We start from the raw sequence: 72089 nt of genomic DNA, 5'->3' as shown, positions 1-72089 counted from the left end.
GTCCGCTCAACATACTACTTTCAAATCTACTGCAAGCCATTCTGCCCTGTCAAGTTCAAACTCTTTTCAAGACGCGGTTAACAAGGCAGTTGATCATAATTTGAAAACACATAGGATCAATAATTATACCAGGAGCCCATCCTTCTCCTCTCCTCCTATTGATGACTCCAACATTGCACTGTTTCATGCCTTTATGGTGAGTCAGGAGGAGTTGATGCAAGGAAAACTCCTACCTCCTTCGTTTCAACAGGGAGACATCCCGAAGATTAACAAGAAGGATCTAAAGAAGATGGATATCAAATATCAAATGACAATGGCTATGCATCAAGCCTCCAACTTCATGAGAAAATATGGAAAAGATAGCTTCTAGGACATTGCTGCAAAGGGAAACAAAAACAAACTTAGATGTAACAACCATAACGAAACTGGGCACTTTACGAGAGAGTGCACAAACCCATCGCAGCTCGCCAATGATATCAAGATTACTAAGGTCTCTGACATCGATGGTAGTAAGAGGAGTGGCAAGCAACATATGGGTCAGAATCCTGGTTAAGGGGTAAAGAGGTTTGGGCAAGGAAATCCAAGCAAAGGAAATTTAAGTTCTAGTTCAAGAGCCCTTGTCACCCAATCTGCTACATCTACTGGACCCGACTGGGAGGAGCAATTCACTTAATTGGTGAACCCTCTAACTTTGTAGGGATGGCGTTCACCAATGAAGACCATGAAGCCTCAAGCTCAACCTCAGGAAACTCTGCCACACCAACCTGAGGTACACTCTAATCTATAAACACAAGCTTACATTAACAAAGTTGAATTCTATAGATATAATTATAGTTTGGTTAAAGAAAACTCAAAAAGTAAAACATCTAAATGAAGAACACATAAAAGCTGATAAGTTTTACAGCACTAAAATTAAGACTAACCATGATGACATGGCTAATATGCATCTCAAATTATTTCAATCAAGCAAAGCAGTTGAATTTTATGAAAAACAAATTATTGATTTAAAGGCTAAAACTGAGAATTTAGAGTCTGAGTTTTCTGGTAGAAAATCAGCTGCTGGGAAGTTTGAAATGGCATCTGGTAAGTTGAGTGACATTATTGGAGCACAAAGGGGTACTCAACAAAAGACGGGTTTATGGCCATTCAGCTGTCCCTCCGGCATTTAATGATAACTACACTAGCCTGCCCCACTTTACTTATAATACAGCTCCAGAGGAAGAAATGGTATATGGAATTGGCCATGTGCCAAAACCAATCACATTTTTCCCTACAGTTTCTAAAGCAACTGCTCAAATACCTGTAACTATTGATTCTAATGGTGGTTTGTCTTGTGTAGCATGTGATGTAAAGGAAAAGTTGTGTGTGAAGGAGAACATGAGTGGTGATAAGAAACGTGTTTTAAATCCACTTTTTGATTCCAATGTGGATCCAAAACAACCATTTGTTGACTCAGTCTAGGGATGAGCTCGGTACTGTACCGATATCACCGTTACTGGTACCGAAAATACTGATTTCGAAAATCACAAATTTTTTGGTACCGATACTGGTACCGAAATATTGGGTTGATACCGGTATGGTATCGGTATTGAAGGTAAAAGTTCAGGAAATACCGTACCAGTACCGGCACAGTACCGATCCCGAAACTCAAAACTTTGGTACCAATTCGGTACCAACGGTACCAAATCGGTACCAATTTTTGTACCAGTACTAGTTTGGTACTGGTACCAATCGGTACGGGTACCGAATTTGCTCATCCCTAACTCAGTCTATAATAAAAATGTCTGTAATCGATGAAAGAAACTCTTGCTTCATCTTCAAATGTTGTCTTTTTGAGAAGACATTGATGTTAACTCTTATTGAAACACTTTAAATGAAAGTGATGGTTTTGTTTCTGACTCTAATTGTGAGACTATCTTTGATGAAACCATTGTTGAGAAAAATTATAATGTAAAAATAGTTGATGAGATGAACATACCTAGTTGTTCATCAACAAGTTATAAGGTTGAGGATAGTAAAAACAAGAGAAACGCTTTTGAAAATGAAAGAGCAGGCATATCTTGTAAATATGTTCCACCAAAGAAAATATCATTTTCTCAAAACACCAATTTTTATAAGAATACTCAATCATATAACCATTCTGATAACAATTATTATACTCCTAATCAAACTAGATATGTTAACACATTTTATGCAAATGCTTTCGATGACTGAGGTCATAAGTCAGACAGTTATTATAATCATGTTCCTTTTCATGCATCAATTTTCCCACCGCATCATACATATTACGGTTAAGACGATATCTATAGAGTTCACCAAAGAAAATGCTGTTATGTTTGTGGAAATCCATCTCATCATGCAAGGCATTGCAAGAACTGGCATCAACAGCCAAATGAAATGAATAGTCAGTTCAGTCAGTCCCGTTTTAAATGTGCTACTCATTCAAGAACAAGGACTGACCAAACTGAGAATACAGCTAGTGAAACAGATGTGAAGTCCAATAAACCCAAGAAAATAAGAAAACCCTTCTAGATAACCAAAAGGGAAAGGCAAAGATAAACCCAAGAAAATAAGAAAACCCTTCTAGATAACCAAAAGGGAAAGGCAAAGATCAAAAATGGGTTTGAAAGTTGAAAACCCAAAGAACCCTCAAGGGATTGTTCTTTTGATTCTGACACACCAAATAATTTTATGTTTAAGGATAACAAGATAAAATTTGGTGACTTTTTGGTCAATCTTCCCAAGACATCTAAGTTTCGGGAGCCCATTTCTAACTAGCTGTTCATTTATGAAGGGTTAGCCAGGAAGGCCTGTCAGTAGTATCTGGTACTTAGACAGTGTTGTCACCCGACATGTGATAGGGACGACTCTCTACTATTTGACGTTCAACAGATTGGTGGTGGACACTTTTCCTTCGCTGGGGATTTGGGCAGGAAAATAACAAATCGTGGAAAGGTCTCTAATAGCACTTTGACCATCTAAGACGTGAATCTTGTAGAGCAACTGAACCACACCCTACTTAACGTCTCTCATATTTGTGATAAGCAATACTCAAATCTCTTTATAGAACACGAGTATTTGATTTTAAGCCTCGTTTTATAGTCCTAGAAGAGCCGATCTTGATGCATACTATAAGGCACAAGGATGCTTATATTTTGGACATGAGAAGTTCATATTCTCTACAAACTGCTTCATAGTCCAAAGCCTCCGAGAATGATTCATCTATATGGCATTGACGCTTGGGTCACGTTAACTTTAAGAACTTGAATAAATTGGTTAAAGGAGAAAATGAGAGAGGTTTGCTTGTTAAATCATTTTCGTATGTTGAAAGATGTCTTTCATGTTCTAAACGAAAATAGCACAAACTCTCTCACAAACCCAAGACTACCAATACCATAAGTTCCATTCTTTAGCTGTTGCATATGGATCTCTTTGGTCCTATTCAACCAATGGCAATAGGCCGATAAACCTATTGTCTAGTTATTACTTACGATTTTTCGCGTTTCAGTTGAACTTTCTTATTAGGTCACAAAGATGAGACTTCTCAATTTCTGATAAGGCTTATGACGCTTGTGAGAATACTCAACGGGCCTTAACGGATCTAGTTCATTGATGACAACACGTGATTCGAAGGTATACGATTAATGATTACAATTAGGATCGAGATTATACTATTAGTGTATGTAGTGTGTGTGTATGGAGAGAATTTGGCAGAATAATGGTGCTTTTCATAAATCAGGAAATTTTTATTACTTCAGCAATAATGTACAGGGTATATATAGAAGATGAGCTTATTCGTTAAGCATACCTTAATGAATGACTCATTCGTTACATTAAGTGATACGAATGACCTAAAGTCATTCGTCCATATTATATTACATTAACACAAATAGCCTTCATTCGCTATCACATTCATTTGACTTGGTAACGAATATGATTTACATTATGCGAATGGACTCATTCATTATGGGATAACGAATGAGCCTTACATTTAGTCGAATGGGCCAATACATTAATTACTAAAATGCCCTTGATACATTAAACTAATATAATAATCATTATAAAGACCGAGATGTCGAATAATGTATCAACAAACTCCCCATCGTCTCGAGCTCTTTATAATCTACAAAATAATTTATTTCTTGAACATCTTTGTTGTCCAATCATTGCAGCTATGAATCTTGAATGCGTAGCATACATGTACAACTCTCTGGAAGTGCATTGTAAGATCATAGTCCTTCACGCCTGCAAATCGGATCTGATTATGGAATAACACGTCGTTATCAGACTCCGATAAATTAATCAACCACAAAGGATCAATCACGCGAATGAACTCAGTCTTCATTCCCAATCCTAATACGATTACCCGCTTCACTAGTTCGATTAACGTAATACCAACGATTGAACGTAGTGAACAGACTCCGAAGGAAGATTTTCATTAGAACCCTTTTCATTGTCTTAGGCGGTTTAACTTGTAGAATCATCTTCCTCCTGCCTGTGTGTGGATCGATCTCATCGATGTATTTGTGAGTAGGCACCTACGGCTTGAAGAACTTAAAGCCACAACGACCTTCATGTTGAAGATGTTCATAAAACTAATTGGCCCATTGATCGTTACCCCAATTGATAAACGGTCGGTTGGCCAAGGTTCTCACATCTCAACGTGGCATGGATAACACGCCACGAATACGCTTAAAATAATAGATACCGTGTTCCCATTTAACCATGTATACCTTACGCTCCGAATCGTAGACCCATGAAACTATGTTACCTTTCACCGATCTCGGGCTCTTGTACTTCTTCCTCTGGTATGTTGATGCTCGAGTCTTCGCTTGTTTGATCTCTTCGTGTTCGATGTAGCAAAGGGTCTCGATCATCTTGTTCATCTTCTCGACATTGTGATCAAACATACCATTCAAAACACTTTTTCTCTTTCTTTCCTTCACCATTTCTGTACTCTTCTCTGCTTGTGTGTTCCAACAGTCTCTCTCCTGCCTTAGACGTTCTTCTACAGTGTTGAAGTGTTCTTTTGTATAGAATGAAATACCAGAATCAGAGTTGTTCATCGTGTACAAGTCTGGATACTCCTCTGCAGTCAAGTCTTCAACCTCCACTTCATCATAATCTGGCATATTCCCACGTGGAATACCTAGATTCGTACTCGCCTCAAATTCCACTTCAACATCCGCACTTTTCCCCAATTCTTCGACTTCCTCCTCATTCAAACCCAGGAGCAGAGCGATTTGTTCTTTAGTTAACGAGTGATCAAGAAACTCGCCCTCTTCAATCTCATCAGCATTTACCATGCTTCTCACAATCTTGTCCATACCGACAAATAGAATCATATTAGCCGCAATCATGTTGACCGGCTTAACATTTGTGTAGTCCTTGTATGGTATGATTTCCAAGTTATTACCACCACTACCACTTGCTTCAGCCTTATTACTCTTCGACGATGAAGTACTGCCCAGTTGCTGATCACTATTACCTCTACCCATATCAGGATCTTGATCATCATTCTTCAATTTTCGCAGCCCATCTACTTTACATGTTAACTGCAATATGATCTCATCCTGCTTGTCCAGTCTCTCCCCCTGAGCAGCAAAAAGGGCCTTTAAATCCTTGTTCTCCTTTTGAATAAACTGAATACGTCTATCCATATTCCGCCGCTTGAGGCGCATCTATTCCTGAAATACCCGATCAGCTACTATTTGTGTTTGTTGCAAATGTATCAAATTCAACAACTGAAATATCTGTGCCTGAGGAGACATCTGATAGAAGTTCGGATGAACCGGCTGCATTAGACCTTGAGGACGATTAAAAGTCATAAAGGAATACTTAGGTCTCTGCAACATAGACGGACTAACCGGAGCCATTTGTGGTTGCGGGCTCGGCATAGTAGCAAGAACAGTGTGTTGTATATCACCAAATCGAGGATCAGACATAGTAGTAGTCATGAAAGTAATCAAAGGAGAAATAACTAGAGAATTAGGCATATGAACAGGAGTAGGAGATCTTGGAATCACATGAGCCACTGAAGCATGAACAGAAACAGGTATCGACGGACTGATAGTAGGCATCGTCGGTTGACTCGGTATTTCAATCCCGGTACCACGTCGAACCCTGTGCTTCTTTGGTTTCTCAGCCTTTTCTACCATAGGCTCTTTAACCTTACGTTTTCTCAACTCAGCGCTCGATAAACCAACACTCGGTCCCTGACATTCCATTACCACCATCATTTCCATCACCCGCACCACCATCACCACCTTCACGCTCATAATCAGAATCATCATGAGCCCAGCCATCATTAGGTGGGACTTCATAATCAATATTGGCTAGATGGCCAACCAAACGCTTCTACCGAGGACGTTCATGTAACTTCTGATTCCTATAAGTATGAATACGCCTCATAGTATCAAGGTTCATATGATTAAGAACCGTCAAATCAGCTCTGTTCGTCGGGTCCTTATATAATTGAGGCTGTAGATCATTGATAATCAGCTGAAGAAATCAAGGATACATTAAGAATCGATGCTGACGTGCCATGCAGTTCTCCTTTAGATGATAGAACACCACTTCCGAGAAGTTGAATGATTTGTTGAGAACCAAAGCAACAAAGGCTGACTGCAACATAATACGACACTCATCGTATCCACCTTTCCGTCCACCAAAGCAATGAATAAGCACGTGTAGCCGATACTTATATTGCTCGCATAGATAAGCCTTATTGTACATAGACTTATCTAAATCTCCTTATACCTTATTTTACCAACAACCCTAAACTCGCACCTATCATCCACCGTATCTCTAAAACCCAACACGTCTCGTATAACCGCAAAATCAATAACCACTGGCTTATCCTAGATAATCGCCTCAATCTGGTTCTCCCCCTCAATGTAATGAGCGGTATCCCAGAATGCGCGTATGATACTCTGGTATATGATCGTATCAGTAGAAATAGCTCGATAGATCCACGAACGTTTCAGGAAACTAATAATACCACCAAACATAGCAGAACCGACGAACTCGCCTTGTAAAACGCACATATGTTGTGCTTTTTATCCCATGGTACAACACTTGTTCTTGTTCTGGTTCGGCTTCTTGAACATCAACATTAACTTCCTGATCAGGCTGTTGCTCGGGTACGAGATCAGGTATATTCTCCTCAGCCATACTATTAAAAACGAATACATTAGTATATAAAATATCAAAAAGAATATTTCTAATTAACGAATGGTATCACATTCGTTAAGATTATCTGAACAAATGAGCACATTCGTTAATCTTTACTTTAACGAATCACAAGCTTATTCGTTACTATAACGAATTGATGTGTGTCTAATAACCCTATAAATATGACCCTCACAACTAAGCTTTAATATTAAACCGGAAATCCTAAAACCACACACAACCGGCAAGTGTACCGATCGCAAGTAGTATAGACTTAGGAAGTCCGAGTATCGAACACGTGGACACGTCAGAACGCTAAAGATCACTAACCCTAGACAAGACCTACCTTAGAATAATAATTATATTGATTTTTGATTTTTAAATACTTAACTGAACTAACTGGATTAACTAACAAAACTTACCAAAAATAGAAAACTTAACGGAAAACTAACTGAACTGACTTTGGATGGAGAAAAACGTCTACCTAGGTCTGAATCAAATTGTAGGTCTAACAAGCTAATGGAGTGAATAATATATAGACACCGGTCCCTAAAGATGACATGACTAAGGAACGCTCGGGCTCAATGGATTACCTCTCGGTCTCACTCAACAAGCCTAAACTACTCAAAATCGCCTAAAACGACCAACCCGGGAAACAATTGCTAACGTGTTCTAATGAAGGATCACCTCTCGGTCTCACCAACAATCGACCCTAATGGTAATGAATACTACACAACCAAGGATAGAGGAACAATTCAACTTAAACCAAAATAGATCAACTAGTCGCTCAAAACACCTAAACCTGACAAGAAACGAACTCGCTCTCGCGCAATCCTTATTCTAGCATGCAAAGGCAATGAGACAACCCTAACTTCCTATCACCTCTCGGTCTCAAGAAAGGTGTTTAACCACTGTACTTAATTCAATAAATCATGCAACAAAACCCTACGGTGGTACCTACCGCAAACAAACCCTAAACACCAAGTCTAGAATCAAACAATGCACCGATCAATCAATACAAAACAAATCAATCAACACACGGGGTTTATGCAATAAATCACCAAAATTTCCAGCCCTTAAACACAACCTATTTCATGTCTAAATCAAACTCTACAATAACAATTCAAGTCTATCAATCAAACAATCCATAAAACCTATCAAAACCTAACAAGAATCATCATTCCTAGGTAGAACTAACAAGATTAGCCGAGCATAATTTTTGGACAGCAGCAAACATTTAATAAAACCATTAATAAACTCATACCAATCATCTTAACAATTATCCAACAATCAATAGCAATCATAAACAAGTCAATCTCTAACACAATTGCAAAACAAATTAACAATTGATCAAGAAAATAAAGTATGATGAACAATGTAAAAGATGGAAGGATATGGATGTTCCGGGCTGCTGTAAACTGACGGTAAACGATCACCGAGGCTTGTTCTTGCTTGTTCTTCCTTCCCTAGCCGCCACAAGTCCAAACCCTAGCTCCACAAAACTTTTTTCTCTTTTCTTTCTTTCCTCCTGCTGCCGATCAGCAGCTATTAATAACTGCTGTGGCTGCTGTTGTGCTGCTGTTGTTTGCTGTTGTGCTGCTGTTGGCTGCTGTTGTGCTGCTGGAAATTCCGATCAGCAGCTCTTTAGGTTGATTAGGGTTTTATTTTTTTTATATAATATAATATAATACGGTCTTGGGCCTCCATGATGCATACGGGTCGGGCCTTGAGCTTTGTCTTGAACTTGTATGCGTAAAAGGCTCGTAAAAAGCTCGAAAAGTCCCGGTTTCTTCCTTTCTTTTACCCAAAACCTACAAGATTAATAAATGTATGTAAAACCTATCTAAAACGAGTAAAAACACATAAAATATAATATATTACATAGATAAAAGGTGCAGAAAATACGTGTGTTTTACAACACATCACGAATCAAGTAGCTATTCGTTACAATTTAACGAATCGGTTCATTCGTTGACTGAACGAATGACCCACTTATTAATTACCTTAACGAATAAAGTCATTCGTCATTTTAACGAAAGACCAAGTTATTCATTACTTCAACGAATGATTGTGTTTATTCATCACAGTTAACGAATAACCCAGTTATTCGTTACAAAAACAAATGAACTTTGTTATTCGCAATTGTTAACGAATAATACATTAAAATTCAATTTTGACTTATGTAGGTCAAGGTCAAAATAACCAAGAACCCAGAAAGCGAAAAACGATACAATATGCATCAGAAACATATCCATACACTGATTAAACACTAATTAAACCTAATATGTTTCATCAATGTCAATCCTGATATATCAAAATACATCAAGTAATACAATATGATCAAGAATTAAGAGTTCTATTCTCGAACTCGTTTTAGTTTTGTTTACTGATGATTAAACCCTACAAGACCAAATCACTTGAAATTTGTATGTTAGAACTCGCCATTACCTGTATAATAACAATCGAATAGTTAGGACACGTAAAATGAAGTCTTATAATTCTGAGGAAATTTTGCAAGAGTTTCTTTCTGTATATTTGATGAAATAGTGACGAAGAATGGGTATTCATTCGTCGTCTTGGGATTATATACCCTCATCAATAATTGCACGAAACCCTATACTATTCGCTAATTCAAATTAACGAATAAGCCATTCATTTGTTAATTCAAATAATCTATTCGTTAAAACTCACACGAATAAACGCTATTCGTGAACATTTTAACGAATAAACCATGTCATTCGTTAACTTCTAACGAATAAGATAAATTAGGTTGCCATTCGTTACTACAGTGCATTAATGAACGCATTCGTTATCTGTAAGCTGAAGTGAATGTGCATTCATAACGAATGAGATTCATACTTTATGAATCTTAACGAATGTCATATCATTTGTTATACAGTTATAACGAATAAGCCATACCCCTTAACGAATGAAGTCAATTCCATTAAAAAGAATTAAATAATCACTTTTAATCCAATTAGGGTTTCAAGTGTTAATACTTTAATATTATTTACTTTAACCGATCAAACATTGAACGGAAATCATTAAATTAAGCGGATATACTTAAAATCAATACGTTAAGCACGAATTAACTTAAAATATGGGGAAAATCTTTTTGATTTTATCTTTGAATAGTTCGTTCACTCGGTAAATCGAAAAAAAAAGAAGAAAAATAAAATCTTTTTGATTTTTCAAAGTTTATATCAAAACACAACAAAAATCTTTTTGTAATTTTCAGTTATCAAACAAAATAACAAAAATGAAATACGGAAATGTAAAGCAATGAATGTAAAGACAATTAAAGCAGTACATATTTTTTTGAGTTTGAGCAGAGAATCATATTGACTTACGGCGTTTCTAAACAACACTTCAATTTCAATATTATTCTACACGTAATCCAATCATTATTGCATATATAATTGTCCTCTTAGACTTTAGACAGACTTGTCGAAAACTTTACAATATATTTTAGGTTTAATTAAGCACGAATCTTATGTGGACACACCTATCAAATGTAACTTTTCTATCTCTCATACAGTGAAGATTCACATGTACGTTTTTCTTTTGACTTTATGATCTGATTAACTGTGACTTATGCAAAAATAAGAAAGTAAAAATAAAACAGAACGTTAAAATTTCCCCTTAAGATTGGTATTACTACACGCAGATAAGGTTCCATTTTAACAAAATAAAAGGATAAAAATAAGTTGAAGTTGTATAAAATCTTAACTCTCAATTCGGATAATCCCGTATTATCGCGCGAAGAAAGTCCAAGATTTTATACGAAACACCAAGAAAATAAAGTAGAATATTCAAATATTAACCTTCAGGTCAGATAATCTTACCGCGCAGGAGAGGATCCAATCTTTGAACAAAAATAAAAGAAAAAATAAAGTTGAATTTCTTTGCAAAATTAAAGTAAAAATAAGCTTAATTTTCTTAATAAAATGAACGCATGCACACACAGTAACCTTTTAAGCTTTTGATTTTTTTCAAATTAGATATAGAATTACTCTTCAAGATGTAATACCACTAGATTCAGCAGTCGTTATTGTCACAACCCCCGACCCTTATAACCTGGAAAGGGAGCCGTGAACGTTGAATGGTGGTATCGGTGTTTATTAAAATAATTTGCAGCGGAATATTTCATCAGAACCGTAGTTAGGAAAAGTGACCAGAGTTATAAAAACACCATAATTTTTATTTCATAAACTGGGATTAAAAACCCATTTTTATACAAACATAGGTTTTATAGGGATAAACCCTAATTTACAAAACACGTTTCTTTATTCTGGTGACAAGCCACTTATTTAAGCTGAAAGCCCGCAGACATCATTCCTTTGTCTCTAACAAGTCACCTGAAACATGTTTAAAAATATTTGATCAGCAGAAAATACTGGTGAGTACATTCATTTATAAATGACACATTTTACAGTTACAGCATTAAGATGTTTTTACATCTGCCTGCTTACAAATTACCGAAAGGTACTTATCACTCGACCGTATCTGTGACTGTGGTCATATTACTTATTGGCTAACACTTGTCCAATAAGTAATGTGTAATAGCCCAGTAGGCAAGCCTTGTATACAAAACCCCACAATACAAATAGTAATCATCCCGTAAGTCTACAGACACGTAATCACGGTAATGTAGTTTAAATCCTTTGAAAATATTTGGACTATTTGTCATGAGTTTAGTGGGTTTAGAAAAGCATCATGACATTATTGAAAATCAATTTTCTCACGTAAATGTAAGTTATGCAAAAACTCGAATGTCTCACCTTACAAGTTTATATTTAACAAGCCTTCTGATGTTAAGCACCTAGATTAAGCACAATGTAGTATATCTATATTAGTATAAACCCATAATCATAACGATAATCACGAGACGTGAAACTTTATACGATGACACAATGTCATACCATGGTTAGGTAGAGCTTTTGGATTCGTGTATAAGTTCCTTTCGATCGGAGAGGTACCGTTCCAACTACTCGGGTATAATATCAACCTTATATAAGAAACTTTTAGAGAGAAAGTATGATTTTGGGACGAGTTATGAAGTCCAGAATTCCTCCCTATTTATACTTGAAATTGGGCATCTTCGCGTCGCGCGAAGTTGATATAGGGTTGGCGAGTCAGCCCTAGCTATGCCACGTGGCACGACACGTGTTAGGTAACGTGTCACCGTTGCGTGACTTCCACTTCGCATCACGCAAAGAATATCTTCGCGTCGCTCGAAGGACAAAGAACTTTTTGGATTACAACTTAGCATAGCGCGAAGAATCTTAAGCATAATCCTTCGCGTCGCGCGAAGAAGCAAAAATACTAAGGCGGCCCTTAAGCTGCGATGCAAGCGTGCGAAGTGAAAAGTATGCCATCAAGGCGCCACATTGCACCCATCGCACTTCGCCGGAGCCGTGCCCGTGCGTTTCTGATGCTTCGCTCCCTCCCCTAGAACACTTGGGTGTGATTTGGCACACAAGATTATTATCATGTAAGCTCTCTTCCTTATAAAGAGCTTACAAGTTTTGTAATCTAGCGATATGGGACAAGAATTATGAATCCTATTTATACCATGGTAGAAGCCTTTCATTTTCTTTCCTTCACTAATATGGGATAGAATTTTTTTTTCTTTCTTTACATTCTCCATTCTTCCTTTGTTTTATTTCTTCTTTTTTTCTTCTAATTTCTTCACCTCTTCTTTTAATTATTTTATTTCTTTTTGGATTGTTTTATGGTTTGTTATAGTCTCCCCTCCTTATTTTGAATCTCGTCCTCGATATCTATTGGAATAGGTGTGGGTACTTCCGTTTCATTTCTGATTCCAATTCCCATGTATATTCTGGTCCACGTCTTGAATCCCATTTCGCTTTGACCAGAACTATTCTTTTATGCTTGAGAGTCTTGATCTTTCTATCTTCAATTTGTAGTGGATTCTAAACGAATTTCAATTTTTTGTTTACCTTTATATCTTGAAGGGGTACTTTTAATTATTCATCATCTAAGCATTTCCTTAGGTTGCTTACATGAAATACATCATGTATACCTGTCATTTCTTCGGGTAACTCTAGCTGATATGCTACTGGTCCATCTCGTTTAACAATTTGGAATGGTCCAACAAACCTTGAACTTAACTTTCCTTTCTTACCGAATCGGACTACTCCTTTCCATGGAGATACCTTCAGTAGCACTTTATCTCCAACTTGGAATTCTAATGGTTTGCATCTATGATCTGCATAACTCTTCTGATGATCTCATGTGGTTTTTAATCTTTCCTTGACTTGAATTATCTTATGAGTAGTTTCTTTTATGATTTCAGGACCTGATAATTGTTTTCCTCCTATTTTTGCCCAACACACTGGTGTTCTGCACTTTCGTCCATAAAGTCCTTCAAATGGGGTAGCATTAATACTTGTATGATAACTGTTATTGTAAGAGAATCCTATCAGTGGTAAGTGGTCATCCCAATTTCCACCAAAATCTATCACACAAGCTCTTAGCATGTCTTCCAATGTTTGTATGGTCCTTTTACTTTGACCGTCAGTTTGTGGATGGTATGCTGTGCTTAAGTTTAACCTTGTTCCCATGGCTATTTGGAAACTTTTCCAAACATAAGAGGTAAAACGGCTATCCCAATCAGATACAATGGATAATGGAACTCCATGTAATGAGACAACTTTGTCTACATATAACTTAGCTAATTGTTCCATTTTGAAAGTTTCCTTCATTGGTATGAAATGAGCTGACTTTGTTAATCTATCCACAATCACCCAGATTGTGTCATTACCTCTTCTTGTTGTAGGCAATTTAATAACAAAATCCATTGTTATTAATTCCCATTTTCATTCTGGCATTTCTAATTGTTGAAGTAATCCAGATGGCTTTTGATGTTCAGCTTTAACTTGTGAACAAGTTATGCATTTCGAAACATAATTAACTACATCCTTTTTCATTCCTATCCACCAATAGGTTTTCTTTAAATCTTGATACATTTTATCTTTTCCGGGATGCATCGTATACTTAGATTTATGAGCTTCCTCGAGAATTCTTTCTCGTAGATTCCCTATGATTGGTACCCAGATTCTATTCCATTCGGAGAATCTCATCACTCCCTTTGATCAGTAGATCAATTGTACCATTTCTTTTCTCATCAGCATTGTTATTTCCCTCCATTGTTTGTTTCTGAACATTTTCACTTCATCAATTAAATTGATTTGAAGTTGTAATCTTAGAGCTCGTACTCTTTTAGGTTTCTCGTGCTCTTTTCTACTTAATGCATCGGCTACTACATTAGCCTTACCTTCACGATACTGGATTTCACAATCATAGTCGCTAAGAATTTCCATCCAACGTCTTTGCCTCATGTTAAGCTCCTTTTGCCAAAATATATATTTTAAACTTTTATGATCTGTGAATACAGTAAACTTACTACCATACAAATAATGTCTCCAAATCTTTAGGGCAAAAATTATCGCTCCCAATTCTAAATCATGTGTTGTGTAATTCTCTTCATGCTTCTTCAATTGTCTGGATACATAAGCAATAAATTTTTCACGTTGCATTAATACACCTCCTAATCCTGATTTGGAAGCATCACAACATACTGTGAAATCTTCGGTTCCTTCTAGCAATGCAAGTATTGAGGCATTCATTAACTTTTGCTTCAACATTACAAAAGCTTCTTCTTGCTTGGGTTCCCATTCGAATTTAACATTTTTGCATGTTAACTTTGTTAACGAAACTGCTATTCGGGAAAAATTTTGAATAAAGCGTCTATAATATCCTGCTAATCCTAAGAAACTTCGAATTTCTCTAGGAGTTTTAGGAATTTCCCATTTAATGATCGCTTCTATTTTGGCAGGGTCCACATGAATACCTTTATGGTTAATCAAGTGACCTGGAAATTGCACTTTTTGCAACCAAAACTCACACTTTGAGAATTTAGCATAAAGCTTCTCTTTCCTCAATAGTGCCAAAAGTGTATGAAGATGTTTGACATGATCATTACTAGTTTTGGAATAAATAATTATATCGTTTATAAAAATGATTACAAATTTATCCAGATACGGTTTACATATCCGATTCATCATATCCATGAATGCAGCTGGTGCATTTGTTAAATCAAACGGCATAACTGTAAACTCGTAGTGACCATATCTTGTCCTAAAAGCAGTTTTAGGAATGTCTTCTTCTTGCACCTTTAATTGATGGTATCCTGAGCGTAAATCGATCTTTGGAAAATATCAAGCTCCTTAAAGTTGATCAAATAGATCATCTTCTCGGTAAGGGATACCGATTCTTAATTGTGACTTTATTTATTTCTCTATAATCAATACAAATACGCATTGACCCATCTTTCTTTTTAACAAATAGCACTGGCGCTCCCAGGGTGATGAGCTTGGTTATATAAAACCTTTTTCTAACAAATCATCAAATTGCTTTTTCAATTCTAACATTTCTGTTGGCGCTAAGCGATACGGTGCTTTAGCGATTGGTTTTTTTCTTGGGACACATGAATTCTACTTCACGATTAGGTGGTTGTCCCGGTAAATCTTCTGGAAAAACATGAGAATATTCCGATACTACCAGAATTTCTTTTAGGTCCTTTCCTTTGGTGCTAATGATTACAGAAATCATATATACTATGCCTTGCTATCTTAAGTAATTTGCCGCTTTCATTACTGATATAAACTTTGTAGGTTTAGGAACTTTGTCTCCTTGTATTGTAATAGTCTCTCCTGTTGGCGTACGAATCTCAACAGAATTCTTATTACATTGGATTCGAGCATGATTGGCTGCTAGCCAGTCCATTCCTAATATAACATCGAATCCAACCAAATTCATTGGAAGCAAATTTGCTTTAAACTTGTGACCTAATAAGCCTATATTTTTTCCTTGAAGTACTTGATGAATACAAGTGGAATTCCCGTCGGCTGTTTCTACTATGCAGACTTGATTAAGTTTGGTTAATGGTTGATTTAGGGCTTGACGAAAATTCTTGTTTATGAAACTTTGATTTGCTCCAGAATCAAACAAGACTTAGCGTAAATGCCATTAATAAGAAACGTACCCGCAATGACGTCCGGAATCATTGCTGCCTCTTGTGCAGTAAGCTGAAAAGCTCATGCGTTCCTCTTAGGTCCATCTGTATTTTTAACTTTGTTTTCGAGCACCTTTGTCAACTTAGGGCATTCTAGACGAATGTGGCCAGGTTCTCCGCGGTTATAGCAAACACGAGTTTCTTTTCTTCTACATTCTTCATCTATATGGCCAGCCATCTTGCAATAATTGTAGTACTTAGTCTCTTTAAAAGCGCATCTCCCTGAATGCCTCTTTCTGCAAACTTTACAAAAAGGTTGAGCATAGGATTGCCCTGTTCCTTTCTTTTGAAATTCCTGGGGAATTTTCTGGGCTAAATCCTTCTTTTTTTTCTTTTCATGCGTGCAGATTAATCTATCCGTATTGGAAGTACTTGTTTCACATTGTTGCTAACTGTTTGTTAGAACAGAAATGTGGTTTTGATAAGTTAAGAGCCGACTGGGTTGGAGTAATGGCATGCCTTACAAACAAGACCAAGTTCAACTACTCAAAATTATTTTTCTCGTGTACGCTTGCAAATGTGCTACTTGACAAACCTTGGATGATGTATCCGAGGTTCATGCAGTTGATATTGGATGATTTGATGCCTAATGTGCCTAAACCAGCCGACGATGTTTATCATGCAAAGATGGTCAAGCAAACAATGTTTAAAGCAATGTTATATGCACCAGTGAGAGGCGGTTACAAGTACAAAGGTGAAGTACAGGCACCAAGTTTGGTTTATTTGCTAAAACCGAACATGTTAGCGAAGACATTGGTGATGAAGGTGATAATGATAGTGGAGACGACGAGGATGATGATAGTTATGGTGACCGTGGTAGTGGTGATGAGGCTACTAAAACAGACACTGATGTTGAAGGTGAGAATAGAACGAATAAAAGGCACGACAAGAAAAGGAAGTCTATCAGCAAGCCTTCTGCTGGAGGTCCTCCACATGAGACTGAGGAAGAAGAAGAAGAAACTGAGCAGCTGCTTAAACGTTTGAGAAGAGTCAAGGACTCCCAGAAGAAACTGAACGAATAAACGTTTGTCTCTTCAATGATGCCATCACTAAAGGTAATCTTTACTGCTTCCACCTTGACACAAATCCTATCTGCCCAGACAACCACACTTCCTCATGATCCTACTTCTACCTCACCTGCTTCAATGTCCCGAACCATAGCCGCCAAGAAAGGCAAACAACACAGGGACAAAACCAAGGCTATAACCAAATCTAAGCATAAACCTAGGAAACTTCAAGATGAACCAATAACCCCCGCTCGACATCTCACCAGACAGACCAATGCAAACCTCCTCCCTGCCCCACATAAAAGAACCTATCTCTAGCCAACCAGAAGCCGAATTGACCCATACCTCACCTATTCAACAATCAATTCAATCACCTCCTAGGATAACCTCACCCATAGGATCACCTGCCTTTACCTCACCACTTACAACATCAACTTACCGGTCTCAAACTTTTACCTCTTAATTCTCTAATACACAAGTAACTTCACCAATAGCCCAAACCACAACCGCCATGACTCTACCTTTAGCCCTCACAACATCAAGCCAGTCTCAAACTTAATTCAAACCCAAACTATGACCATGCCTCATCAAACCCAAGCCCAGCTTACCTAATCAATAACCCCACCAGCCTTTTCCCAAACCACTATCTTCATGACCTCAACCCATTGTCAGGATTAAGGTACACAAAGCCTCTAATGTACACTTTTCCTATTCTTGAGAGGATTCAGGCAATAGAGATATCAAACGAAAAGTGTGCCAAATGGGAACTATTGATTATTGAGTTTGTCAGAGAATAACGGAAGAAGGAAGCCGAGCTTATTGAAAGAGTTTCTAATCTGGAGCATGGGCGGGAGAAAGACAAAGGGCTCATTGAAAGTCAACGCTTATGGATAGACTCTCCAGAAATGAATTGACAGTCAATAACAACTAATGACTGGTCAATCCCTTTCACTTGCTAGACAACATGATGAAGGCTTAAGGGTTGAATCTCGAGTCTCCTACCTTGAGAGTTACATGCCATCGTCCTCTCGTGCTCAAGCTAAGGTACAGGAGGACTTAGAGAAATGGACTGATCGGATGTTGCAAGAATCCAAGAGATTGGAAGCTAGGATTGGTTTGCTTGAGGGTTATCAAGGATCCTCAAGAAACGTTAGTACCCTCTTGGCTGAGAATGTGGATCTTCGATCTGAAGTTGATAAGCTTAAGGAGAAGTTAGCCACGCAAGACAGACTGAATAAGATTCAATTGAAAGTGAACGAAGAGATGGCCAACAAATACCTCACTGCCTCTGACATTATGCAAATGACTGATCAAGACATGGAAGATCTCGAGGATCGACTAAATAACGTTTTTGGGAATTGTGTGAATCCCAAGAAAAGATCAAGGATCGAGAAAAGTGGTGCAGGACAGTAGTATGAAGCTGTTCCTAGTGGTGTTAATGTGATAGTCACAAGTGGTACAGACGTGGTGATGACGAGTGGTCTGGAGACTATGGTTACCACAGTAGTGCTTGCTAGCACTGTTGGTGGGGAATCTGTGGCTGCTCTAGAATTGGAGCCGAGGAGGAAGAAAATGAGGATGATGATGAGGAGGATGATGAAACTGATGAGGACAATGAAGATCCTCATGACAGTTTTGACGATGATAATGGTGGTGGTGGCAACGGTGGTACTCGAGCTGGTAGTGGAGATGGACCACACTCAGCTACACATGATGACTTACCAAAAACTCAGCAACCAGTAACCGAGGCTGCCCAAAAAATAAAGGATGTGGATGCTGCTATAGAAGAAGGATACCTTTCTATTTTTAACATTGCTAAATGTGCAGGTACCGAGTACTCAGGGAAAGAAGATGAAGATGATGACAGCATCAACTACTCCCCAAACCCAGACACACCGGCTGGTGAAGTTGAAGAGACGGTTCAAGAGCCTATTACCGCAGTGGCTCTCGAGGCAACCGGTGACTCGGCTTCTCAAGCGCCTAAAAGGAATAGGAAGTGGTATATCATTGGCAGATCAGCAAGTTTATGATGTCGAAACTACCACTATCATGACGACTCCCCTATTGTATAAAGCAAGTGGCACAAAGATAGCGGGAAATGGGTTGTAAGGCGTGCCAATGGGGGATCTCACTTACTTGAGCTATCACGATTTGCATACATTGTCTGTCAATCATTGACATGAACTACTTTAGAAGAGCGGTGGGAAGAGGTTCTTATGAGGAGAACCTTGATGGATGGTTCAAACACTTCCTCAGCGACGAATGGAAGGATGATTACCCCAATTTCACTCTCAACAAGGGTAGATCGTACCTTCATCCCACCGAAGTGGACCTCAACACCGGTAAGAGAAGAAAGGTGGTGATACAAGATACCTCCAGACCATGGTGAGCCAATAAACCATGGATAACCATTCACTCCCAAAATGTTGTATGACTTTGTTGCTTGAGAGTTTGACAACAAGATAGGGGAAGTGGTGATCCACTGTGAGACCATGCATACGCTTCGTTTCTTTGATGAGCATGAACTGGTTAGTCTCGACAAGGACGATCTATTGAAGCTTTACAACTCACCCTTGTCCACAGTGGAGGATGTTCGAAGGGATAATACTGACAAAATAGTTGAGACATTCAACAAGTTTGTGCACCATCTTGTTGACAATCAACTATTCGACTATTCGTCCCCCTTCGAATATGAGGCCAAGTGAAGACAGAAGCTACCGAAGCAAATACTAAAGACTAGAGGGAGATTGTAGGACTCGGTTTTGTCTATTTGTCTTTTGTATTTACTTAGTCCATTAACGTTGTATCTTGATAGCTTTTCGGTTTTATACGTTGGTATGTTCGGCCCAAGGCCTTGTATGTTTGAGTCCAATGGGCCGTAAATAAAGAATGGTAGTATGGAATGTCTTCTACTATAAATAGTGGAAGACATCTCCATGCAAATGATCTTTAACCAAACTACTTTGTCTTATCAATATTCCACCAACTCTATCTCTACTCCCCTTTCTCTCCAAAACAACCGGAAATTGACAAACACTCCAAGATCTGAGATCTCGATTAACCACTAGTGATTTCCGCCAGCTAGTGGTCCAAATTGATTCAAGAACTTTGTTGTTAGATCCGTCACGGGACCTACAACCATGCTCACATCAATATTATCAGTTTTTGTAGAATGAGTTCAAATCTGATGTGATACGTGTCTGTACAGCTAACGTTGGTTAAACGTTAACATGTGTTTGTGGAATTTAGCATTGTGGATGGTATGAAAGGAAATGCCAAAAGTTGAACAACTTTTGCGGTCAAACACTGTGACTGCTATTAATTGATAAGACTATTGGAAATTCATGATTTACATATTGATGTGGGTACCCTAAAACCACAAAATAGAAGGAAACTTCAAAGACAGCAACTTGGCATAGGTGAAAAATAATAGAAAAGAATGGCAGTCAAAGGTTTGATCATTTTTTACAACGATCATTTGGATCACTAACTAGCTGCTGTTGTTGGCTCACCCGATCATCTTTATTTCCTGAGTACCGGTGACCACCTTCAGGATGAAACCCAACATATGTGAGAAATCCCATAACCCAACCTCGAATTCCTATTTTATCACTCATGACTCATGAGACTAAACTCAAAACCTTTTAAAGTGAATTTTTTGGATGCCACACATCAACCACTTCAACCTTTACATACGAATTATTAAGAGAAAAAAATGTATACTAAATGACTTCATATCAACTAACTGGAGCCAAGACCAAAAGGACCCAATTGGCATGTGGCGCCACAGAACTAAATCACCATCAACATTTTTCTTTCTTTTTTTTTGTTGAATTTATTCCACAAAAATTTATTGCATGGGATCGTACGGGCCCCAAAAGTTTTTGAGTTTTCAACGCTGGTCACTGTAGAGTGTAGATAAGTGTGGCCATGCTTCCTGACGTATGTGAACTCATTTAATTTTGGGGGTTCCGCCATGGTAATAATGTGCATTCAATTTTTGTTGATGAAAGATACCTACCACATATTTGAGTCAAGCCACAATAATGGACAGTCGGTAAATTCGTTTGCAGTGTATTTATAGACATTACACGACTAGCTCTTACTACAATCCTCATTCTAGATGTCGACTGTTCTTCATAGAATTTTGGGAATGTTGTTTACTCTCTTGCTCATCTTGTCTGCACCTCTGTTATTTGACGTAACTAATGTTCATGCACAAGCTGGATATCTTCCTCAAGAAGAAGGTAAGTTTTTATTATTTAGACGTTTCTTATGTGAGAAGTGTACATATACTAAAGTAATATGCCAATCATGATTTTAAAATAATCAGATGGATGAGCAATATTAAGAAGCCACCCTAGCGTTGGTTGCCATTTTCCTTTTTGTCTGTTCATTTTGGTTGGAACTTGTCGCTAAGAATTTTGATCTTGTTGCCTTTGCAGTGCGTGCTCTTCGTGATATAGCAGAAGAATTGGGTAAAAAGGACTGGGATTTCAACCTGAACCCATGTGATAATAATTCCAATTGGGCGACGCCAAAATCCACCGAAATGCCTCTTTATAACAACACTGTTAACTGCAGCTGCTCTTATCTTGGCAATGTTTGTCACGTCATTGCAATGTATGTTGTTTTAGATGCTCTATAATTGTCTTGGCTATTCGATATTTATGTTAGTTGTGTTGGCTATTCGATATTTATGTTAGTTGTCTTGGCTATTTGCACTTACCAAAACTGGTCTATGTCTTCGCTAGACAATTGAAATTCGCTAACCATAAAGATTACCTTAAAGTTCAAGAAAAAGCTACATTTTAATTGATGTTAGATCTTTATGTCACGTGAACGGTAAATCAATTCCTTTAACAATAAACAATAGATGTATGCTGGACAGGAGGGAAACACATGAGACCAAACATGGTGGGGCAAATTGCATTAAAAGTTGTGTCATGTAAAACGACCAAACATGAGAAAACATGTGTTGACAACCAACACCTATTTATACCCTTCACATGATACTTTTGGTTTCCTAACGCCTGATGTATGGCTAGTTAGTCGTGTCCAATGGGTCATAAGTTGTAATGTTATGACCCCATGATCTATGAATGCTATTCTTAAACGACTTGGTTTTGATTTTCAAAAAAAGCTAGCAGCGTAGCTTATTGTCCTTTTGCCTTCTGTATCGATGTAAACACTAGTTTTTGATGAATTGAAATATGCATTAAATTTTTTTAAAAAAAAATAGATGTATTGAATTCATATGACATTAAACATATGTTCATTTCTTATATGAGATTTGTCTCCATGTTAAACTAAAAAAGCGGAAATTTCTTTTATAAACAGATATCTCAAAGGGCAGGATCTCGGTGGTGTTCTTCCTCCTTCCTTGGCAAAGTTACCATATATTAAAACCGTGTAAGACATAATTTAAAAATAAATTCAGATACGATGCTTCAAGGCATCATTTTGACACCGGTCGCTTCTTGCAGTGATTTAACTCGCAATTACCTAAATGGTACCATACCACCTGAATGGGCTTCAACCAATCTGGAGTACTTGTAAGCCATTTCTCATTCATGTTTATTATAAGTTTTGTGAATATCAGTTCGGTACTTAGCTTCTTAACTTTAATCTAGGTCTGTTACTGTGAATCGTTTGTCGGGAACGATTCCAACATACTTGGCCAACATAACGTCACTTGTATATCTGTATGTTCTCTGATCTCTAAATGTATCTCACACACAAACTTTTGAGGATAGTTCTCCAATAAGTTTTTGTGTAGTGCATTATATTACTAACTAACAATTTGGCTTTAATTAAGTTATTACGCGCTTTATATTAATTTATATTTGATGGATAAATGAATACCAGAAGTCTGGAGAGTAATATGTTCTCTGGAACTGTTCCAGCTGAGCTTGGAAAACTGGAAAATTTAGTAAACCTGTATGCTTGTTTCTAATACTTATTTACTACAATTATTCACGATTATTGTTCCTATGGTGATTAATAAAATTTGTGGCCACGTTTTTTTTTTTCAAATCATAGGATCCTTAATGCAAATAATCTCTCAGGCGTGTTACCGATGGAGCTTAATAATCTAGCCAAATTGACAGAACTGTATGCAAACTCCGCCCTTCCAAACTAATATTTTTAAAAGCATAGATTATCGCTGCTTTTCATCTTTGTGCAGCCGATTAAGTAGTAACCGCTTCACTGGAAGAATCCCTAGCCTTGAAAGTTGGAAACGACTTAGGAATCTGTAAGTTTTAACTTATATATATTATGCTATGAAGCTTATTATCTAATAATGAATATTACAAACATTCCACGTTATGTGGTATCTCTTATATGGCAATACCATCAGAGAGATCCATGGTAGTGGACTTGAAGGACCGATACCAGCAAGCCTTTCTGTCTTGAGCAATTTGACAGAACTGTAAGTTACTCGGGCACTCTCAAACTTTTCGTATCGCTCTACAACTAATCTACACGTATTATGTAATCCATTTGTAGAAGAATCTCTGATTTAAGTGGAGATAATTCATCGTTCCCGAATCTAAGGAACATGATGAACATGACAAAGTTGTAAGTTGTTTTATTTAGGAATCTATTACCTAGTTCTTAATTTCAATATTGGTTGTCTTAACTTCAAGAAATAACGTGAATTTTGCAGGATGTTGAGAAGCTGTGGTATAACAGGGAGAATTCCTGATTATTTCTCACAGTTGCCCAATTTGAAGCATTTGTAATAGTTTTCCCCTTATCATTGAGCAAAATCTACTTTTGACTAGTATCGTTTGTCTTTTTTGCTTTAATCATATCTTTGAATGTTTGTTTTTATTTCCTTATATATTCTTATTTTTTGTTGTTTTATTATTATTTTTATCTATATCTATGTACTTGCACAGAGATCTAAGTTTCAATTATTTATATGGTGATATCCCGGATCTTAGTGGACTAAAAGATCTACAATACATGTAAGAAATATATGCTTCAGTTTTTCACACATTAAACTTCTAAGTTATTATGAAAGAAAGGACATGATTATAAATTGTAACAAGGTTATTTGGTGAAATGACCAGGTATGTTACTGGTAACTATCTCAATGGGAGTGTACCCAGATGGATTACTAAAGGATCAGGTAATATACGATATATGTGGATTATCAAGCTCCATTTCATCACTACCTTTGTATGAAATTTGTGCCCTTTGCTATGATATATCAACTCGAATGAACACATACACACCCATTGTAAAACCTTAGGTAAACCCTGCATCGTTGAGTTATGAGGGGACACACTGTGCCATAAACGTTACCGGCCTTAAATTTCACTTGCATGTTTTGGCGCATTGGTTGAGACGAGAGGAGAATAACACAGTTAACCATGTAAAAATACAGTCTTTATATCTAATTGCTCCAACTTCAAATCAAGTGAAGCAACTAATGACATAATTACCCTTATTGATGTTTGTTTGACTACATGAGAGAAAATCTCACTATAGTCAACCTAACCCTATGTGTGAACCCTTTGGCAACCAATCTAGCTTTGTTAGTTTCGTCCAACAGAGCACAACTTATGCCTGATGAACTAGCATGGCCCCATCTTCACTCTCGGTTGACGAAAATCATTTCTACCAGTGAATTTCTTCAATTCGAACATCACCTACACAATCTTAATCATCAATTGCGGAATATATGTTTATATTATTTGAATTCAAGCGTTGGCTCTGATACCCACTGTTATGGAAACAACAAAGAATTTACATAATTGAAGAACACAAATGTGTCTGATTACGAGAACGAAGAAATAAAGTACTATAGATGAATCAAAGAACGCACAAGTGATATAAATGAGTGAATCTTGAGAGTTAATAAACCCGAAACACCCAAATCAAATTAGTATAGGTTGTTAACAAACTAGGTCTCATATTGACACAAATAGCCCTATAATTTGAAAACTAATACACTCTCAAATCAAAGTAGCCATCACAAGTTTGAGAAATTACAAATAAGACCCTGTAATTTTAGTTATCCACACTGATTTAACCAAGTTGACTTTAACTCTTACACTATTTGAATTAGTCTTCAAAAATATATATACTTTCTTAAATGATTGTGTTTATAATGCAGTACGTTTTGTAGATCTTTCATACAACCACTTTATCAGAGAAACTATGTTTCCAGATTGTGGTGAATCATTGTAAGTTTTCATATTCAAAATGGGTTTGTCTATTCAGACACCCTTTTTGTTATTTATACACTCATTTTACACACATTTTCTCTTTCACATTTACCCTCTCCAAAGGGTTAAACTTTAAAGAGTGTCTAAATAGCAGCTCCCTTCAAAATACTCATTTCTTGTTTGAATACAACTTGAAAGTAAAGTCTACGTATGGTCTCTTCATGTACTAGGAACTTGTTCAGAAGCTACAATAGTGGGAACGACTCGTAAGCATATACCCTACTTTTGATTTTAATATGAATAGAAATATAATTCAACGATGCTCATCGATTTATGTTTCATTTAACACAGAGACCTTGCTAAATGCCTTAGCGGTTATCCTTGCTTGAAGGGTGAGCCTCGTTTTTCTAGGTAATGTTGCAAATCCTTCTTAAAAGCAAAAGTCAAACTGATGCATTTTATGTTTCTCTTTTCGGTCCAGACTACAAATCAGTTCATATTAATTGCGGCGGGATAGGAGCCACCATCGGAGATAAATCTTACGAGGCAGATCAAGATCCAGCTGGACCTGCAAAATTTCGTCCTTTAAGTGATCATTGGGGATTTAGTAGCACCGGAAATGTATTGGATCTTAATAATTTCACATATACAATAGAGAATGTATCTAGACTCTCTATGAAGGACTCGGAACTTTACACAGTGGCTCGCACCTCTCCACTGTCTCTCACTTACTATGGCCGCTGCTTAGCGAATGGAAGGTATAGAGTGACTCTACATTTTGCAGAGATAGTTTTCAGAGCTAACAAATCTTACCAGACTCTTGGAAGACGTGCATTTGATGTTTATGTACAGGTTGAAGGTTCCTACTTTTTAAACTTTCTACAAAGGTTTTACATACTTCACCTAGAAATTTGTAAACAAAAAGTATGATGCACGTCTTCAGAGCTAACAAATCTTACCAGACTTTTGGAAGACGTGCATTTGATGTTTTTGTACTGGTTGAAGGTTCCTACTTTTTAAACTTTCTAAAAAGTTTTTACATACTTCACCTAGAAATTTGTAAACAAAAAGTATGATGCATTTCCTACAATGATATAGAAAAATTAATTTTGTTGCAGTTTGATTTCACTTTTCCCTTCTCCTTTCCGCAGGGTGCAATTAAGTTTAAGAATTTGGATATCGAAAATGAAGCAGGAGGGGTTGATAAGGCACTAATAAAAATAATAAAAAACATTCATGTAACTAACAGAACTTTAGAAATTCGGTTTCAGTATGCTGGGAAAGGAACAACCGTAGCCCCAAGAAAAGGAGTACTTGGACCTCTAATATCTGCCATTTCTATAGAGTTTGGTATGCTTATTCCCTACATAACCACTGTTTTCATCACAAATATCACTCTATTTAATTTTAGTTCGAACTTTTTGAATTATTTAATCGTTTTGAGTAATAAGCGTTTAGTCATTGTGACTAATAATGAGTTTGGGTCATTAGGTGGCAGTTGCTTCTTTCTGCTATTTCTTCTACTATTTACATGTTTGATTGTTTTCTTTGTTATTTCTCTCTCTCTCTCTCTTTCTCTCTCTCTCTCTCTCTCTCTCTCTCTCTCTCTATATATATATATATATAGGGTTTGGATCAAATACAAATGAAATTAACGTGCTAAACGTGAGAATCAAGTAGAGTAATTATGTAAGTAATTACTCTATGATGTAATTACATAATTACTCTATTTGTATATATAATTACTCTACTTGATTCTCACGTTAATTTCATTTGTATGTTAACTTTCCCTTATATATATGTAGGCAAAGTTGTAAGCCCCCCCGGGACGTCGCCGATCGATACGAGATCCGCACGAGGTCTAGGAGTGCGGAATCCTCCTAGACTCGTTTAATGGTGTAGAAGACGAAGAACACGATTACACACATACACATACACGAACAAACACACCAAAGGGATAAACACATCTGCAGATCTATTCAAAATAACCGAAACACTTACAAACCAAACATGAAAACAAAAACACGGCCGACCCGAGGTGAGCTCTACCTCGGGTCGTCCCACACGACTCTCTCTCTCGGTTTCTCTCTAGCTACTTGAACTTAACACACAAAGCTCTTAATTTCTGGATAGTAACCCTAAACACGACACACATATATATATATATAAACTTCGCGGGCTTGGGCCTGTAGGCGAAGTTGTTACAACTTCGCCTATGCCGAAGTTGTTCTAACTTCGCCTATGGCAGAAGTTGTTACAACTTCGCCTATGGCGAAGTTGCTCTAACTTCGTACTTCCACAACGCTGAACAGAATTGCATAGCGACGGTCACAAAACATGCACCAACAGACTCCCCTTTGACCGTTGCTCTCAATTCTAACAAACACAAAAGATCATCTGTTACAAAACATGCACCAACAGACTCCCTCTTAACTGATGATCTTCTGTTTGCTCTTCAACCAGCCGTGTCTGAAACTGTCTTGTAGCTTCACAAATCTACCAATCACCCAGCGTCTTCCATATCAGATCTCCCCTTCAGTGTATGCTTCTCCGACTAAATAGATTGAGGTCTTTGAAGTGCATGCATCCCCGTGCCTAATTAATCATCTCAACCAATCACGTGAGTCCTTCTGACTTCACAACACGTGAAGTTCTTCTAACTTCACCAACACGTGAAGTTGGGCTCCCTCCACAACTTCACCAACACGTCGGCATACGATAAGGTTAATCTTCAACTACTCAACATCAAGTGATCAATTTCATCACAAAACCACCTTGACAGAATCTAACACACATGACCATCAATTAATCCGAAGCATTCTTCAATCACCAGGGATAACAATCAAGAACATAAACACTTTAATTCCCGATTAAATTCAACTTGTTCCAGAATTTTCACTTTAATAAATAAGCATCACGTTTCAGGATCCAATTCTCGAACGCCTTGAAAATAACATAAATAATATGCTCTGACCGCAATCCAGTAATGACGAAAACCTTCAGTTCAATTTGACTTTCTTCAGTTGGTCAACCTCGAACAACAACAATTTCATTGCCCACAAACACCCAAATATGTGTCAATATCCAGTTTCAATCAATATCCCATTCACAAACTCAACTCCATATCCAGAGTTGACACGTATTTGTTCACACGTAAGACCCAGAGATAACAAGTTTCACTCGTTGACGGAACAACATCTCCGGTTTCACAATAATCGTGTACACCTGGCCATACAGACGAAAACTCCAAAACACTCTTTTTTTTTTTTTTTTTTCTCGTTAACTTCGCCTAAAGTCAACTTCGCCTGTGCATAACGTCGCCTGGCTATAACTTCGCCTGTCCATAACATCGCCTGACTGATAAGCGAACTTGTGAGGTAGGCGAAGTTGTGGATAACTTCGCTTAACCTTATATCTTCGCCTAAACCCTAAAATTTAAGCGACAACTTCGCCTGAACCCAATAACTTCGCCTGCGGCGCTGATCAGCCAGAAACGCATCAGAAACGTGTCAGAAACACCAAAACGCAGATCTCGAACCATAGCATAAGAGCCTAAGGCTTTGATACCACTTGTAAGTCCCCCCGGGGCGTCGCCGATCGATACGAGATCCGCACGAGGTCTAGGAGTGCGGAATCCTCCTAGACTCGTTTAATGGTGTAGAAGACGAAGAACACGATTACACACATACACATACACGAACAAACACACCAAAGGGATAAACACATCTGCAGATCTATTCAAAATAACCGAAACACTTACAAACCAAACATGAAAACAAAAACACGGCCGACCCGAGGTGAGCTCTACCTCGGGTCGTCCCACACGACTCTCTCTCTCGGTTTCTCTCTAGCTACTTGAACTTAACACACAAAGCTCTTAATTTCTGGATAGTAACCCTAAACACGACACACATATATATATATAAACTTCGCGGGCTTGGGCCTGTAGGCGAAGTTGTTACAACTTCGCCTATGGCGAAGTTGCTCTAACTTCGTACTTCCACAACGCTGAACAGAATTGCATAGCGACGGTCACAAAACATGCACCAACAGACTCCCCTTTGACCGTTGCTCTCAATTCTAACAAACACAAAAGATCATCTGTTACAAAACATGCACCAAAAAAAGTATAAAATGAAAACCCACTTGAGTTTTGAAAACCCTATGTAACATCGTTTTTTTTTGTTACATGTAATATATGTTGTAACATTTAATACAAAACATCGAAAACATAAAAAAAAATGTTTTGCTATTCTTTTTTACATTTTTTTTGTAATTTTTATTTATGTTTTCATGAGAGGGAAAGTGTAAATTAACTTTAACATTTTTTATTAACTTTAATTGTTAACCACAAGATTTAATCTTTAAATAAAACACGTGGTTGAGAATGAGTTTCTAGAGTTGTCACAACTCAAATGGGTTTTTATTCTAACTTAACCCTATACACACACACACACATATGTTGATAAAAAGATATAATACAATAATCTCTTATCGTACATTACGTACGCGACACCCTCACACCGTTGATTTTAAAAAACACGCGATGCCAATATTGTAAATTCTTTCAATTCGTTTTCATCCCAATTAACTGTTACGATCATTCAACCATCGCCCACTGACTCCATTGCAGTCTTCACTTCAATTGAACTGAATATTTGAAAATTGATTTCAACTGATAGAAGTTTAAATACGTTCCAGATCTGTTCATATGATGAAATCAATGATTAAATCGATGGTCGGTTGATGATTTCTTGATGATTACGAGATTATATGAAGTGATTTTAGCGTTCAATTTCATGTTACAGATAATTTAATTTCAAATCTGAGCTTCTGAACGTTTAAAGGTTTGTGTAGAATGTTTAATTTCATATATGAGCTCTGATTAGGGTTTTGAACTTCTAAACAGACCTTCTAAACATTTTTGTTCTGAACTTCTAAACAGAACTTCTAAACTTTTTTGTTCTGAATTTCTAAACTTGAACGCTTAAAGGTGTTCGCTTTTTGTCAGAACGTTTAACTTGAACGTTTAAAGGTGTTCGTTTTTTGTTATAACGTATTACCTAAACGTATTAGTTAAAGAGAATTAATTGAGGGGAATTGAACGTATTACTTGAACTTATTACTTGAACGTATTAGTTTAAGAGTATTAATTGAGGGTAATTGAACGTATTACTTGAAAGTATTAGTTGAATGTATTACTTGAAACTATTAGTTGAATGTATTAGTTGCATGTACTAGTTTAAGAGTATTAATTAAGGGTAATTGAACGTATTACTTGAAAGTATTAGTTAAATATATTACTTGAAAGTATTACTTGAATGTATTAGTTGAATGACAACTTTTTAATTGAAGTTGGCTAATAAAGAACTGAACGTTCAATTGATTTGTTACACTCAGAATATTTTTGCCGATTGTAATTTTAATTTGAATGTTTAAAGGTGTTCGTTTTGGTCAGAACGTTTAACTTGAACGTTTAAATGTGTTTTGGTCAGAACATTTTAGTGTCTTCATTTTTGTTCAGAACGTTTAAACGTGATATTTTGAACCGTAATCAGAGCTCAATTGAGTATAGTATTCTGCAATTTCATAATCGATTGATGAATCTAAATCCTTCTACATATCAATTTGATTGATTAAATCATCATTTTTTTGATCAATTTTGAAGATTCTTGATGTTCAACGACGTTTCATTTTGATTTTGATTTTTGACTTTAGAGATTTCATACTTTAAGCTCTGATTAGGGTTTAGAAATTGGATGAGATAGACCGATGAGTTCAGAATTTGGATCCGATTGGATTTGTAATCAACGAATTTATCATGAACTAGTTTGGGTTATTTACGAAACTGCCACCGCGTGTTTTTTAATCCAACGCTCTGGAAAGTCGCGTACGTAATGCACGATAAGATATTATTGTACGATAACCCCCCCCCCCACACACACATATATATAAGGGAATGATCAAGAGAAATCTTCTCCTTAGAGCGAAAACTTAAAAGATTCTAAAAAAATATTTTTAATTAAAAATAAAAAATATTTTCAAATTTTTGTTTCTTTCATCCTTCTTATATTTTGCTGTTTTCACCGGAAAAAAAAATAAAACAATGTAGTGCGCATAAGTAATACTGTGCAATGCTGTTGTATTACACATGTGCAATAGTGTGTATTTATATGTTAAATAGTGTTTAATTGCATATATTCATTAGTATGTATTGTATATGTTCAGTAGTGTTATATTATATGCAATATATATATATATATATATATATATATATATATATATATATATATATATATAATTCGATATAGTATTATATGTGCATTAGTGTTATATTACACATTCGCACTAGTGTGCATTCAATGTGGCATTAGTTTTATATTGCATATATATAATAGTGTGTATCATATATGTGTAGTGGTATTGTATTCTAAGCAATACAACACTCGTTCATATATGAAAGACCAAATTGTGGGTTTATTCATGATTTCTTGAAGAAGGTAGAAAAGGAAACAGGCAAGAAACTCATAACAATACGAACCGATAATTGGGGGTGTGTTTACATCCCATGTGTTGGAAGATCACTTGCCAAGTATAGGTGTGGCACATCAGTTTACAGCCCTATACACCCCACATAAGACGGGGTGGTTGAAATAAGAAACCCTACCATACTCGGTACGACTCGGATTTTGTTAAAGGCAATGTCTCTACCATAAAACTTATGAGGAGAAGGGTTCATCAATTGGTTTATTTACCGAACCGATCACCAACAAAATCTTTGGAGGACTCGACTCTGTATGGTGTAATAGCATCTTAAAGGAAGAAAAACGAACCTTTCACTTGTTAAAGTGTTTGGTGCACGGCGTATGTAATAGTCCTGGGTACTAGGCAAAAGAAATTGGGTGACCGAAGCATTGTGATGATTCATTTAGGTGCACAACTTGGAACTAAAGTCTACTGTATGTTTGATCCGATCAAAAGATGGGTGCACGTTATGCGCGATGTCAAGTTTGACAAGCGTAAAAGGTATATGTGGGTTGATGTTGACAAACAAGAGTGCGAAAAGGGTCCGGAATAGACCGAGTTTATTATCGGTTACGATACTGAACTCGAACCGGAGCAAGTTACAACCAGGTTCGACATGTGGTCCGTAGACCGACACGATATTGGAGAGCCCAACAGATGTGGTAAGCATGTTCAGATTAGAAACAGAAGTGATTCGTCAAGTTCATAATGTGGCAGGTCACCCGAAAACCTGACTAGGACAGACACAGGCCTAAACGATGAACTAGTTGAAAGATTGTTTTGCCCAAGAAATTTAGTTGAAAGATGGTTTTGCCCAAGAAATTTAGCGATTTTCTAGTTGAAGGAATACCAACACCCGCCAAGAAAGACCCAGCAAACGACGAGGTAAATATCCTATAATCATTCGATGATGAACCGGTAAATTTTCAATAAGAGAATAATGAAAAACATTGGAGAAAGACTATGGAAATGGAGATCGAGTCGATTGAAAAAACAAGACATGGAGGTTAGTTGAAGTGCTACCCAAATTACAACCGATAGGTTTAAAGTGCATCTACAAAATAAAAAGAGATAAAGCCGGAAAAATAACCAACTACAAGGCCCAACTCGTAGCTAAGGGGTATGCTCAGAAATATGGGATTAATTTCGAAGAGGTGTTCGTACTGGTGGAAAGAATCGAAACCGTTAGTATTTTACTTTCTTTAGCATCAAATCGAGGTTGGAAGTGCATCCCTTGGATGTAAAATCCACGCTTCTTCATGGTGATTTAAATGAAGAGTTGTACGTGTTTCAACCAGATGTTTTTGCTAAAAGATCAAGAAAGGAAAATGTACAGGTTGGCTAAAGCATTGTATGGTCTACGCAAGCATCAAGGGCGTGGAATACTAAACTAGATTGGTTGTTAAATGAACTCGGTTTACTCAATGTAAACAAGAACAAGTTGTTTACAAACGTTGTTCGGGTCAACGACTACTACTTGTTGGAGTTTATGTGAACAATCTGATAGTGACGAGCACAGGTGTGCAATAGATATCAAATTTCAAAAGACAAATGGAGTCAAGGTTTTAGATGAGTGACCACGGGTTGTTGCATTACTATCTCGGAATCGAAGTTTAACAAAGCGATCGCAGAATAACGTTACAGCAAAAAACGGTTATGCAACGAAGATGCTAAAAGAAGAAAATCTTTGGGAATGTAAGTCGAATCAAATTATGATGGTACCGAGCTTAAAATTATCAATATAGGATGAAAATCCGAAGGTATATACGACCGGTTATAAAAAAATAATCGATAGCTTATGATATTTAACTCGTACGAGATTTGATTTGAGCTACTCGGTTGGTTATGTGAATCGATTCATGCAAACACTAACTCAAGCTCACCCTCAAGCGGTTAAATATAATCTCTGATGTCAAAGATGTTTACTCGATTTCGGTATCACTTACTTGAGAGACGAAAACAGTATGTTGCACGGGTATAGTGATAGTAGTCACGCAGTGGATGTGGATGTTGGTCGGAGGACATCAATTCTAATTTTCTACTAATGTACATCACTGATATCATGGGTTTCTCATAAACTAGGAACGGTAGCGTTGTCATCATGTGAGGCTGAATTTATGGCAGCTACAATGGCTGCATGTCAAGCCTGATGGCTTCAAGGTTTGTTGTCAGAGATGATGGAGAAAAGGAGGAAATCGTGACATTGAAGGTGGATAATTTATTGGCTATTTCCTTGAAAAAGAACCCGATTTTTTACGGGAGAAGTAAACACATCAACAAGCGGTACCTTTTCATTCAGGAGTGCATCGAGATAGAACAAATCAAGGTGGAGCATGTTAGTGGAGATTTACAAAGAGCAAACATCCTTACAAAATCGTTGCCACATTGAAGTTTAATGAGATGCGAAGCTTCATCGGCGTCATAAGATAAGGGGTGATTGTTAGTGTAATCTTACGTAAGTTTGGGGACCTAGTTGTCGTACTTACAAACCTAGGGGTTTTTTAAGCTAGTTTTCCTCGTATTTTTGTCTAACAAAAAATTGTACGGGTTAAGGATTTGATGGCTATAATAGGGGTTATTTGCAATTAATTTATCATTCCCAACCAATAATGCAATCGAGGTTTATACTTGAAATCTGATTACCTTTTACTTAGTCCCACAACCATATACCAATCTATTTTCATTAGACGATCCTACAAAAGTGTGGTAAAGTTGTAATGGTAATGGTCTATATACATGGATACTAAATAACGTGCGAATAAATTTTAGATGTAACATAAAGTCCTAAAAAGCTAAGACTCAGGGCTGTCTTAACGTTTTTGAAGGCCTAAAGCGAACTAAAATATTGAGAGTTTTTTCAAAAGCTATTTGATTTAAACTAATGAGTTTATAGTTGGCGGAGTTATTTTTTTAATGTTCTTTTTTTTCTCTAAATATATTTAAATGAAATTTAATCTTCTTGCTTTATTTGATGCAAACTATTTAATAAAATATTCGTTATCATGTTCTTAAAAAAATCTTTTTTAAAAAACGTATAAGTAACTCTCAAATAACCAAAAAAGATTTAAGAATCATAATAAGATTTAAGAATAAAATTAGCAAGTTAAAATATGCATCCTTATAATTGTATTCATTTTTATTTGATATTTTAGTCAATATTTAAACTACTGATATTTACTTTTGCTTTTCATGATCACGTTTTATATAAAATTAGTTTTAGAGCACATGTCACACACGGGATGATTTAAATTATAAAATTATAAGTAAAACAAATAATTACATAACGTATATAAAAAATGTATTACATCTATGTTTGAATCTATACTATGTGTACATAAATGATTTTATTTATGTTATAATGAATTTAATAAAAAAATGCACGTGCAAAAACGTATCCGAGAACACTCTTTCTCTTGAAAATTTCATTCTCAGTATGAAAATGGCACGGTTATTGTGCATATAATTATATAATCACTAAGTGTTTAACATTCATAAAACTAGAATAGTAAAGATATATACAATAACATGTTTAATTATTAAGGATGACATGCATAATCCATGATATGGGCCTTTCCTATTAGTTTTATTGGCACATCAATAAGTTATTAAATGAAAAAAAAAAAAAAACCCAGGTACATAACCCATATTTTGTTGGAGGCTCTAAAATTTGAAGGCCTAAAACAAAGGCAAAGTCTTGATTGGCTGGCCAATGGGCCGGACCTTCCAACACTATAATATTTTACCCACACTAAGTCTTGATAAAATTAAGATATTGTGACATACTTACATATGCACATTGCTTTCCTTAGAGTCTAAGCCTGACAATTATGATCAATTAATTATTCATTTTCGTTTGTTGCTGATATGATTTTCTTTCCTTAGAGTCTAAGCCTGACAAAAGAAGTACATTCATAGTCATTGGAGCAGTGGCTGCATCATTGTGCCTCTTTCTTATAATTGCTGGTATTGTAAGGCATATCGTGCGAGGTTATAAAGGGGAAACATCACGAGAAAAAGGTCTAGTATTTAATTAGTATTAAAAATTGAGTCTCCTTTATGTGGTTAGTGAGAAACATTATTTCATTACTAATATATTGTACTTCCTTACAGATTTAAGGGGATTGGATCTGCAAACTGGCGTATTTACGTATAGACAGATTAAAGCTGCCACCAATAACTTTGCGGATTCAAATAAACTTGGGGAGGGTGGTTTTGGACCTGTTTACAAGGTAATGTTAAACACATATAGAATTTTCCTTTTCCATTCACATTTTGAAATCTACAAAGTATTACTTGTAAGGTGTTTGATGTAAAAGGCAAAATACGAAAGAAATTGATAAACCAATTAAGGCGGAGCCAGGAATTTTCTCTTATGGGTTCGGGATTTTCTGATTCTTGATTTATTTTTCCGACGTCAAAGTTATCGGGCACGAATGGGTCGGGTCAGGTCGATCATTGGGTTAGATAAAAAATACAATATCACAATCGTAACAAAAATATATCATTGACAAATTAATAAAATACAAAGTCATATTAAATAAAAATATATTACATATTGTAATTGCTCCCTACGCGTTTTCATGTTTTGAAAATAATATCTTCAATCACGAGTTTAAAAAAAACTCTTTTTTTAATATAACAAGTATAAGCATCGTTCATATTATCGTCACCCAAATAATTACGCAAATCCGTCTTTACATGCTTTATTGAAGAAAAATATTTCACAAACGATAGGCCAACGGATATTGGTTGTTGGCGATCGTTGAAACCTTGAGGTGAACCGATGACGGCAATGATGGTTGTCTGGTCGACAAAAAGAAGCTGATCAGTTGCTGAGGCGACGGCCGATGTTTTTGTTTGCTTATTTATTTATATATTTATTTTTATTTAGGTATTATGTTTAAAATGTGAACTGGGTTGGGCTTATTGATCTTGAGTAATTTTGGGCTTTTTAATAATATATATACGAGTTATTATTGCCCATATATGATGTTTGTTAATAATTTTTATAGTTTTTTTAAAAGCTTTTTATATTTTATAAAAGGAATGTACATTACTAAAAAATATAACAAAAGTTTTCACAGCCATTGGGTTCAAATATATTTTGTTTAAATGATACTGAATTTATTCTTCGAAAAAGAATGGGTTCGCTCGTTAATTCGACACTATAGGTTATATATAAAACCGAAAAAATACCGGGTTCAGCCGAACCCTGTCGAGAAAATGTGGCTCCGCCACTAGGTGTAGCTGATATACCTCTATTTTTTTTAATTGCAGGGTACCCTCCTAGATGGAACTCTAATAGCTGTGAAGAAACTCTCTTCTAAATCGAGTCAAGGAAATCGTGAATTTGTGAATGAAATAGGGATGATAGCTGGCATTCAACACCCTAATGTTGTAAAGCTGCATGGGTGTTGTGTGGAAAGCAATCAACTACTGCTTGTTTATGAGTACATGGAGAATAATTCTCTAGCCCATGCTCTATTTGGTATTCTCCTTTTTCTTTCATTCATTACAATTTCCACATCTTACATTTCACATAGTATGGTAATAATATTTCACTCCAACGTCATCTATAGTTATAGTGAATTATGTAGAACACATGGGGGTCCATTTCCACAAGATCTTTGTATCAAGATCAAGAACTATAAAGATGAATAACAAGAATCTAGAATACACAACTGTTTTTGTTTTAAAATCACATGGCCCTTTTTTAAAACAAGGTATATTGGTTTTTATTATTTCCAACTATCATCCTTTGGTAGATGTCGATCCTAACTAATGAATTGGCTGTTGATAGTCTCATCTTTTAACGCATTTGTTTACAACAGTCCGCGACTAACAGAATCCTAACGCCACTACTTGCAGGCCACCGGAAAAACGTGTTTGGCCGGAAAAGTCACATTTTTTGCCGGAAAATTCAACCTGAACACCGCAATCACCACCAACTAACACACCACCAACTGACTCACCATTAACCAACCACCACCAACAACCAATTCCGACGATGATTCTAGGGTTCCAGCGACCTCAGTAATTGAGTGTTTTACTGGAAAACGGTACCTAAACGTCCAATCCAAGGTTACAAAGATGTTTGTGACGAAAGTGTTGAGTTTTCCGAAAAAAATGTGATTAGGATTCTGTTAGTTGTGAACCGTTGTGAACAAATGCGTTAAAAGTTAGGATCGTCAGCAATCAATTCATTAGTTGGGACCGGCAGCGTAAAAACAAAAGAAACTTGAATGTCAAATTAGGGTTCATTACCCTTTGTTGTTTACAATGATCGGTTTATATATCAAATGCACAAACACTTCGTTTGGAAAGAATCCACACAGCACAACCCTATATTCCTAAAATACACGACGTGTCTTTGTTTAGTCAGTTACCTATTGGCATAATGACCCCCTAATTGTATAGAAATACCAAACTTGACTCTAAACTATACTTTCTAGTAATTGTAATTTTAATCTAAACTATGTATCAAACTTGTATTAAACAATTAAGGCTAACAATGTACCCCTTTAATTGATCCAAGTTTTGAGTCTTCTTTTCTTGATATTTTGTCTTTGTTCCATACAGTTGCTATTAATGATTTGCTTCACATGACTTGATTTACTTCACGCGATTTTGCTTCAAACGAACTTACTTCACATTAACTTGCTTTCTATTTTGTCTACACCCGGTTCGTACGTATGACACACTTATTTCCTTTTTTTTTCTTATGTAGTTATCTCACACAACTCCATTTGGTCTTGTTTAAATTTGTTATCACATGACTCAAATCCATCTCGCACAGATTTTATTCGGTCTTTTACTAGCTAATCCAAGATCGTGTCACACGATTGTTTCACACCACTATTGTTTGTCTCACACAAACGTTCAAGCAATCGTTTCTTTTCTTGTATAGTTTTTCACACAAACACCGTATCATACGATTCTTCTTCATGATCTATCAAAAATTCTCTCCACATGATCGTATCGCGTGATTAATTTATGGTTGTTTCACACAACAAAAGTTTTAAACTTTTATCGTTTCACACAAACCCATTTCCATTGTCTTCTTTCAATTTCTTATCCTCATAAGTTATAAACCTTTTTGACTTTTAAATTCCTTTTTCTACTTGTAATCTACTTCACAAGAAAATGCAATCTTACTATATCTTGAAAGTGTTGTCACTCAATAACTACTTCTACGGAACTCAAACATATACTACCTCGAAACCGAGGAAATAAGTGTAGGTCCTGACGCGGGTGGATCTAACAACGTTCTTGAATCAACCTAACTTAGTGCTAGCGGAAATCACACTAAGCAACCTAAGAGGTCTCGGATCTTGAGTTTATGTTCGGGTTTTAGAAGGAAAGGAAGAAAGAAAGAAAGCCGAGAAAAAGAGAGTGAGAGAGATAATATATGTGTGTGTTAAGAAAGTTTGGCAAAAGGTTTTCAATTCACAACTCCTTTCTCTCGTGGCATGCTTCTCTATTTATAGAGAAGCATGCATGAGAAATAAGTCACATCACATGCCCATTGGGCTTCATTACATTATTTCCCTTGGGCCTAGATACACAAAATGAACTACAAAAGCCCAAAACATTATAAATTCAATACAAAAGACTAACATAACAAAATGGGACATAAAAATCTCCCTCTAGTCTTTAGTATTGGAATCCGTCGGTGTCGTAGACCAAACATTCGTCCTCGGAAAGTGCAAGTTCAACAAGTCTTCGGACGAACTTGTTGAAGGCTTCAACTATCCGGTCTGTATTCTGACGACCCAAATCCTCGACAATCCTAAGCGATGAGTTGTAGAGCTTCTTTACATCTTCAATATGAAATCCCATTAGCTCATGCTCATCAAACACTCTTATCTCGTGCATGTCACGGCAGTGGATGAAGGCCTCACCGGTTGTATTATCAAACTCCCAACCAATGAAATCTCGGAGAGTGTTGGGAAGATAAGGCTTGCCGTGATAAATCTCGTGACAGTCTTTAGGCGCCTTGTATCTCCACATAGTTCGGGGCTCTCCGGTAGTTGGGTCGATCTCTCGTGGGTTCTTGAACTGGCGACCCTTATTCACTTCAAAATCTTTGTAGTTCACATTTGATTGATGATGCAGATGAGTCTTTACCCATCCTTCTAAAGTATCATCGTATTCTCCTCGACCCACAGCTTTTCTGAAGTAGTTGAGATCAAACTCTGGTAATGTCTTCAGCTGGTGGTGGTCGAGATAAATGAGGTCACCACTGCATCTTCTGATGGCCAAAACATTGTTCCTCTTATCATACTTCGCATAAACGATCAGCGAATCATCATGATAAGGGTAGTTGAGTAAGCGGGCACACGCACGACTTGACACAATGTGAGTCTTTCTTTTCTGAGGCAGTGTTGCTTGTGTCACGTCGGCGGCTTGATTGGAGACGGGATCTGTTGCAGGAGCTTCTGAAGCTTGAACTTGAGCAAATTATTGAACAGAATACGGAAGGGGCAGTAGTTGAGGTAGTCTTCTTCTACTGCCCCTTCCGTATTCTGTTCAATAATTTGCTCCAAGTTCTTTCCTGCTTCAATAAAATCATCCATAACACCTGCAAAATCATCAGGAAACAAATCTTTATACATATTGTCAATCTCCGAGTCGTGCTGCCTGACTTTGCCTGCCGAGTCGTGAGCAGCAGGGTCTTGAACATCTTGTTGAGTGTGTGGAGGTGATTGAGTGTTAAATACACATCCACCTCCTGCTGCCCCGGCCCCTCCATCTCCTCCGTTTCCACCTTCATCACCATCACCATCATCATTATCAAAACTATCATGGACGATGTCATTGTCATCGTCTTCATCATCATCATCATCATCTTCATTATCATCTTCGTCATCACCATCATCACCTTTGTCTTCACCACCAGCTTGGACCTGAGGTTGTGCTTGTTTTTCAGGACCCAAGCTGGTACTTACCCCACTAGTGGCTTGGCCACCCTGTTGTACCAAACGACCAACAGTTGCCTTACCTTCAGACGCCACAACCCTTGCAGCTCGCAAGGCCACACTCGGACCTGCGGTGGGTTGGGATCCACCAACCTGAGAAGTACCAGACCTTCTCTAACTCTGAAAAACCGCATCAAGTCGATCCTCCAGACCATGAAAGTCATCCTCATGAATACCCATAAGGTATGAGGCCGCTTGATACTTGCTCACTAGCTCTTCATTTGTCTTCAATTGTAACTCATGTAGGCGATCATGCTCCTTGACTTTGGCATGAATAGCTTCCATCTCGATTCACATTGCTGCACTTTCAGCTATGAGTGTATCGAGGGAAGCGGATGATGCTAGCTGATTCTCTAAACTCATGACCCTGGAGTTTGTACCCTCACTCTCAACATCCCACTTTCTCGTTGCATGCTCGATCTTCTTATTGAGACTTGTTCTAAGAGCACTTACACTTGGTAAATTTCTCTCAAGTGTAGCCAGTCTGTTAACAAGCCTGGAGTGGTCTGCCCTCAGATTAGCGTTTTGAGAGGCTTCGTGGTTCAGCAACAATAGTTGATTCTGGACTCTAGTGTGAAGCGTGTTGATCAGCAATCTTTGATTTTCCAATTGAGCCTCATTCACCACCTTCTCCTCCTCCAAAACCTGGACCCTTGCTTTCAACTCTGCTTTCTCCTTCTCATCCGCAATCTCCTTTTGTTTCATATCCTTGATAAAACGAAGAAGCCCAATCTCTCGTTCTGCCTTTTTAGCGTTTGAAGCCTCCAGTGCAACGATCTTATCGAGGATAAGATCGGCGTATACTGGAGGTGTCGAAGACTTCCCTCTGGTAATGGGTTTTGGTGAGAAGATTGTGGAAGGTGGGTTTATGGACATGGTGGGTGGTGAGGTGATTTGGAAAGGTACTGTGATGGATTAGGTAGGTACCGGTGAGGTTGTGGAGGTTGTTGGTGTTGAAGTGGGTGGTGATTGAGTTGGTATGGGTGGAGTTGTGATGGTGGATGATTTTGAGAATATGGAAGTATGGGTTCTAGGTTTAATGTTGGTGGAGGCTTTGTGGGTGGAGAAGTGATAACAGTTTGGCTCCAAAGGCTGGTGGTTTGTATGGGTGAGCTGAATATAGATGATGTCAATATTGAGGAGGTTGTAGGTTCAGTAGTTGGTTGTGCGGGCGGTGTGGTTATAGAAGGCTCGAGTTCGGTTTGGATTGGTTGTTTGTCTAGAGTTGTGGGTTGGGATGGCTGTGTTTGTGGTGGTGAGGTCGGCATTGGTGGTAGGAAGGTTGAGATAGGTTGGTCTAATGGTAAGGGTTCGGGAGAGGAATCTGGTGAGTCGTGGAGCATGGCTTTGGTTTTCTTGACTTTTGCTTTCTTTCTTGATTTGGGTTTCCTATAGGTTGGGATTTGGATTTTGTCTACGTCTAGGTCTTTGAGTACTTGGGCTAAGGTTTCCTTAGTAACTACAGGGGGTAGAGGGTTTACCTGTAGAGGGAAGCTTGACGATGAGCTTGGGAGCCTTCTTGGAGTCCCCAAGTCTCCTGATACGCTTCAAGGGCTGAACGTCTTCTTCTTCTTCCTCTTCAATCACCTTTTCTTTACCAGAAGCACTACCAACAGAAGGCTTGTCGACAGCCTTCCTCTTCAGATCTTGCATAGCTTTCGTTCTGCCCTCAGCTGGCTCATCAGATGACACATGTTCAGCTTCAAACTCAGGTTCAGAGTCAACCATTTCTCCACTTTTAACAGAAGCCTCATCCCCAGCAGGCTCTGTCTCCTCGAACAACCCGAACTAAGGACCCGGCCTTGGTCCCTCATACTGATATCCTTTCCCCTTGGTGCTCAACAAAACACCAAAAATTGACGTCTTGATCTCATTAACATGATAAGGCTCTGGAAGTGATTTCGTATCTTTAGCTTTCTTTGACCCTGGCCTTGGAACATCTGGAATCATATCATCAATCAGCATTTGAACGAATCTAGGGTATATGAGCCACCTCGAGTCGTTCATAGTGTTGGCAAACATGCACAAGAATATTCTCCTTGAGTAATTGAAATTCTCTCGAGTGGTCAACGCAAACATCATACGCACCCAATCTACCCTCATGCTATCATAACCTCCACGAATATCTGCAAAGCAATGAGTGACGATGTGAAAAAGAAACCTCCAATATGGCGGGAGGTGTTTCTTCTCAAGGCTCTTCCATTCTGTGTCATATCCCATCTGAGTTACAAATTCTTCCAACTTCGTCATGTCACCTTTCTCATACTTGTAATTCGGCTCATCCTTTATCTTCAACACTCTTCTGATATCTTCTTCAGTGATGGTTAGTTCCCTCCCAGCCACCTTAGTAGAGAATGACAAAGCATCATCAGCAGGCTTTGCCAACGCCCAAAAGTCCAACACCCATTTGTAATACACAGCTGAGTTGGCAGATATAGCATGAGCAACAGGAGTCTGTCATAGTCCTTTCACAATAGAAGTGAAAACTTTGTCTGCCTTTGATTTTGGAAGCTCGAGAGCACAAAATTGATTATGACCCTGAAATTAGACATTGAGATCATGAGAATCATCATTAATTAAAAAGATTAAACAAGATAGATATATACAAGAGTTTGAAATGTTCACAAGATAATTAACTTAGTTAAATATAAACTTATTTAATTTTAAGTTATAATGTACATTTTAGTTTAATAAGTTAAAACATGATTTTAGCCTATTAATAGGTTACTAAGTCCAATATGTACAAAGATTAAGTCCAAAACAGTCCAAGAGTCCAAACAGTCCATTTGTTCATAAACAGTCCAGTAGCCACAGACTTGAAGTTCTGAAAATTTTGCTAAGTATAGATTATTCGAATGAGGTCCAGTTTCACTTCGCATGGGCATGCGAAGCGAAACAGAAATCCATTTTGCGTCGCATGAGCACGCGAAGCGAAAAACCCCCTTCACGCGAAAAAGTTGACTTATCTAATTTTTTATTCCTTTCTCTTCCTTTGGTGTCGCCTGGCCACGAATTAGGTTTCTAGAAAGATTGAGCCAAAAACTCTTTGGTTTACATGGTCAATTGAACCCGTGAACCTATGAACTAACCCTAGATCTACAAACTTTACAAACAAGCCCATAAACTAACAATTTAATGATGATTAGCATAAACCAAGGCCTAATGTATGATCCTAAGCCTAGATGACAACACAAACTTTAAGATCAGTTTCCAGATCTGGCCGACGATTCATATGAACCGCCACCACGATCTCCGTGAACCCAGAAACATAAGAAGATAATAGATCGAGGATGTGATGATGTTATACCATGGGTGTATGCTCTGGATTCATGATTAAATATGATATAGAGGAGGCCGGATCTTGAAGATTTTGAAAAGAACTTAGGGTTTAGATGATAAGGAAGAGAGAGAGGTAAGAGAGTAAGTGGAATGTGATGGTGAATAGTGAATGAGATGTTAAGTTACCCTTATATATAGGGTTAGCCTATCTCGTGATAAGGTCAAAACATCGTGAGTATTCGCCTAAAAATACACTCTCGGTCCTCTGTCTTTAAAAATATTTGCACTTTTAAACTCGAAAAACATTTACCACCGAATCCAAGCACTTGTTTATTTATTTGATTTTTCTTTTGTCGGTCCGTGACTGCTAACTTTTGCACTGATGATCTCTTTAACAAAATAAAAACATAAACAATAATAATAATAAAAAATATAAAAATAAAATTATAATTTAAAATAAAAATAAGATTAAAATAAAAATTAAAAATAAAAAATAAAAATTAAGATAAAATAAAATAAAATAAAATAAAGTAAAAATTAAAAACAAAACTTAAAATATTAAACTATACAAGTACTTAATATTTTAGAAAATAAAAACAAAACAAAATAAAATAAAATAAAATTTAAAAATATCCCTTTTAAATTAATAATAATATTGAATTAATTTACATAGATATTTTCTTTGACTGAATTTACAAAGAACGATCGCGACATGGTATTATACTGATTTGCAACTTCATCATCAACTTTGATATTATTTTGATATTATTGATTTGCAACTAGATCGCGTTTCCATTTTGATATTATTTTGACACAACTTCATCATCAACTGCAGATATTATCCACATGTTTAACTTGACAAGTGTTTTGGAGTTAACGTGATACATTTGAGGTTCAATTAGGCACGATGCTTATGTGTTCCCCACTTAATTAGACATGTTACTGATTTTCATTATATCTCGGGCTTACTTTGTGTTAACATATCAGCACAACTTGACTTAAACCTTTCTTAGTTGATCACAGTACTCTTATTGACATACTTGACATTTTGTACGTTGTACACTTGACATTTTGTGCTTTGCACACTTGACTCGATCTAGAAAAGTTAAAATAAAGCAGAAGATTCAGGGCCTTAACAATCAGATCTTGTATGACTACAAACAGAGAAAGTCCAAGGCTTGAATCAAAATAAATGAAGAAATAAAGCAGAATTAAAAATCCTAAATGACTCTTTTTCTTGATTTTTCATTTTATTTTTCTGTTTTTCTTTTTCTTTTCTTGACTCTTTTGTTTTTCTTTTTCTTGCCTTTCTATGAGGCTTTTCTTGACTCAAATGAAAATTAAAATTGACACTTATTTCATAAGACGACTGTGATCAGGTAAAGAGAGGCTTGGGTATGACATGTGTAATTACATTTCATCCTTCATTGATATGACTTTAACGGAATCATGCAACCGCTTCTTAAATGTATAGCCACTAACAACGGCAAGAGTTTAAGTTTATATCACCCAACACTTACATGTTTGTCAAGCCTATTTACACATTGATGAATGACCTTGTAGCCTTTTGATCTACTCTTTTCACGCGCTAGGATCAATACATACCAATGTACTATCACTTTCCATAGGGTCGAATCAAATTTTTTTAATTGAAAATTGTAAATAACCAAATCCCTCTACGAAGGAGCTCCCTCTAAACGGGATAAAACTTTCAGAATTTTCTTAAGATTTTCTTAAATAGGAGTAAAGATGAAATTAATATTGAATATTAAAATAAAATCTTTTTGTTAAGTCAAGGGACTTGATTTTGGATTTTCTAAAAGTAAATTTAAAATCTTTTTGGTGAGTTAAAGTTAACTCATTTTCTCCCTCTAAAATTGTGACATATTTGAAAAATATTTTTAATTTTAAAAACAAAGATAAAATTTATTTAAAAGAAATCATGCCCAATGACTCAACGAGAAACAAAAATCAGGCAAGACTAAAAGCTTTTGTAAAGAGATCTGCAAGGTTATAGTCAGAATGGACCCTTTTATAACGACAAGCTTACGATCAAAACAATCACGAATAAAGTGTATTCGGATGTCGATGTGCTTAGTCTTTGAGTGCTGGACCGGGTTTTTAGCAATTGCAACGGTGCCTCATTATTAAATTTAATCGTGGTTCCATCGAAATTCAAACCGTAATCCAACAGCTGATGCTGGATCCATATCACTTGAAAGATGCAGCTGGATGCGGCAATGTACTCGACTTCTGCTGTGGAGGTGGACATAGTGACTTGCTTCTTGCACTGCCATGAGATCAACCGATCTCCCAGGAATTGACATCCGCATGATGTTGATTTTCTGTCCAAGTTGCATCCCCCATAATCACTATTGGTGTAAGCAGAAGTTCCAAGGGAGATTCTTTTGGATACCAAAGACCCAAACGTGGTCTACCCTTCAAGTATCTGAAAATACGCCTCACAGCCGTCATGTGGGATTCTCTCGGGTCTGACTGATATTTGGCACACTGACAAACAGGGAACATGATGTCCGGTCTGCTTGCAGTGAGATACATCGGGGAACCAATCATTGATCTACAGAGGTGTTGATCGACTGGTTTTCCTGATGGATCAGGAGCGAGAACAGGTCGCGTAGAGATTGGTGTCATAAAAGCTGTTGAGTCCTTGAATCCAAATTTCTGAACAATGTCATGAACGTACTTTTCTTGGTGGATTAAAGTCCCGTCCTTCTTTTGTTCAACTTGTAAGCCCAGGAAGAAAGTCATCTCCCCTAATGAACTCATTTCAAATCACTTCTGCGTGATCTTAAAGAACTCCTTGCACAGATCCTCATTCGTGGACCCGAAGATAATGTCATTAACATTAACTTATACCAGAATCAGATCACCCTTATCCTTCTTGACAAATAGAGTTTGATCAACAATGCCTCTCTTGTATACATTCTTCACTAAATGATAAGCCAATGTGGCATACCATGCACAAGGTGCTTGGTGAAGACCATAAAGTTCTTTGTCAAGTCGGTAAACGTGATCAGGATGATTTGGATCTTCAAAACCTGGAGGTTGACTGACGTAGATTTCTTCTTTGACTTTCCCGTACAAGAAAGCAGTCTTCACGTTCATTTGATACACTTTGAAGTTCATGTACGAGGCATACGTCAGAAAGATGCGAATTGCTTCTAGTCTGGCTACCCGGTTCATAAACTTCATCGTAATCAAGACCTTCACGTTGCCAAAAGCCTTGCACAACAAGCCGGGCTTTATTCCTAATGATCACCCCTTGTCATCTTTCTTATTTCGGAACACCCATTTCGTTCCGATCGGATTCTTATGTTCTGGCTTCTTCACCAGCCTCCAAACATTCAACTTCTTGAACTGTAACAGCTCTTCTTGCATGGCTTCGACCCAGGATTTCTCTTTCAAAGCAACTTTGTAGTCCTTAGGTTCCACCTGTGAAATAAAACAAGCAAAAAGACATCTGTTAATGTTACCAGAGGTACCAGAGGTACTGTCTCCAATGATGTTCTCAGTCGGATGTCGACGATGGATCGGTAACTGTGGAATATGCTCGACATGCTCGACTGGTGTTACCTCTAGCTGTATGGAAAAGGTCTCTATGGGATGGAAAACGATGGTCACAGGGACAGAAGCACTTGGTTGAGGATCAATTTCACCTTCTTCTTGATCAACTAAGTGTTCTGAAGCAATGGGACCTTCCCATAGGTTGTCATAGAATGGCACCACGACGACTGGAACAGAGGTAGAGTTGGTGTTATCAGAAGCTTCGTTTGGACTGGGATCAACCTGCACACATGATGCACCAACCTCCATTGCGGGACCTTGATTATCTTCTTCTAAGGGAGGTGTGGGAACGGATTCCACCACACTAGGTTCTGCAGGAGGTGGCTCTGCTTGTTCGACTTGAACATTTTCTTCGTTGTCGGTTGACACATATGAATCAGAGTCCGAATCAGTGATGTCTTCAACAACGGGCATCTCGGTGGTGTCTGCAGAGGGCTGCACATCATTAACCGGGGCTGGTGGATTAGCCACAGGTTGTACATTAAGTATGGGTGCAGGAGCAGCTATATTTACATCATCAAGACCTCTCAATACAACTTGCATCAAAACAAATTGATCATCAGTGGGTTGAACAGGTGCAGAAACAACACGGGAAACTGTTGGTACGACGGGGGTCACATACATCCCACGAAACTGCTTGAACAAAGTTTCATAGTCCAACATCCAGTCAGGACCATTTATTGCATCGGTAGGGTTCAATTCTTGCCAATTAATGTTGAAAGACTCCAAGATCACTCTGGTTTTCTTGTTGTATACCCGATAAGCACATTTTGTCAGCAGCATAACCAACAAAATAGCACTCATCTGCCTTTTCATCAAACTTGGAGGTTGTTCCAGCATTGGTTTGGAGTATGGTACAGAGACATCCAAACGTTCTGAAGAAATTTACCCATTGCTTAGTTCCATAGAAGACTTCATAAGCAGTCTTGTTCAATCTTTTATTCAAAAGCACATGATTCTTGGTAAAGAAAGTTGTGTTGATAGCTTCACCCCAGAAAATCAATGGTAGTTTGGAATATGAAAGCATTGTTCGAGCGGCTTCAACCAACTTACGGTTTCATCATTCAGCCACCCCATTTTGTTCGGGAGTGTAAGGTGCGCTGAATTGACGAAGAATTCCCTTGTTGTGGCAGAATTCATTCACCACTTTGTTGTAGAATTATGTTCCGTTGTCACTTCTGATACACTTCACCTTCTTGTCAGTTTGATTTTCAACCAACACGATAAACCTGAGTAGAAATTGCGATGTCTCATCATTGTGCCCTAACAGAAATGTCCAATTGAAACGCAAAAAATCGTCAGTAATAACCAGACAATAGGCTTTTCGACCTATTTCCATTGGTTGAATTGGACCGAAGAGGTCCATGTGCAACAGCTGGAGAGTGGAGTTTATGGAATTTACAGTCTTGGGTTTGTGAGGGAGTTTGTGCTATTTGCATTTTGAACAAGATAAACATTTTTCAGCACAATGAAAAGATTTTACAGGTAAACCCCTCAGGTGGTCACCTTTAACCAATTTATTCAAGTTCTTAAAGTTGACGTGACCCAAACGTCGATGCTATAATGATGAATCGTTCTCCGAGGCCTTGGACATCAAACAGGAAGCAGAATGCATGGAATAGTTGCTTCTCATATCTAGAATGTAGGCATCATTGTGCCTCAGAGTACGCAACATGATCCACTCTTCAGGGACTTTAAAACCTGGTTTCAATATAAGACATTCATTTTCTGTAAACAGGGTTGAGAATTTCTTATCAAAAATTTGAGATACGCTGAGCAGGTTGTGGTTGAGCTGTTCCACCAGATTGACCTCATCAAATGTCAAAGTACCATTTGAGACCTTCCCTTGCTTTGTTATCTCTCCTCTAGTGTCACCGGCAAAGGAAACGTGGCCGCCGTCGAATGGTTTTATGTCAAACAACAGTGACTCGTCTCCTGTCATGTGTCGGGTGTAGCCACTGTCTAAGTACGAAATACTGTTGACAGGCCTTCCAGGCTGACCCTACACACATGAACAACAAGTTAGTGGAGGGTTTCCCGAGACATACTTGTCTCGGGAAAATCAACACAAAATCACCAAGTTTAATTTTATGATTTTTGAAAATATAGTCTTTTGGTGAGTCTGAATCTGAAGAACAATCTCACGACTATTGCCATTTGGTACTTGATATCCATCTTTTTGAGATCCTTTTGATTGATGTCTCTCATATCCCCAGTCTCAAATTGTGGTGGCAATAGATTTCCTTGCATTAGCTCTTCATGGCTTGACAGAAAAGCATGAACTATTAAGATGTTTGAGTCATTCAACAAGGGTAGTGCTTCACAGTAACTAGAGTTTTTGCTTGGCTGACTCTTTGATGACGATGAAATTCCATGGGCCTTCAATGCTTGCTCAATTGCACTATCGACTGCCTTTTGAAATGAGCTAGACTCAGATGATCCGGATTGACTTCCCGTTGAGATAAAGGCAGTAGTTTGTTGAGGAACACTTGAGGAGTACTTCGGAGTGTTCACAGGGTACACATTCTGCTGGGTTTTGCTTATAAAAGCAGTTGGAATTGTTGTTGTAGTACTCATCCCAGCTTGATTAAGAGAACTCAAGTGATTATTCATTCTCATATGTTCGTCCATTACAAATGACTTGATAGTGGAAATCAAATCAGTGTTTGTCATGCCATTCAAATTTGTGGTTCTCTTGATTGTGACTGTATTGGTACTCCAGCTGTACGGCAATGAATTCATTAACTTGTGGTTGATCTCAAAGTTTGGAATGTTAACACTAGCAGCCCTGATTCTAACCATCAACTTTTCAAACCTCTTAACCAAGTCCAACACACCTTCACCTTAACGGTGGTTGAACATATTGAATTCTTCTTTCAACAGTGCTTTCTTGTTTTCTCTGATTTCAGCATTGCTCTCAACCTTCTCAACAAGTGCATCCTACAAACCCTTTGCACTTCTGTGTTCACATAAAGTCTCAGTGATCTCATGAAAGACAAACTGTCAAAATGAGATATGCTTTCTTGTCCTGTGCTAACAGGTCCCTATCATTTTGATCATAATTTTCAGGAGCCTTTAGTTGTTCCCCAGCTTATGTAACAGTCACGGGAACATGAGGACCTTGTTCAAAACATCTCATCAAATTAGTTTCAGTCAATGAGACATAGTTCATGAACCTGCATTTAAAGTCGGCAAAATTATCATCTAGGGTCATGTACTTTGGAGGTTTTTGAGGAGTTCCCACTTGGTTTTCTAACAACAAATACCCCTTCAACAACTCTGAATCAGTGCTAGTCATGGTCTTAGCAGTTCCAAACACTTAACAAATCTTAAAATGTTCAACTTTATAAAACAGTCAACTCTTTCGCGCGAAACAGCTTTTCAAGCGAAGCAAAAAAGTTTGATGAACAGTGATGCGAAGCGAATCAGTCAAGTGAAGCGAAAAAGTTTTCCTGTTCGAAGCGAAAAAGTTGGTGAACAGTGATGCGATGCGAAAAAGTTCAAGCGAAGCGAAAAACCACGCGAAGCGAAAAGCCACACGATGCGAAATCACAATCGATGCGAAAATCTTTCACGCGAAGCGAAATGCGAAAAAGTTAAGTTTTCTAGAAGAAATCTTTCTTGGGATATGTTCCACCTAACTTGTCAGTACTGGGTCAAAAGTTGGTACACTGATTTTCATGCCATGAGAAGCGAAATTTATAACTTATCAATTTTAACAATTTTAAAGCCCGTAATCACCAATTTTAACACATTTAAACCCAAAACTTATGGATTTAAAGCTAGTACACTTGTTGTTTTTCACCAAGAACATATTCTAAGACATCTTATGAAGATTTAGGCCGAATCTTTTTGTATTTTTCTTGTTATTGTTGTTTTTGTGAATTTTCTTGTCAAGAACACTTCTTTTCTTCTTCTCAAGTTCAAAACCCAAGGTTGTGATCCAAAAACCCTCAACTAGTGAGCCGAAGCTCTGATACCAATTGTAGGTCCCAACGCGGGTGAATCTAACAACATTCTTGGATCAACCTAACTTAGTGCTAGCGGAAATCACACTAAGCAACCTAAGAGGTCTCGGATCTTGAGTTTATGTTCGGGTTTTAGAAGGAAAGGAAGAAAGAAAGAAAGCCGAGAGAAAGAGAGTGAGAGAGATAATATATGTGTGTGTTAAGAAAGTTTGGCAAAAGGTTTTCAATTCACAACTCCTTTCTCTCGTGGCATGCTTCTCTATTTATAGAGAAGCATGCATGAGAAACAAGTCACATCACATGCCCATTGGGCTTCATTACATTATTTCCCTTGGGCCTAGATACACAAAATGAACTACAAAAGCCCAAAACATTATAAATTCAATACAAAATACTAATATAACAAAATGGGACCTAACAATAAGTGGTATCAAATCTACCTTGAATCATGAAACCAATGTGTGGTAACACAATTTGTTGCTACGATCAACGAAAATTGGGCTTCTGCATTCTTTGTTTCTGGTTCAATTTTCACAGCCTTTTGATTGTTTCACACAATCAATCTTCCATAGTTCCATTACTTTTTTATTTTAGTTTCTAATTTCTTGATTCAATTCCAGATTTTCTCTCCCGAACCTCTTGAATGTCACTTCTTCGATCGATTGGAGTCTCGATTGAATGCTTTTCTCAATTTGCCATCATGCCACACTAGTTCGAGTGACCAGGTTCTTGATTTGTTAATTGATCGATCTTGTTCAATGTGTCACATAGATTTAAACTTCTTTGATTCTACCTTGCTTCTGTTTATCGATTATTTTCTTATAGTTCTGTAATTCACCGATTATCTTCTACAACCATTGCTCTGATAACAATTGTAAAACACAAGAATTTCATGATCATCTTTGTATGAAGAATAATAAAGATGAAAAACAAAAATCTACAGCAAACAATTTTTTTTGTATTGAAATCACATGGCTCTTTTTTTTTAAACAAGAGAAAATGGAAGAGAAAATTGGGGTTCATTAACCTTAATTGTTTACAATGATCGGTATATAGGATGAATCGACACAACCCTATACTAAAAGGCGTATCCTAGTCAGCTACATATCTTACATATTGATAGAAGGACCGATTAATTATATATAAATACATAACTTGTCTGTAAACTATATTTTCACGTAAATTTAACAAATTAAGGCTAACAAATTAGATTTATAAATGAACCCATAGGTAACTTTAGACTACACTTCATGTAATCAGGTCTTGAATAATATTGGTGAGAATTTCTCATGAGGAAATGACTTCTTGTAGTACTAAATATACAAAGTTAAGAAAAGAAACCCATGTAAACCAAAAGGAGAGAGAATATATATCTCATTTGCATGTTTAAAGAAAACAAAAGTTGTTGAATAATATTTTATTGTTTTTTTTTCATAAATCAGAGAACGATAAAGCTACAATAAAATTAGATTTTCGTACAAGAAAACGAATTTGTATTGGCATTGCAAAAGGTTTGGCATTCCTGCACGAAGAGTCGGTGCTACGAATGATCCATAGAGACATCAAGGCAACAAATGTACTCTTGGATAGTGCCCTTAACCCAAAGATATCAGATTTTGGTTTGGCTAAGCTTGATGACGAAGAATACACTCACATTACAACCAGAGTTGCCGGAACTATGTGAGTGTCTTCTTAATTCTATTCATTTTCTTTTACCTTCAATGTCTCCTTGAAAAAAAATAAACTTTTGCATTAAAATGAAAATTTTGATCAAACCACATGGACGAAAAACGAACTTTACGCAAGTTCTAAAATAAGCCATGAAATCAGCTTGTGCCATAAAATCCACCAAATAAGCAGTCATCATATTCTTTCTTGTTCGTCATGATCAGTTTCTGTTACTTTTTTTTTTTAATTTTGTATTTGGTTCTCCAGAGGGTACATGGCCCCAGAATATGCATTAAGGGGCCACTTAACCTACAAAGCAGATGTGTATAGTTTTGGCGTTCTTGCACTTGAAATTGTTTCAGGAAGGAATAATATGAAATATCGACCAACTGAAGAATCTATTTGTTTTGTTGATTGGGTAATCGCACTCTATTCACAAAATTAATCCCAAGTAACTCACAATCTTATGATCAATATGTTTCTTCCATTCTAGGTTGTTTCTCTAAAACAAAAGGGGAGTTTGATGGACTTGGTGGATCTTGAACTGTGTTCTAATTTCAACAAAAAAGAGGCATTGAGAATGATAGAGATTGCCTTATTATGCATTAATAAGTCCCCAGCTCTTAGGCCTACAATGTCTGAAGTAGTAAATATGCTCGAGGGCCATATCGAAATTACGAAAACAGATATTAATCTAACCACAGCTGATGATGAGTTCAGGTTGCAAGCACTCAAATTAAAGCTTGAAGAGATACAGTCCCCTTACTCTGATGAGCAGGAGGCATTCACTAAAGCATCATCTTCTATCTCGCACGACCTGTATCCCAAGGATTGAGAGGACCTTTCAACAAGGATGACCCTTGGAAAATTTAAATTGTTTTAATGATTGATATAACATGAATTTATCATCGCTTGATGAATTTTACTCTCATAAGACGAAATTTTATTCTCATACATGTCGTCTCCATAGGATTCGTTGGCATTCTATAGACGCTAGATGTCCTAACTGTTGTGAACAAGATTCAAATAATATCTTGTAGTTTATCAGTACTTAAATTATCACAACAATGTATCAAAACTTGCCACATTGCGATACTACAACGACTGAATTCGGTTAATAACGGTTAGGTTTGTAATGCTAAAGTCAATACACCCAAAATAATAAACATACATAATAGTATTGGTACTCGTATAACTTCTGATAAAAAACATATTTAAAATAACATGTAGTCGGTTGCTAAAACCTGCGTGATATAGATGCAAGCTTACGTGAATAAGGCTGGTATCAAAGTATGGGCACTAATTCGTAAACATAAATAAGTAAGCCTTGAAAAATAACAAAATATTGAAGGAGTGATCAATAGAGAATTATTGTGACAAGTTTTTTATTCAGTTTTCTCTTGCAATAATGTTGGCCCTATTTTGTTGTTTAGTCTTTCGTATTATTTCGATCATGTCACGATGTACTTTATTAGCTTTAGTTCGTTTATGTATGTTTGGGCTTGAGGCCATGTACTTTGAACCCATTGGGGTGATTGGGCCATAATTAAATAATGAAGTGTATGCATTCTATGTTTATCCTATAAATAGGGAAACATAGACATGCATCTATAATCTTTTGTCATATTTTATCCATACTTTCTACCAACTCTCCTCTCTCTCTCTCTCTCCCAAAAATAATCAAACACAACAAGATCCGAGATCTTGGTTACACACAAGTGATTTCCGCTAGCTTGGTGTGAGATTGATCCAAGAACATAGTTGTTTGATCGCAGTTGAGGACCTACAAATAATAAAGAGTTGATCGATCATGTGCCTTGATTGTCGGCACTTAATCATAAACATAAACTAGTTAGCATCAAAATATAGTGTGGCAGATGATCAGCTAGAATGGGTCCTGGATGCTGAAGTAGGGTTCTCAATTAAGAGCCTATGGTTGAAGGAAGCTGGCAGGGCCGGCCCATGGGTGTGGCTGGGTGGTCGACGGCCACAGGCCCGACACCCCGCTTGACCCGAATTTTTTTTGAAAAAAATTATATGTATTTTTATTAAAAACAATATGTATATTTAATGTTTAAACATAATTACATAACCACTTGTTCAGTCTAGTGGCAAATGGGTATTACTCACAATCAAGAGGTTGTGGGTTCTATCCGCACTTGAGACATGTTTAATACTTTTTTTATTCAAAAGTTTTTTACACAACCCAAATTATAACCAAGTACTTCTTTTACTTAAGACCCAAAAAAATTTTCGCCTTCGGCAAAAAAGTTTTTTTTCTTTCTCGGAGCCGGCCCTGGAAGCTGGTAATTAATGGGTCGGATTGGACTTTTAAATGGAACAATCTTGTACCAACATATATAGGTTGGGATTCTCGCTTTGGAGGGCTGAAATAGAGCGGATTATGTCGCATCTCTCGTTGATTAGAAGACATATTCCTATGTCGTCTAGTCTTTGTCCGGTTTGTGGGGACGATTTTGTTTCACTAAACAATGATGTAAAGTCCTGACAATTTTCGCGTTTGATCTTGTGACCCACTGGCTGCTGGAGCTTCATAAGAATTTTCAGCTGCCAAAGAGAGAAGCTAAGGTTTTTCATGCGGTGTCTTGTGATGATTTAGTGCATTTGGAAGACGAGGAATAATTTGGTTTTCAATAGCAAGCTGGCAATTATACGTTATATCAGACAGAATTTCGTGACATATACGTAGCTTGATCGGGGATGTAAAAGCATTGAGTTTTTTGTGAAGTAGATCGAAAATGGTGAATTTAGCCTAGGAGAGGTGGATATCATTTAATTTGTCATAGCAGAGATACCGGTGTACTACTTATGTTTTTGTTTGGCTGGCTGTAAAACTGGTGGTTCGATTAGTGACTAGCTAATCGAGTTAATTCGTGATATATAAAAATTTCTTTGGTCGTTAAAAAAAAGCCACATGCGCCTAACCTTTAGTAAAGCTACAGTGTTTCGTAGTGTTTTAAACAAAATTTATTGACCCCATTATATATGGAACCCACTGGTCTGAATACCCATTGACTCGTTGAATTTTGGAGAACAATAAATTGATACACGTCACAGCCAAACCACCGGCTTGATTTTTAAATTGATACACGTCACAGCCTACAGGACACCAGGGTGGACCAATTAAGAGTCAAAAGTGACACCCATGATTTTTTTATGTAAAACTAGGTGTCTTAGCATTCCCAACTCATTTCCCATCCTGTATCCATATATATCATATAATTACATTACAAATTATTGTTTTTTCTCTCTTCTGTTTAATTAAATAATATTTTTTATACCTTTATCATTATCTTTTCTCTTTCCTCCACTTTTCAAAATTATTAAAATATTATAGGGTATGAATAGTGAATCCTCAAATTTAACTTTTCCATATAACATTTTCTCTTTTCTCTACTCACAACCACTCATAACCATACCATATAATTTACAAATCCTCCTCACATATTTTAAGGGAATGGGCTGAGAATGCTCTTACTTGCTACGTTGCGTCGGGTCGGCTGCTCTTTGGCGATCCAACATGAATTGAATGATATCGCCCGCAATAGAAAAAAAAAAACCATGCATGTGCCTTGCAGCGGTCGGCAGCAATGGTATCGGCATGGGCATCAAACCTACACGAATTGGACAGTATCGACATTAACAAAAAAAACTCGAACCTTGCGGCGGTGAACCGACACGAGTTCGGTCAATATCGTTGGTATCAACACTAAATCGTATAATATAATTTGAAAAAGGAAATAGAAAAAAAGAAAAATTGTCAACACCCATACCACAAATACATATTTAAAAATAATCTGCGTGACAACATAGATTGGACAGTATAGGCGGTAACAAGAAAATTTTGCGCCTGGCGGCAACGAAATACGCAAGTTCTATCTGTATTGGCACCGAAAACAACTCAACACAAATTGGACGGTATCAACATAAAAAATACATGCGTTTTGCGACAGCGAACTGATGCGAATTTAATAATCATCGACACTAAATCGTAAACATATAATACGAAAAAGGAGAGAAAAAAACAATCCAAAAAAACATAATATAATTTAAAAATAATAATAAAATGGCCAATATGGTGTTGTCACATGATCCAATCACATTATAGCGTCACCAACCAATTTTAAACTTATATATATAAACTAGAATTTTACACGCGCCGGGGCAATTGATAAAACCTCAATGTTAAAATCCGGGTGTTAGTAAAACCCGAACGTTATATCGGTAAGTTGACGCGAATTCAGTTAGTATCGTTTAAGTTCGTTATGATATAGACACCATTGGTAAAACCTTAGCGTTCAAAAGAAATATAATCTTCAAATTAACATATAAAAAAATAAATGATTTAAAACGACGTTTGTTTGGCAGGTAAACCAGGGCAACAGTAAAACCCAAGCGTTGTCGGTCCCGAGGATTGAGGCGGTAATTGGACATGAATTCGGTCAATTTTGGCTAAGTTTGTAGTACCGGAGCCAAAAAAGGGAAACATATAAAAAATGAGTGGACCAATGAAGTGGTGTCGGTCGGTACACTTGGGTTTAGGAAAAACCGAGCATTGTCAGTTCTGCCGTTGAGACGTTGAGTATATGCGAATTCAGTCGGTTTCCGTCACGTTCGATATGTTATTGGAATTAAAACAAACAAAAGAAAAAATCAAAATGGACATTTGGTCAGCTTCGTTATGTTAGTTACGATACCGAAACGAAAAACAAAAAACAAAAAAAAAACAAATGTTATAGACAAGCAAGGTGCTGCCAAGCGAGCCAATGGGGGCTTAGCGGCACCAAACTTATCATTTATATATATTAGATAATAAATAATTATATAATCTAAATTCAAGTTATATCCAATATTTTGTTGGCATGCCCAGTAAAATTTTGTGATCAGAGTGCAACATATGTGCACTTTCATACATGAAATCGTTAGTCTTTTGTACTCGTATCTAATAAAGTTAACGTATTAATTCATCCATATTATTATGGAATCATATATTATTTATTTCTGGTTAGTAACATTATTATCATATACGCAATGACATGATTCTATCCGTTAGTTACAGGTTAGTAACATTATTATCTCTTTGGCGGTTCATCTCTCTGTCAGTTATATGTTGTGTCGGGGGAGACTCGATGTTTACAGCACATTTGAATGTTTCTTCGTCATACCAGTTTTAAGTCCATCGGTTATCGCTTTAAATAACCGTCAAATGAAGTGGTTAAAGGTGACGCTGGTGGCGGTGGATTATGTTGGAGGCTTCGGGAGGATGTCGGTGGCCGGAAAGGTGGCAGTAGATAATGGAATGGTGGTGGTTATGTTTATTGAGAAGTAGGAGTTGGGTGAATGTGACGAATGTAATTGAGTTTTTTTTAGATTTAGGGTTATAATTCATGGACAAAAATGCCCTCTGTTCTAGCTTTCTTAGAAAAATTAGTTTTCCTATTCGAGCCGAACCCTACTCCTCAAAAAACTTGTCTTGGGTTTACTTGTGATTCCTACCTGTTCCGCCCCGTTTTCTTTATAATTCCTCTGTATTTGTCTGTTTGTTTAACGATGTATCTTAGTGGCTTATTGGTTTCTGTTTGTGTATGTTTGGACCCGAGGCCATGTATGCTAAAGCCCATTGGGCTGTTAATGATAGATGAAGCATAGTATAGGTTGCACTATAAATAGTGCAATCATACTCATGCAAACAACCTTTTTTCTAACATAATCCTCCTTATCCTCTCACCAACTCTCATTCTTTCCCTATATTTTTCCATAACCGTAACAAATAAACCAAAGCAAAATTCGAGATCTTGGTTAACTACTAGTGATTTCCGCTAGCTAGTAGTCAAAATTGATTCAAGAACTTGTTAGATCCGTTTTCGTGACCTTCAATTGGTATCAGAGCTTTCGACTCTACTAGTTGTAGTTCTTGGGTCACAACCTTGAGTCTTGATCTTGTTTGAGTGTTTGAGACGTGTGTTTTTGCAAGACTTGTTGCTTACAGGTTTTCTAGAAGTGTAACATGTTTCAATGTGTTGTTTAAAAGCTTGAAAATCTGTGTTAAAGGTGTGTTTAAGGGTGTTAAAGTGCTACTCGAGTTTGTGGGTGTATTAGCAAGTTCAAAAGTGGTAAAAAGAGTGCTTGGCATCAAATCCGTACGTGAAAAAGGTGTTTTGGAAGTTACTGAAATTCGAATCGAATCGAATGGCATTCCAGTCGAATTGAATTATTTCAATCGAATCGAGTCTCTTACTCGAATCGATTCGATTCGAATCGATTCACACACTCGACTCGACTCAACTTCAGTCGACTCGACTCTTTCATTCAACTCAATTCAAACCTCTCGACTCGATCCATTTGACTCGACTCGATTTAAATCTGTTCGTTTCGATTCGTTTGTACTCGACTCGATTCGTTTTACTTGTCAAAATCAGCTTTCTGTTCAAGTGTTGATCTTCCAACTCTAATAAAAGATGGAAAACGATCTTGAGCTATTGAGAAACTGTTTAATGCTAGAGAATGAGGCAGGAACCACCACGAAACTTCCAAAACTAATGACGTTTGAAAGTAATTTTGACGATTTCAAACGGAGGTTCAAGAATTATATCAAGATGACTGCTCTTGCTCTTCTAAGATCCATCAATGTTGGTCCCCACAAACCATTACCATGACACTTGAAGGACCTTTTGAGACTCCCGTTGAAGGATATGGAGAAGAGGACAAGAAGTTGGTCATTGAAGATCAAAAGGCATACGGAGTGTTAAGTGTGTGTCTATCAGAAGATATTGATTAGACTTTAAGAGACCACACTTCTACTAGACGATTCTGGGATGGTCTTGTTGAAAAATTTGAAGGAAACTTGGAGATGAGAAACTGTAGAAAGGCCATGTTGAAGGGCGAATTTAATATGTTTAATCATGTTCAATGGGAAACTGTTGGAAGTCTTATTGGAAGGTTTGAAAAGTTGATAACAAAGATGAGAAATGTAGGAATTGATACCGGCCTGTCAGAAATAAACTACAAGCTGCTAAATTCATTGCTTTACACGTGGAATAGCAGTGTAATCACCATTAAGCGAACAACAAATCTGAATGTCATCTCCATGCATGACTTGATCTCTACCATCAAGTCAATTGAGATGGATGACAAGCTGACATTAAACAATCATGTGGGTTCGCTAAATCAAGCTTGGATTGCTACAGGTTCAGGAATCAGTTCTGCTTTTCTTAGTCAAGCTCATCCAACAGTTCATCCGATAGATGGAGTGAAAGCATATTCAACTCAACCTACATAAAACACTGCATTCAAGTCTACTGCAAGTCAACCAGCACCATCAAGTTCAAACTCATTTCAAGACGCAGTAAACAAGGCAGTTTAGCAGGCTTTGAAAGCTCATGGGATTGATAATTCTGTTGCTAGCTCATCCTACTCCACTCCTCGCATTGATGACTCTCACATTGCCTTATTTCATGCTTTCATGGAAAATCATGAGGAGTTGATGCAAGGAAAGCTCCTACCTCCTTCATTCCAACAAGGAACATTCCCAAAATCAACAAGAAAGATCTCAAGAAGATGGACATGAAGTACCAGCTGGCCATGGCTATTCATCGAGATTCAAACTTCATGAGAAAGTATGGGAAAAACAGTTTCAGGGACAATGATGGTCATGAGATTGTGTTTGATAAAGACAAACTTAGATGTTACTACTGTAACGAGACTGATCACTTTGCAAGAGAGTGCAGAAACCCAACCAAGCCCGCTGATGACATCAAGATCACTGAAGTCTCGGACAAATGAGGGTGGAAAGAGGAGCGGCAAAAGACCTGTGGGTCAAATCCTGGTGAAGGGGTTCAAGGGACTAGGCAAGGAAATTCAAGTAGAGGAAATTCGAGCTCAAAATCATGCGTGTTGCCCTTATCACTTCTGGTCGGAAACAACTTTCGGTCCAGAAGACTTTTATTTTTATCTCGAGATTTTAAGGTTACTAACCAAAACCCGACTTCCGACTCGCTGTTCTCGTTAAAGGACGGTTCGTTCGTTTAATCATGTTTTTATTCTTATTTCTCGCACACTCGCTTATGCAATAAGGTGAGATTTCATTCCCCTTTTTATTTTACTGTTTCCAAACATTTTGGGGACACATGCGTATCTAATTCATATTTTCATATCATATATATACACAAACTCGCAAACGTAAATATTGTATGTATCTCAGTTAAATGTTAATTGCTATTTGTTTAACTGTTCATTTTATCGCATTCAGAGGGTCCATCATAATCACATTAAAGTATGATCATATGCTAGTCTTAGTAGCCAAAGCCCGTTCGCATGGTGACGGTCAACCGGCAATCACATTTATGTGCTAGACTTAGTAGCCAAAACCCGTTTTCATGGCAATGGTCAACCGACAATCACATTTGTATGCTAGTCATAGTAGCCATTGCCCAATTCGCAAGGCAGCAGTCAACTGACACATTATTTGCTCACGGTTTGATTGATTACTACTCACATTATTTTGTTTGCGTATTTATCATTTATTATTTATTATATATATTATTATTAGTGTCGAAACTGGTGAACATCTCACTCAACATGTGTTATTGACAAATCTCTGTTTATTTTCTACACATATACAGGTTATCAATTGATTTGAAGTTAAGGTGAAGAACGTATAGAAAGACCTTAGAAAATAACATAAATAATATTTGCTCTATTTTATCTTAATTTTGGAATTATTAATTAATTTGGATTATATTTGTCATGTTTGGAACTTGTGCACATATTTGAAATTGAAATAAATAAATTAAATAGATATTGTCATATTTCATATTGTATGATAGTACCTTGTGAGCTGTGAACCATGGTTCGCACCGCGACATTTTGGTCTTTTGTTGGGGTTTTGACAGGGGTTTTATTGATTTTTTTTGTCTGATACCGAAGCGAACGTATCCAAAACCGACCGATTTCACGTCGACTTACCGCCGCAACGCATGGCACCGACAATTTCCTGGTACCGACTCGTTGGCACAACACCTGGGACTGCAACGCTCGGGTTTTACCAACCGAATAAACGTCTTTTTAAACATTTTGATTTTTCATAGGTTAATTTGACGAATTTATATTTTTGGATTTTAACGATTGGGTTGTACCAACGTTGGTTATATCATAATTGAAACTGACCGATTTCGCATCGACTCGCCATCGTAACGTTCGGGTTTTCCAACGCACGGGCTCTACCGATTCACCCTCGCAACACCGGGGACCGCAATGCTTGTGTTTTACCTACAGAGTAAACGCCGTTTTAAATATTTGTTTTTTTATATATTAATTTGATGAATTTATTTTTTAGGTTTTAACGATTGGATTTTATCAACGTTGTTTATACGTAATAAACATAACCGATACTGATCGAATTCATATTGACTTACCATTGTAACGCTTGGGTTTTACAAACCAACTTTCCGACGCAACACGCCTTGTAAAATTTTAGTTTTCCAATATTTTAAGACGTCCAAAACAATTATTATCAAATGATATGAAATCCCACTCAATTATATCCGACAAAATTACAAAAGTCACATGGGGGTATGCATACTTTATTTGTCATCATCTCCCAATTTTCTACCGTCGTTAATGGTTTACGACTTTTATATACGGGTGTCAAAAGTCACTGGCCGTGTTTCAAAGGGGGGATAACTGCATAAAGATGTCTGTAACAAGGTATATCGTCCCTGTTTCAAAGGGGGGATAACTGCATAAAGATGTCTGTAACAAGGTATATCGTCCCTGTTTCAAAGGGGGGATAACTGCATAAAAATGTCTGTAACAAGGTATATCGTCGATGCAAGTTTTTTTAACACTACCTAGTTACTAAGAATCAATCAAACATTGTCAACCTCAGCAAGAATCACAACTAGTCGGTGAACTTGGGCCGATTTTGACTCAAAAAAGCAAAACATAATTCATGTTTCTATAGTATTAAAGAATAAATATATTTTTTTAATTAATGATTAGCAATTTTAAGATAATTTATTATTTAAAAATGTATTTATCATATTTATATTTATATTCACCTATTTTGTTATAAATATTAGTAAACTTATAATATTTGACATATATATAATACCCTAAATTAATTTTCTTTATATTTACTATGTCCGAGTACTTTCCGAGTACACCTAATTCCCCAGTCGACTGCCTAAGGTAAGCTTAGCGACTTTTGCAACCTTACTCCACATGTATAAAAATTTTCGAATAATAACGTGTAATTTACACTGCTTGGCAAGCAAAAATGGAGGAGGGACCCGAGTCCCTTGTAAATTATGCCCACAAGGGAAATGCCAGGAAATGTTGGCAGAAAATGGGAACTCCCCACCCACCCTCATGCGTGGAAAATGGGGTTTGTTTTTTCACTGAAACCGGCAAATCCTCACCGGTTTCTCATGGGTGTTTTTAATGATGTGGTCCCCTACGACGACAGTCATTTGACCGTTAGATTTAGAAAAAAAACAAATAAATTAATCAAACTTATAGATACATACATATAATTAAAAACATGTGGTTGAGAATGAGTTTTTAGAATTTTCTCAACTCAAGTGATTTTTATTTTATCCAAACCATATATATATATATATATATATATATTGGAGAAGTATAGTTTGAAAACCCTCTTGAGTTGAGAAAACCCGTGAAAACCTATGTAACATCGTTTTTTTTTGTTACATGTAATATATGTTGTTACATTTAATACAAAACATCAAAAACATATAAAAAAATGTTTTGCTATTTTTTTTTTTTTACATTTTTTAGTAATTTTTATATATGTTTTCAGGAGAGAGAAAATGTAAATAAACTTTTACATTTTTTATTCTAACCTAACCCTATATATATATATATATATATAGGTGGGATCTAGTGAAAACTCCACTTAAAGGGAAAACTTAAAAACTTTTAAAAACTCTTAAAAAACTATTTTTAACTTTTTTTGAAATTTTTTTTTGAAGTTTTTTTTCCATTATTCTTATATGTTGTTATTGGTTAAAAAAAACAACTTGTCGGTAACCTGGTCGATATAGTGCGCATGTGTAATAGTGTGCATTGCATATATGCAAAAGTGTTTGTATTGCATAGAATACAACACTATTGCACATATTTGATACACACTATTGTAAATATGCAATATAAAACTAATACACACATCGAATACTGATATAACGTTTATTATACGTAAATCCCGTGTATATTTTATATAATATTTTATTAGTTTTGGTCGGTTTCTTGAAAGATTTGTATACTACTAACTTAGTTTTAGGTTTTAGGTTTCGGGTTATAATTCCGGTGAAAAGAGGGAGAAAAACAAGCAAAAACAAGCCGAACCAGGATTGAACCGGACCAGACGAAGTGGACCAGACACCCCCCCCCCTTGAGGCCGATGCGCTGCGCGACGAGGGAGGGAAAGCCCGCCGCGCGGCGAGGTGTTTGACGGTGCATGCTTCCAGAATCTTCCTGTTTAAACCTTCTTAACCTATTTTTGGACCCTTGTTGCCTATATAAAGACCCCTAAACTCTCCATTAAAAAAACCTTAAATCCACATCCGAATTTGTTGAATCCCGAGGCAACCGAGAAGAGTTTTCAGCAAGCTTTGGAGTCGAAGAATCAACTGGTGTTGCGCGTATTGGTTAAAGACGAAGAACACGGGTTTTATCTTTTGTTTCTTTCGTTTTTGTTTATTTTACACCATGAATTCTTGCTTGTTTGTTTCGTTTAATTTTAAGATGCTAGGCTAAACGTTATAGACTGCTTAGGCTTATGATAAACTTATCTTGACGTGTTGATTTGATTTGGGATTATTTAAGTTAAGGTTTTTATAATTTAGTAAAAGATTTGCTTATAATTAATTGATGCGTATGATTGCTTAGGATTGTTTGATGAGTTTTATTCCATAGTTTTCCTTGATTATTGTTTGTCATCTGATAGGATTGCTATTAGGTCAATTACTTTGTGTTCTTGATTATTTTATGATTTGATTTCGCGATAAGATCATTGGAATAATATTGTTAAATAAACCTAAGTGAGTTGCTAACCTAAAATCTGTAAAGTGCTAGGTTATTGATAAGTCTTTACTATTTAATCTTGCTAGATTTAGTTCTTCGTAAGGAGTCCGTCTAGGGTTAATTATTTATTATTGTTTATCAAATCAATTAATCATATTAAATTGCCTTTGATTTCCGGCTGTAAGGTAGGATTTCGTATAAAGGAACTCAATTGTAAACAAATTGGGTGACCGTAAGCGAACTTGATTTTTAATACTGGTATGCGTTAAAACTTGTTAGAAATCCATAGGTTTTCTCTTGAGAAGGGTCAGGGGTCCTATTTGGTTTTTCTTTTAGTGTCTATTTTAAGATCCCAGTCCATAACTAAATATTTTCCCAAGTCAATTCATTACCGAAATTTAGGGGAGTCTAGCCTAGGTAGTTTTCTCATCATCATCTTATTTTCATAACAAACTTTGTTTTCGTTTAATTTACTTGTTTTCTTAATTAGTTTTAGTTATAGTATTAATTTAGTATTTTAAATAAAAAAAACCCTCTTAAACAACTATAAATAATAAGTCGTGTTTTGTAGTCGAGTCTAATTAGCTAGTAAACGTAATTTAAAGAGTCTCGTGGGTTTGATATCCGGACTTACTTAGCTGTACCAGAGTCGACCGGTTCACTTGCCGGTTAGTAGTTTAGTTAAGTTTAAGAGTCTAGAATTTATTACTTAGTGTCTAGATTAGCGTAATTTTATTTAATAATATTAAACTACTTTTAGCACATCAAGTTTTTGGCGCCGTTGCCGGGGATTCTTTGCAATTGCGTTATTAGCGTTGATTGGACCTTTTGGCTACATACGTGCTATTTGTTTCGTTTTGTTTGATTCGTAGGAGTCTAAATTAAGTCTAGTATTTTTTATTATTGTTTGTTTATTTATTGTCAAGTTTAGAGTCACTATATTAGAAACTACTTACTCGGTCTTGTGCATTTTTGTAGGTATATGCCACATCTGCGTTCGCAAGGGCCACCGTTGGACTGCTTTAAATCCACTCAGTTGAAGTCCGAGGTGAGTTCAAGTTCATCATCGTCTAAAAAGCAACCAATTACCATCGATACTTCACCAAAATCATCACCCGCAAATTCACCACCACCAAGTCCTAGACCCGTTCCGATGGCCGAGAATAACCGCACCGTGTACCAGCAAGCTTTTGAAGGGTTCCATGGAGATCACTCACCCATTGTCACCCCCGACATTAATAACCCTAACTCATGGCAGATCCCATCCTATGTCATGACCATCACCAATCACCACCAGTTCCATGGCCGTGAAGATGAAGATGCACCGGCACACATTAACCGTTTGACCCGTGTGTTTAAAACGTTCAACCGGCAAGGTGCTACCCAGGATGCGATCTTCCTTCACCTGTTCCCGTTTACACTTTCAGATCGTGCCGCCACTTGGCTCGATTCGCAACCTGCTGGAACATTCACCACATGGGAGGCTCTTCGCGACGCATTTCTTAAGAAGTATGTTCCACCTGCTAAGGCCTCTCGCCTCCGTGATCAGATCCACTCCTTCCACATGGAACCGGATGAGGCATATTACCAAGCTTGGGAGCGTTTTCAGAATCTACTTTCCTATTGTTCACAACATGGGCTCACACCTTGGGTCCTCAAGCGAGGTTTGACACAGCTGCTGGGGGCAATCTGATGGACAGGAAGAACGAGACCGAGGAGTGTAACGAGATGTTTGAAAGAAGCCACGAAGCGGGAATTCCAAACCCGTCACCAGTACACCCTCATCTGCTCGAGGAGTGTATCAGGTTAATCTGGATACTGGTATGGCTGCTGCTTTGGAGAATCTCACCCAAGAGATAAAAGAGTTAAAGACTAAGGTGGATAAATGTGAGATGTGTAGAGGTAGTCATGGTACACTGGATTGTCCGTTGATGAATAATCAAGATGTTGATTTCGTGGCTGGTCAGAACAAGTTCCCTAATGCTTACAACAACAATAATCAGAACTGGAACAGCTACAAGAGTCAGTACCAGAATCAAGGGCAAAGTAACTCGAATTGGCGTCCGGCTGGTGGGCCACCTGGTTTCCAAGCTCCCTCCAACCGAAACCAGGGACAATATAACAATGAAGGTTCTAATGGTCAAAGTTCGAATAATGTGCCGGATCTGAGTAAGAAGTTGGACGAAATGATGCCGCAAATCCTTAATAGAGATCAAGCCACTCAAAAGACCCTTGTCGATCATGACCTGCTTTTGAAGAATCAATAATCAGCTATGCTCGACATGCAGCGAAGCATTGGCGATCTTGCTCACCAATTAAATGAAAGACCTCCAGGACAGTTTTCTGGATCTACTCAGCAGAATTCGGCCGCTCAAATAAAGGCAATTACTACTCGTAGCGGTAGGGTTTTGGGTCCCGAGGTGCGAAGGAATGAATTTGAAGTGGAAGATGAAGAGGTGATGGATGAAGAAATCGAGATGGAAGTACCGGGTAAAGTGCAGAACACCGCACCAGTTGCACTGCCAGTAGAGAAGAAGCCGGTTGAAGTCCGGCCATCACCTTTGATTGACCATGCTCATATCCCGTATCCCGCTCGCGCGAAACACCAAAAATATACGCGGGAGTATGGGCACTTTCTTGATATGTTCCGACAGTTGAAAATTAACCTCCCATTCATTGAAGCCCTCCAACACATGCCGAAGTATGCAAAGTTTCTTAAGGACCTGTTGAAGAGGAAGGATAGGTTGGGGAGGTATCATCGATTCCTCTCATGGGAGGTTGTTCGGCGGTAGTGTTAAACCGCGTACCCGAGAAATTGTCGGATCCGGGTGTGTTTACGATTCCAGTTTTGTTTGGTAGTGATGCGATGAGCCATGCATTGGCGGATTTGGGCGCAAGTATTAATTTGATGTCGTATTCTTTATACGAGAAGTTGGAGTTAGGCGAGCTTACATGACTCGCATGTCTTTATCATTGGCCGATCGTTCGGTTAAATATCCACGAGGTATTATCGAGAATTTGTTAGTGAAGGTGGATAAGTTTGTGTTCCCGGTTGATTTTGTGGTGCTCGATATGGAGGCCGACGAGAAGGTTCCCATTATTCTTGGTCGTCCGTTTTTACGAACTGCGAAGGAACTTATCGATGTGTATGATGGGAAGATCACGCTTCGGGTTGGTGATGAAAATTTTACTTATGATGTCGCGAGGTCGATGAAGCACCCGAGTGATCAAGATGATTTCAGTGGTCCGTGCCACTCGGTTTATTTTATTAACTCATTTATTGCAGGTATTGATAGCTGTTTCGATTACATTTGTGGTGCGGATCTCGTGGGAAGTAATGGTTTGGTCGATTGTGATGATTTGGGTGAGGATGAGTTGTGTGAGAACGACTTGGTTTGTGATGAGTTAGCTGAGATTTCAGGTTTGCCCGAGATGATTGAGGTAAATAAGATTTGTTGTGAGAGTGAGGCGGGTTCCGAGGAGAAACCCTCTCCGTTGGAGTTAAAAGTACTCCCGTCACACTTGGAGTATGTGTATCTTAATGAGGGCTCGAACTTGCCCGTTATTGTGTCATCCAAGCTGACAAAAGATCAAAAGACGAAGCTGATTGAAGTGTTGAAACTACATAAGAGGGCGATTGCATGGAGACTTTCCGATATTCAAGGCATTAGCCCCGCTTATTGCACACACCGGATTCTAATGGAGGATGAGTACAAGCCGGTGGTGCAACCACAAAGACGCCTCAATCCGAATATGCAAGAAGTTGTGAAGAAGGAGGTGTTAAAGTTGATGGACGCTGGAATGATCTACCCGATTTCCGACTCTCTATGGGTGAGCCCGACCCAAGTTGTTCCAAAGAAGGGAGGTATGACCGTTGTGATGAATGAGAAGAATGAGCTTATTCCTTCACGCACGGTTACCGGTTGGAGAGTATGTATTGACTATCGGCGGTTGAATGACGCTACCCGGAAGGACCACTTCCCGTTGCCGTTTATTGATCAGATGTTGGAGCGTTTGGCAGGTCAACAGTTTTATTGTTTCCTTGACGGTTTTTCGGGTTTTTTCAAATTCCCATTGCACCGGAAGACCAAGAGAAGACGACTTTTACATGTCCGTATGGCACGTTTGCGTACTGACGCATGCCATTTGGACTATGTAACGCTCCGGCTACTTTTTAGCGTTGTATGGTGGCCATTTTTCAGGATATGATAGAAACGTCCATGGAGGTGTTTATGGACGATTTTTCGGTTTATGGTAATTCTTTCGATCAGTGTTTGGCTAATCTTGAGAAGATGTTGAAGAGGTGTATTGAGACGAAATTAATGCTAAATTGGGAAAAATGCCATTTTATGGTGACTGAAGGGATTGTGTTGGGACATAAGATCTCGAGAGACGGTATTGAGGTGGATCGTGCGAAGATTGATAATATAAGTAGACTTCCTCCACCGACGAATGTGAAGGCGATTAGGAGTTTCTTGGGCCATGCGGGGTTCTATCGGCGATTTATCAAAGATTTCTCCAAAATTACTCGTCCGATGACCCGACTTCTCGAGAAAGATGTGCCGTTTGTGTTTGATGATGAGTGTGTGAAGGCGTTCACGTATTTGAAAGAGAAGCTCGTAAGTGCTCCTATTCTTTGTTCTCTCGATTGGAGTTTGTCGTTCGAGCTCATATGCGATGCTAGTAATTATGCAGTTGGAGCGGTTTTGGGGCAAAGACGAGATAAACATTTTCACCCCATCTATTATGCTAGTAAGACATTGAACGATGCTCAAGAGAACTACACCACAACCAAGAAGGAGATCTTAGCCGTTGTTTTCGCATTCGACAAGTTCCGGTCCTATCTTGTGCTTTCGAAGACCACCGTTTTTACCGATCATGCAGCCTTACGTTTTCTCTTTCAGAAGAAAGACGCGAAGCCTCGTCTCATACGGTGGATTCTTTTACTTTCCGAGTTTGACATCGAGATTAAAGATAAGAGGGGTGCGGAGAACGTAGCAGCCGATCATTTATCCCGTCTAGAGGACCCAAGGAGAGAATAGTTGCTTGAGGAGGAGATTGGAGATACATTCCCTCACGAGTCGATCGATTTTGTTGCGGCTGAGAAGCAAGGTATGCCATGGTTCACTGATTTTGCTAATTATTTGGCTAATGGTTTTATTTTGGAGGGTATGACTACGCAACAAAAGAAGAAGTTCTTTCGGGATGTGAAAAGGTATGTGTGGGATGACCCGTTCTTGTTCAAGATTGGTGGTGATCGGATTCTGAGGAGATGTGTGACGAAAGAGGAAGGTTGGGATATTCTAAAGCATGTTCACGAGGGGTTGACTGGAGGTCATCATGGTGCACATGCTACCGCGCAGAAGGTGCTTGATAGTGGGTTTTATTTGCCGACAATTGTTAAAAATGCTGAAGAGTTTGTGAAGCTTTGTGATGTGTGCCAGAGAATAGGTAATATTTCTTCCAAGACTGAGATGCCTCAAAACCCCATTCAAATTCTTGAAATCTTTGATGTTTGGGGCATCGACTTCATGGGACCGTTTCCCACGTCGAATGGAAATAAGTATATTTTGGTGGCGATTGATTATGTGTCGAAGTGGGTGGAATCCCAAGCATTGGCCACGAACGATGCACGAGTTGTTGTGAGGTTTCTTAAGAAGTTGTTTACTCGTTTCGGTACTCCGAGAGCTATTATTAGTGATTGGGGCACCCATTTTTGTAATTCCGTCATGGAGAAAGCATTGGCTCGTTATGGGGCTACTTATCGTACCTCTACCGCCTATCACCCTCAAACGAATGGTCAAGTCGAGAATGCAAATCGAGGGGTGAAGAGGATTTTGGAGAAGACGGTTGGGGTTAGTCGAAAGGATTGGTCGGAGAAGTTAGATGATGCGTTGTGGGCATTCCGGACTGCATACAAGACTCCATTGGGTACTACACCGTTTATGCTTGTTTATGTTAAGTCTTGTCATCTTCCGGTGGAGTTGGAGCATCGTGCTTATTGGGCATTGAAGACGGTGAATGTTGACCTTACCGCGGCTGCAAGGAAAAGGTATTTTCAGATTCATGAGTTGGAAGAGCTTCGGGATGCTGCGTATTCTCGATCGTTGAACATCAAAGAAAAGACGAAGGCGTTGCACGATCGACGTTTAAAAGGCGGAAAAGAGTTCAAGAAAGGAGATAAGGTACTATTATTTAACTCTCGTTTGAAGTTGTTTGCAGGAAAGTTGAAATCGAAGTGGTCGGGACCATACCTGGTGAAAGAAGTTTTCCCGTATGGAGTGGTGGAGTTGGAGAATCCGGATAATGGAATGTCTTGGAAGGTGAACGGTCATCGTTTAAAGCATTATCTTGGAGGACCGAATGAATCAATCGAGATGGAGGAAACTCCTCTCAATCCGTCGTACTGAATTGTCACACGTGATTCTTGAGTGAATACTCAAGTGTAGAGTTTGTACATTCTTTCTTATTTTTATTTCTATTTTATTTTTATTTTTCCTTGAGTCATTAACGTAGTTTTTTGTAGTTTTTCTTTGTTTTTAAGTTTTGAATGTTTTGAAGGAAGAAAG

The 72089-nt window shown here is 37.5% G+C and overlaps 1 pseudogene; it reads left to right on the top strand.

Annotated features, from left to right (window-relative positions):
- The first annotated feature begins 21400 nt into the window (after positions 1–21400).
- Positions 21401–54231, top strand: LOC143591820 (putative LRR receptor-like serine/threonine-protein kinase At1g07650; annotated as a pseudogene).
- The last annotated feature ends 17858 nt before the right edge of the window (positions 54232–72089 follow it).

This window comes from Bidens hawaiensis, unplaced genomic scaffold (assembly GCF_021521415.1).
Source record: "Bidens hawaiensis isolate Kalapana, Puna unplaced genomic scaffold, B.hawaiensis_p1.1 tig00040082_1, whole genome shotgun sequence".
Classification (NCBI taxonomy): Eukaryota; Viridiplantae; Streptophyta; class Magnoliopsida; order Asterales; family Asteraceae; genus Bidens; species Bidens hawaiensis.
Note: the sequence above shows the minus strand (reverse complement) of the source record. Positions and strands in the feature narration are given on the sequence as shown.